This window comes from Thunnus thynnus, chromosome 18 (assembly GCF_963924715.1).
Source record: "Thunnus thynnus chromosome 18, fThuThy2.1, whole genome shotgun sequence".
In the NCBI taxonomy this organism is placed as follows: domain Eukaryota; kingdom Metazoa; phylum Chordata; class Actinopteri; order Scombriformes; family Scombridae; genus Thunnus; species Thunnus thynnus.
In genome coordinates this window covers 29,605,946-29,666,893 of record NC_089534.1, presented here as the reverse complement: position 1 = coordinate 29,666,893, position 60,948 = coordinate 29,605,946, and the positions used below count along the sequence as shown (strand labels likewise).

At 39.4% G+C, this 60,948-nt stretch overlaps 1 protein-coding gene across 2 annotated transcripts; it reads right to left on the bottom strand.

Annotated features, from left to right (window-relative positions):
* Positions 1-2,775: 2,775 nt before the first annotated feature.
* On the bottom strand, positions 2,776-32,645 carry meis2b (Meis homeobox 2b). 2 transcript variants are annotated; one of them, XM_067572904.1, is made up of 13 exons: positions 32,137-32,645; positions 31,504-31,736; positions 30,805-30,946; positions 30,545-30,595; positions 30,234-30,284; positions 29,965-30,111; positions 26,245-26,359; positions 16,012-16,151; positions 12,173-12,249; positions 10,084-10,142; positions 8,749-8,838; positions 7,688-7,784; positions 2,776-4,114 (listed from the first exon to the last, which is right to left on the bottom strand). In XM_067572904.1, the coding sequence occupies exons 1-12, from the start codon at positions 32,146-32,148 to the stop codon at positions 7,726-7,728; spliced, it is 1,176 nt and encodes a 391-aa protein (XP_067429005.1). In that variant the 5' UTR covers positions 32,149-32,645; the 3' UTR covers positions 2,776-4,114; positions 7,688-7,725. The 2 variants fall into 2 exon arrangements, with proteins under 2 accessions (XP_067429005.1, XP_067429006.1); XM_067572905.1 differs by having other exon boundaries at positions 32,414-32,645.
* Positions 32,646-60,948: the final 28,303 nt, after the last annotated feature.

Below are 60,948 nucleotides of genomic sequence, written 5' to 3'. Positions count from 1 at the left end.
CCAACAATGAATGTATCATATTAACAAGTATTGTGTGTGCATCAAAGCCTGATATATCTTATTCCTCTGTGCCGTAGAACTCCATTGTTGTCCAAAAACTATTAAACACTGCGATCTGAGTAGGATCAAAACATTGTCCTGATTAAATTTTGTGGCTTAAAGTAGGTGTGCAGACATTACTTTTTTCATTGATGCTGCTTTCTGATAGCCTTGCACGTATGTGATATGTGTATAATTACTCTCCATTAACTCAAAAACTATAAAAACACTGTTTGCACTGGGTGACATGTTCTTCATTAGGGGCAGTGGAGGCCTGAAGGTTAGAGAGGCGAGCTTGAGACAAGAGGGTTTCTGGTTCAATCCTCTGGACCGGCAGAATATAAGTGAAAATGAAGAAGCAGCACTTGCCCCAACCTCATTACCACCACTGAGGTGCCTTAACCCCAACTATTCCAGTGGAGCTGCTCAGAGACCAGCAGATCAGACTGTGGTTGTACTGGTCAGTTTCCAGGTATGAATGTGTAACTGTGTGAATGTAATCAGGCTGTGCCTGAAAAAGAGAGCATTGCTCTCAGAGAAACTCCCCTGAATAAATAAAGGTTAAAAAAAATACCATGAACACACACACTGTAATTTATCTTGACTCAATCCCACACACACCTTCTTGCTGCCAGAAATACTCACTAGAGCACCAAATGTAGATGAATCCACCGCTGAAAATAGTCCCAAATAAATGCACTACTTCCTCTTGTTTGAGTAATGTTTCTTGAAAACTACAGCAACCAGCTGTTGTTCCTGGCACTCAACAGTGAGACTATAGTGACCATATCTTATTATCTTATAGATTTTGAATGTGTGGCATGTAATTGTGAAATGAATGCATTTTGGGTTTGTTTAAATCAGTGGTATTACTGAAGTAATCCTATAATATTACATATGAAGCTAATGAAACTACATATGGTGGTTCTTTTTTACGGTATCCCATAATATTACCATAGACTCGGAGTATATGGAGCTCGATAGGGAGACTATAATGGCCAACCGCATTATTGTTCTTTTATTTGATCTTATACTATTTATTATTATGATTTCATATATATATATATATATATATATATATATATATATATATATATATATATATATATATATATATATATATGTGTGTGTGTGTGTGTGTGTGTGTGACTCTCTTTTAATTTTATTTGTTTACTTTTTATTTCCTGCGGTCAGCTACTTTGAACTGTTTAACATTCCTGTATCATATTAATACTGCTATATGATATTCCTGCTATAGCCTACCATTATTTAAATACACTCTTCAACAGCCAGGCTGCTGTTAGGGCCAGTTTGGATATTGTACAGAGAAAAGCAGAGTTTGTGCATCATGTGATGCAGCTTTCTGCGGGAGCTCTGACCCATATTTCATACGGATCCGCGTTTGTTTCCGGCAGCCTTCAAAACGCATTTATCTTCAGCACAGTCGGCAGAACTGAACGAATTAGGCCTGTTAGAGCGCGCTCATACTGTACGCGCTTAAAGAGAAGATGCCAAAAAAAAAAAAAAAAACACTCCACTCTTTATATGTCTTTTCACTGATTTCCTCCCGTAAGCTACTATATATTCTATACTTTACCTACAATATAAATATTATATTCAAAAGAAATTTTCGATATAATGGATAGAGTTACGACAAGCTGAAAACATGATTCAAGAGGAAAGTGCAGACTACTGCCGTTTTTACAATCTAATTATGAAGTGGAATGTGTTTTGAAACAGAGCAGAAAACAGAAAGCAGTGTGCAGTATGGTGAAATCCAGTGCAACACGCCTGTAATAGCTTTTTATTTTAGCTGAGACTGCTAGAGTTGGTTCATACAGTATATGTGGTGTTGTATTGGAGTGCGTTGGATTTTATTTTTCGTATTTTAGCCTTAGGGAAATAATGGCCGCATGGAGACAATTATTGTTTGTTTTTTTTTTATCATTATTTATCATAACATTTTACTATCTAAAGAGCCAAGGTGTAATAGATTTGAAACATGCAGACACGACAGAGAGGCCCGCAGCTCAGACTCATCTGGCCATTAACACGCTCGTTCTGACCTTATAGCGATGAGGCTGTTTAAAGCAGCAATTAATTGTTTTTTTTTAGAAGTGACAGTTAAAAAGGTGAATATGGCTGAAATAAATGGAGAGAGGCTGTTTTATTTGAGGACAGCGTGACAGCACCTGCCGGCAAAAAAACATCTTTATCAGACAAATTGTCATCCCTTCAGTTCCAGCGAAATATCTCATGACGAATGAAATAATAATAATAACAATAATAATAATAATAATAATAATAATAATAATAATAATAATAATAATAATAATAATAAACCAATGGCATAATAATTTATTTCGATTGTTGCCGACTAAAATGGGTATTTATCAATAATCATGAGGGCACAAGCCTTCTGCAGCTCTCCAACAGTCTCTCTGGCTGATGCTTTGCTTTCCTCGTCAATACAAACCGCAGAGGATAGTTAGAGGCTGACAGTGATAAATGAGCCCCTCTGTGCTCCAGCCATCTTATTTATTTATTTATTTATTTGTATTTTTCTTCCCGTAATGCAGGAGCAGACGAGGAGCGCTGGAACATGTTGGAAACAGAAAGTGAAAATAAAAAAAATCATTAGCATTTCATTGAAAACGAAGGAATTTATTCCGTTTTATAGGAAACAATGTAACTCAACCCCCCCCCACCCCCCCACCCCCCCATTTCTCTACATATTTCTCTTTCACTGTCACTCTCACACTCACACGCACATCATGCAAACCACTCAGCAGTACAGCCGACACAAATACAAACATTTAGTGAAAGCTGCCTGCCGCTGCAGCCTCCGAGTTCACTCTGATTTTCTTGAATTTGGGAGCCGGACCATCCATCATCCCTGTCACCATCAATCCAATAACGCAAGACAACTGCAATCCCGTCTCATATTGAACCAAAGCTGGCTACGTGACCTGCTCCAACAACTAATGTTGTTGCTTAAACCATTTTCTCCAACGCCTACACATGATGACCTGTCTCCATTTTAAAAACGAGCCAGCGGCAGGAAACATCAGGCCTCCCGATCTCCTTCACATGAAACACTCTGCTGCATCCTTGTGTTTTTTTTCCTCAATTAAGTCTTTATTTTCGTTTTAGTGCAGACTTCTTCTCTGTGTTTTGGTGCTATAAAACTATTTAAAACATTGTCAAAAATGGAACTCAATCTGCCATGATCAAGTCTTTTCAGTTCCACACAGAGTAAAACAGAAAAAAGAAATGCAATGCACGGAAAACAGAAACGAGCATCCAAAGATTTTTTTTTTTCTTAAAAAAATCTTGGTTTTACTTGGGATTCTTTTAAAACATGTCAGTGGTAAAAGCTCACTCTAACTTCTAGTGATCACAAGCGCAAACATGGACAGAAACAGCCAAATAAAGAGCACAAATCTATACAGCACAACAATTAAAACTCTCACTGAGTCCTCATATTTTTTTAAAAAGATATTCCACAGTGTTTTTGTTTTGTACAATAAAGCGTGTGTGTGTGTGTGTGTGTGTGTGTGTGTGTGTGTGTGTGTGTGTGTGTGTGTGTGTGTTTCTTTGTACATTTTTTTCCGAGAGGGGATGGAGATATTTCGGATTTGGGGGTAAAGCTTTATTTAAAAAAAAAAAAAAGAGAGAGAGAGAAGAAAGTTGTCATCCCCGTGGTCCGCCGTTGTAGAAAAATAAATAAATAATTTAAAATGAAGTGGAGGAGATGTGTCAGACCGCTTCTCTCCTTTATGAAGTCCTTGGTCTTTCTATTTTTCCGTGCAGCCTCCTCAGCTCACACCCAGTCTCTCTGTTCAGTTTCACAGCTCAGTTTAAAGTCAAAGTACTTGGGCGGCCTCCGGTGCAGAGGGTTAGGCGTTTCCATGGTGATGCTCTACACGCGCTCATCGTGCAGGCTCGGGGCAATGTGAGGTGGAAGTGGTCAGGTGGGTGTACGGTCAGGTGGGTGTGACGGCGGCTGCAGCGGCAGCTCCAGTACTGAGCTCCACAGCCGGATGAAGAAGATCCCTGAGCCAACCATGGAGGCCTGGAGACAGACAGAGGACGGAGGGTTAGGACAGACACGTCCAGGGGCCCCTAGCAGAGCTTATCTGGCTCCCACACACGCCAAAATTACAACACTGAATTTTGTTGAGTGGATCTTTAGTTCAATACAAATACAAAATTCAGTAACTCTGTATCTCCAAAATGTCAACTTTCATGAGCTAAGACAAACAACCATGTTAGATGTGACAATTAATATTCCAGACATTTTGAAGTTTTTTTTTTAAATGGTTTATTTAGCTAAAGAAGTAGCAGTTTAAGAGTGTATCCTGGTGGCCGAGGAGGTAAGACGCCCACCATGAACAGCAAAGTCCCGGGTTCCTGTTGTCGCAAGTCGTTCCCTGTGTCTCTCTCTCCCTCTCTCTCTCTCTCTCTGTCTCTCTCCCTCCCTCTCCCCTCGTCTCATCTCTCTACTGCCGTCCGAAGGCATCAAATATCCTTACCATACACTGAACATACATACATTGGAAATTTTGTCAATCCATAGATTTATCTGAAAATTTCAAAATCACCAAGTTTGGAGATACGTGGTTTTCTTTGGACAGTAATAAGAGGCAAATCAAATAAAAACGATTTAAATCGTCCATCCAGCCTTATTGTAAGTTTTTGGGACAAATTTAAATACATCCAAATTAAACAGTTGATGTACAATGTTTATCATCTACACTCAAATCAGAGTTTTTTTTTTTGAGTGATGTCATGAAAAATCGAATCTGTTACCACAAGGGACTTAATTGAGCCTGTATCTTTGCTTAGATAAGCAAGATGTAACACATAAAACAAGGCCATATTTTTGTATAATATTCTTAATTTCAGTAATGTGACACTGAAGGATGACAGTAAAGAATGATGACTTTACTTTAAATTTTGACTATAAGTGGAAGGAACCACCGTACACGGTCATGTCATATTTAAGAAGACGATTCCATCAAGAGATCAAGTATGAAGCTGAAACTTTTTTCAAAAATATGAAGTATATAAACTGGATGCATAACTTAAGTTTTTCCTCTCGACTAATGAGGGTAAAGCCTAACTGTTTTACTTATTTATTGTTTAATTTAATTATTTGCTGGTGGGTGAGTGATGTGGGAAAATCTTTGTTCCACATCTCCTTGTTTGCTGATGAATTTAACTCACTGATTGAAAATATTTACCCCTTTAGTTTGATAGAAAAATATAACTTAAGGTCTACTTACTTGCTTTTTCTGGAGCTTTTAACTGAATGTGGGATGCATAAGTTACGTCTGTCAAACTGTTTCCAAGCTAAAGAATGAGCTTTGATGCTCATTTTGACTTTAAGCTTTGAATTACAATCTCAAAATATTTGTTTCCCTCTATGATTATTTTTTTTAGAACAAAATTATTAATGAAAGTCTTTTTCCTCTCCATTGTATTTCATTTCCTTCCACATATTCTCTAACAAACATGTAAACCTCACATGTGCAGTATATAATAAAGCATATGGTGGAGCCAGCTGTATTGTGCAGCAGAGAGGAACATAAAATAGTGCAGATTCAGTCATGTATTCCATAATGGCTAAATGTTATGGGTCAGGCTTTATCGTGCATGGAAAACCCTCATATTACTCCAAACACTGCTCTCTTCCTTCCTGCAGTCCTAGGGAAATTTACTGCCGCAGTCAGCATACGCTCTCGCCACAGATCAAATTAGGGGAGGCAAAAACACCCAGCTCTATTGAGCTATTACTGTAACTAGTCAATGATCATTCAATGAGAAATAATTAGATTAAACACTCTCCAAAAATATGTAGCTGGCATTTATTCAGGTTGAGAGCCTGATGTCTCTATGTAGATCTAGACTTATGTTTTTTATTTTTTTTTTTTAGATGAAGCGTCACTATCTGGTTTTTGAACTTCATTAACAAAGCTGGGAGAATTATCAGACAAGGAAGAGGGGGCTGTGTTGGCGAAAATTGGCCATGGTGAAAAAAAATGAAGCAAATGCAGCTCCTATTTACATATAAAGAGCTCTATTAATCAAGGTAAGTGTCATTACAGCGTGGCTCATTGAGCAGTGGAGAGTGGGTGTTAAATAAAATTCTCTGTGCTCGGGTGCCTCCGGCAGGCGATATGTCTTGATTTGAGAACTGTCAGCAGTGGTGGGGAGCTGATAGAGGCTGCAGGAGGGGGAGTTTTACCCCGATTCTTAATCAGATTGCAGGGTGAGGAGAGATGGAGGAAAAGAAAAATGGAGGAAGAGGGAGATAGAGTGATGGAGGGGAATAGAGGAAGTGGTGTGCCGATAGAGTGATGGAGCAGAGTGTGTTTCCCACACACTGAATTTATTTAAGCGAGCTACAGACAGATTTAACTCACGCAGAGAGATTTTTTTGTTTGTCTATTTATTATTTTACTTCAAATAAAGTCCAAGCAGCACACAGCTGACTATAAAATTATTTTACGCTTCCAGGTAACATAATCTTAACTTTATTCCAAATTACTAAAAAACATCAAATGTATGTGTCCTCTGCCTGAACATCATTCATAGCATCATAGTGGTGCTTTTGCATATCTTATTTCAGATAGAGTCTCATCTATGAAGGTTACAGTTTATTACCAACAGGGTCTTATTTTTACAATTATTATTATTTTCCAAATGACTTAGAGTCAGGCACATCTGGCTGTAGATGTTTTGACTGAGTCATTTTGCTTCTGTTTGGTCCCTGATGTTGATGACTTGCAACCAATACCGATTAATATTTTTAATTTTTTATGATTCTGTCATTTATTCTTTATTTTCATTGTAAATTGTTATATGTTTTTTTTATGACTGCAACCCTGTTAATTGTGCTGCTGCCTGTCTTAGTGAGGATGTTCTTGTAAAAGAGATTTCTAATGTCAATATAGACCCTTCCTGGTTAAATAAAGGGTAAATAATAAATGAATAAATAAATACATGAATAATGTTGTCCCATTGTTTCTATCAGTTATAACACTGTATCAATGCCATAGCAAGAAAAACTACTGAGGTAATTAGTCCAAGTTCCCATAATGCAGCCCCTCCCCCCACTGAAAATTCAACCAAACACCAAAAAGTCCAAAAGGTTGCTAAAACTTCCCAATTCCCAGAAAAAAGTGACTCCTCTGTGGTAAATACTGTCCTGCATCATACTCATATGATCATATTGGTACAACAAAGTGTGATAGGTGAAGAAACACAAACAGTCACACAGATTGTACGCTAACCAACAGTTTATCCAGATGATCTAAACCACTTCATTTGGGGGTCAAACTGACAGTGAGTGAACCTGAAATGTCTATAAATGTCGATTTTAATGCTGAATAGCAGTGCACTCACAAGCTATGTTGTCTTGACAGTGCTAACACTGATATTGTGAAGAGGTATATGGGTCTTGCATTAAAATAACTATGAAAATCAATTTGAAGTTTTCCAGTGGAGATTAGATTGGTAAGGAAGGGAATGGGTGGAATAGCGAGATGAGTGAAAGCAGTGCAGTGCAAATGAGTGGGGGGAAAGGTGGAGTTTGTTCCAAATGAAGAGAGACAAAGACTGCAGTACAACCACTACTACTTACTTCACCCTGTTGTTCAGGCTCGCCTCAGTGGAGTGGATTTACATGTAGTGCCACTGCCCATCCATACCCATATTCATACCCATGCCACCCATCGGCCCTGGAACAATGAGTAAGACCACTGTTAAATCCCACAACATGACAGACACTCCATAGTTTCACAGAGATCATTCTGCTGTACAGCTGCTAGCCTGCAATAGTGTCTGTTGCAGCTTGAGCTTTGATGCACAAAGGAACACAAAGAATAAAAGTGTCCTATCATATGTTGTATCAAGTGTCGTATCAAATACTAGCAATACAAAGTGATTTTCATTTAGTTATTGAGGTATCTTGTGAACATTTCTTGTATGTAAGAAAATATTTAACATCTAACTCATTATTTAAAGTGACAGTTTCATCTCTTAGTGTCCACTACAGAAAGAGTTCCAGGATATGTGTGTATAGCCTTGCTTAGCACAAAGTAGGGAGGAAACTGCGAGCCTAACTCCATCACAAGTGGCAAAATACAAATGATCTGATTCAGAATCAGACTCCTCTCATCTGAGTCACCAAGAGAATTTCAGAAATGTCAGACTGTTCCTTCAATTGATGCTGTGTGGTCAGAGAGTGGCCACAAAATTCAAAAAGTTCACGTTGATTTAACAGATGTCTTTTTAATACATTTTTAATACACAACACACACAACACAGCTGCTTTGGCAGCAGAAATAATCTCACTGGTTAAGTTCAAAATTCATTCTGGAGGTATGGAGGAGGTATCGGGGGTGGAGAAGCCCCATGCCTGTGATGGAGCTGGTTATTGCTTATGTGCAATTGTGCAGTTAAAATTGATTAAATTGCCCTGTATGGAACATTATTGGTTGTCACTCTGTGTGAACACTATTAACCCTCCTGATCTTCTCTACCCAGAGGAGGTTGTTATTCCACTTTTCTTAAAGACAATTGGCCCAAAACACATCAATCAGAGCATAAGTTGTTGGCTTTAAAAGAAGAATCTGTTGATAGGAACTCAGCTGACCACAATCAGAAAGGCTTGTTTAATGTAGATGTAGAGAGATTGCTCACCTCCAGGTCGGAGACCCATGTGCTGCTGCCCATCAAGGACAAAGCCTCCCATTGGCTGGCCATCTGGACTGTAAGCTGTACCCTGACTCACTGAGAGAGGAGGGGAGAAACCAGACTGTCAGATTGACCCACGCAGAGCACATCTATCACTCTGCTTCAGACTGAAACACTGATTTTACAATGAAAAGTCAGCTCAGTCTTAGGACTGGCTCCTCTGTTTTCACACTGCCCTTTAAGGGAAAATTCACTGTTGTGAATATGATGATTTCTCAAAACTAGGTCACCTACATAGTAGAAATGTGAAATTATTTTTGAAATTGGTGCCCTATGATTAGAGAAAACTGAGAAAAAGGCAGAAGATTCCCCATATCGTTCTCAAGGGGGAATCCTACAACAACCAGAATGCATTCTGCATGGTCCGGTCCAATAAGACTGACTGACTCTACTGGCGTGTTAACAGCCAGCAGAGCAGGGCCTGAGCAGTGTTATATCTCTACTGAGGCTTATTTTCATTACAGAATGTTTTTCCTCATCAGTCTGAATATATTGTAACGGTGTACGAGGATCATAAAAGAAATAGCACGCTGGAGTCAGTTATGTCAATCATTGCAAACTTACCAAAAGCTGCACTTTTGCACACAAGCCAGAGCAGCTGATGGACAGTCAAAACACCTTAGAGTCTGATGTCTCTATTTGAGCTTGTTTTGGGATGTTGGGTTGGGTGAACGGGTGAAAAACTGCAACTAAAAACCATTTCTTTTACCGATTTATGACGAGGAGGAGCTGGACCCCGGATTATACTGATTAATAAAAGTTAATTTACAGGTAATTTAACACAGTCGCTGTTCACTGTTCTGTAATCAGAGTTAAAGTCTGATATAATATATATAATATATATAGTTTTCTGTTCTGTCTCCATTCTCTTTGACAATTGTCACCGGTCGATGCTGCAAAGCTACCCCAGCTGCAGCGCCTGTCTTTCGACTGTCACTGTAACATCCCTCTGGTGGTTGCTTCCTCCTCCACACTGTTGTGTCTGATTCCACAGCGCAATATTCAGCCTTGTATCATGAAACTAGTTTTCTTCCAAATATGCTGAAATTTGAAAATATTGGGAGAGTATGTGGGAAATGTATTTTGTAGTCTAAGGCAGATCTCCAAAGTCTGCTGGATGACGCATTTTGCATCAACCAGCGTACTTTGGCCAGTAAATTGTAATGATACAATGCTGGTTGAAAATCAGCAAAGTTTCCCTTTAACCTGTCCCCTCCACCTGTTCTATTGCATGGAATTTAGTATTTATTACACTGAACACTGAATGAACTGCAGCTTTACCTGCTCTGTTGGACTGGTCGATCATAGGCTGGACTATTCTCCTCCTCGCATTGATAAACCTGGAAAACAGAACAATATAATGAGATTTTACAATTTGATTGGAGATAAAACATCAAAGAAAAAACAAATTCTTACAAGCTTACAGATGTAAGTCAAATTGAGCATGCAGGTTCATACTTGACCATCATCTGTAAAAAAATCTAAACTCAAGGTTGACATAATTGCTTTTGACTGTATCTCACAGTCTTCTTTAACTACATTTTATCATGTGACCTTAGTATCACAGATATCACAATACTTATCACAGAGATTTTTAACATCTTTAATCTATGATCTGTCAGTATGTCAACAATCAACAAGATCACTATTAGTCAAAGTAGAAATTCTCCTTTATTCTGAAATTCCTGAGAAGAATCACCTTCCAACCTTCTGTTAAAGAAAATACATTTAGATGCTTTAGATTAGGAAATATTTGTCTTACATTTTAAGAGGTCTTTTTAAAATGTGTGTCCTTGCTCTGCCCTGTACTGTCCTGTCTTTGACTAGTCTACTTGTAATTATTAAAAAACATTCATCCCCTAAAACATTTAAAAAATATTTAATGAATTCATTTCCAAAAATTGTCAATTTCATCTGGCAGCTTTTGAAGAACTGGAGCCCCACTGTATGTCTTCAGGGTTTTGACTAATAATCTAGTTTATTCCTGTTGACATAATCTGGGGTATTTGGAGAAAGTCACATAGCTTAAAAAATCTATTGATTTAGGATTAGCCCTGTAGCCTCAGGCTGTAATAAGGCTAACTGCTTTGCCAATGTTTTGCCATTGATACATACACCAAACAGACAGTACAGTGAGTTTGCAAGCTTTGATATCTGTATCGGATAGAGCCTTGACTAAAGCCCATGGTCGTCTTTACTTGTGGATTAGAGGTGGGCAGCTGTGTAATTAGGTCTGTTGGAGACCTGATACACTTAAAAGCAGACTCTTTGGTGGATTTTAGAGAGGGATTAGAGCGGCAAAGCAATGTCATCTCAATTAATCCAAACCTGAACCCTTTGCAAGCTGCCAGTAAAATGACATGCAGAACTGTATCATCTGAAACTAAATCCAGAATGTGTGATTGTTTGATTGGACCTATCTCCAGTTAAGCTGTCTACAAAGGCAGCTCTGCCTGAACACACTTTAATCCATCATGTCATACATGTAAAATGAGGCTGTGAGGAAGAGGTGGGATATGATTCATGTTTTACAGTCTTACGGTGTCACCATAGTACATGTTTTAGGCATGCCATTCAAAAAAAATATTAATCCAACAGTCACTTACAAGGTTTCAACCACATATCACTGTCTTCCTCAGTTATGATACATATACAGTATGCAGTATAAGCACTGGAAAAAGCTAGTATGTGGACCTTAAGTTAAGATTTGACAAAGAAATGACAAACTGTTGGCATGTTAGTGGCAAGACAATAACATATATGAAAAAGACAAAAAACATTTATGCACTTTGAAATGTTTTCAACTTTCAACAAGGAATTCTTTAATTTACTGAAATCTCATGCCTATTAATAATTAAGCAAAATGGCTATGTTACTAGAATTGTCTTACTCCTGGTTCCCATGAGGGTTCCCATCATACTCTGGGTGATATGTTTCAACGGAGACAGTCATTTAGATGTGGCCTTCACTTGAGGCTTGTTTGTTTTTTTGTTTTTTTTACCTAATATTCTTTACATTATGTCAAATCTGTGCCATGAAAGCTCATGTTGCATTGGCTAATATCAGGTCCTATATCCACTGTAACCATGGATGTACAGTACAGGCAAAAATCACTGGATTACTGACGATACTGAAGAAAAAAGACTCTTGTAGACAAACTAACATCCTGAGATGAAGAAAGAATGTGTACTTATATTCAAAGTCACAGTACAAAACACATATCACAAAAACAAAGACACAGATTGTGTGTGTGTGTGTGTGTGTGTGTGTGTGTGTGTGTGTGTGTGTGCATGCCTGAGTGGATGTGATATCAGTCAGATGTTATGCGACACCGCAGATGATGCACAGAGTTGGTTTTAGAGTGACTTACCAGTTGTTCACTTGGAGGATGGTGAGGCCCGTGTCTTGTGCTAGCTGCTTTTTCTGTTCCTCTGATGGGTACGGGTGCTGTGAGTGACAAAAAGATTTTAAAAATATAAAATGAAATGAAATGAAATAAATGTCAAGTCTTCAGCCAAAAACAGCTTGCATTCATTTTGGGACCTCCATGTCTACAGCTGATCTGCCCTTAAGTGCAGGCTCTTGTACTTCAAGGAAAAACTCACAAAGTGTAATCATATTCGGTGCCAGTCTCTGCCATGTACAGTAATTCCTGGAAGTGACTGCACTCTGAAAAATTTGAGGCTGACCACGGTTTGGCCCCCTGAACACTTCAGGCTAAAAGCGCGTGGCATTGTGTGACAGTATTTGACATTATTTGACATTGCTTGACAAATGATCGGGTGGGATATAAAGAAGCACAATAGAGGCTTTTGTTTGAGGCCCCGGTAAGGCCAGGCCCCCAACCCCTCCCCACCTCACTCCATCCCCCTGTTCTCCGGACCCAGTCCCTCTGCTGGCTCTGTGTGTGTGTGTATGACAGAGGGAGGAGGGCGGCAGATGGTAGACAGAGGTGACCCGTGTACTGGGAGCAGGGTCGCGGGCCAGTCACCATTCTGCGGCTGTCAGGCAAGCAGCCGCCTCCTGTGGTCATCAGTGAAGGATGAGCTTCCAAACACTTCATTTTTAAATTCCCTTTCAGGCTAAGTACACAGACACACACACACACATATATTGTCACACTTGTATATGGAGACAAACAAAAGCATACAAAAAGCATGAATACACAGCGCGAATGTAAGCACACACACTGTACCATAAAGCAGGAAATAGTGCATTTGTTGGGGACTATTTTCAGTGGCACATGTTGGATTCTTGTTGGGTCTTTTAATGGGATTTGTTGACAATAAGAAAAAAAAACATTACAAACAGACGTATCCTTTAAGGAAAAACACACAGTATCTCTGCCATTATGTTCATTTTTGCAGACCTTAATCTTTGCATTTTTTCTTGTGAAATACTGGGTAGTTTTACCTCTTCAAAACTCTAACATTATTAAATTAACCAATCTGTGAAGGGGAAATCCCTCTTTGTTTGCACTGGTCACCACTCATACACATACATGCAACCTATTGCAAGGGGTCACATGTCGACATAGCTTCACCTTCACTACAAACTCATATGCCACAAAGGTTGGAGACCACTGCTGTGCAGTACCAACACTCATACATGCACATACACACATATACATGATGTGCACCAGAGGGAGTCGTATTTTGATTCAGTAATTGATTACTCAAACAAAACCATTTATTGACCCCTGTTTTATTGAATACAATTTTGAATCCCTGAATGCAAAGATCAATAATTTATAAAAAAAACTGCACCAAATAAAATTATTGAACTCTTGACATTACATCATCAGTCTATACTTATGAAGTTGCATTTTTTTTCACATTTTCCTATAGTTTCTGTCATGTCCTGCTCCACTTCCTAGGTCATGTTTTCATGTTTTCTTATTTCATGCATTTCCTGTTTTATTTTGTAATCACTAATTCTCCCTCTTGTTTTAGTTTCACTTCCTGCAATTTTTGCACCTGTATCTCATTGTCTCCCCTCTCCTAGTGTATTTAGTCTGTGTCTTTCCTTTCCCTTGTGCCGGTTCGTCTTCCTTCCCTGTGACAAGAGTCCCAGCCTTTCCAAGTGTACGTTTGCTGAGTGTATTACTTTAACCTAGTTTTTGACCTTGCCTCAGCCTACTCCTTTGTCTGCTTGTGTTTGACTGCCTTCTCATGTATTGACCCTTTTGCCCAAGTAAAGAGACTTTTAATTTTGAAAACTGTTTTTTTGTGTCTGAGTCGCGCATTTGAGTCCTTGCCTTGTGGTACTTAGTTCTTGTCAGTTTCTCACTAACCTCTTTGAACCTTTGCTCCATCTTCACTCCACATTCACAGGCTTATGGCATATTTACAACAGGTATTATCTAGGCATGCTATATATAGGGATTTGTGTGTGTGTGTGTTTACATATACACTAGGATACTCAGAAATGCCATCGGTTGGTGTGAGTGGCACTACATACAGGACAGTTTATTTGAATTTTTTAAAAAAGTTGTTTGGGTTTACGGCCACAGGTTTTCAATGAACATCAAGTATATTTATATGAATGAATAGAGGGGACTGTCAGTGTTCCAGGCTCTGAGTTTTGGCACTGCAGTACCCACTTTGCTTTGGTTGATGTAAACAGGAAGTTTAATGTTGCTATGGAGTCGAGGAGTTAGCTATCTCAGCCCAGTTTTGTCTCAATTAGATTCAAAGGGTGTAATAATTTCTAAACAGATTTATTGACATTCATCTGAAGTGGACCAGAGAAATTGCTATGAAAAAGCACGTTGTGTTGATTCCAGCAGTATGTGTATGACATGTGTGTAAAGATTTGACTGAATTATGATCCTGAGGAAAAGGGGTGAGACTTTGATGTATAATGTGTTAACTGGTTGCTATGGGTAAACCTGCTGTAAGGTCAAAACATTGGACCAGAAAATCAGAATGATTTGTTCTTCTAATTAGACGATGGAATATTCAGTGGAATTTTTAACATAATTAATGTGCCTCATGAGTGTCACTCAGAATATGAACAGATAATTAAATTCTTTGTCTCAACTGAAAAAATGATAAAGCCTCAGTTGTACATGTGTGACACGACACTTGTGACCTCCAGTGGATTCCAGGTTTTGCTCCCAAAACTCAAACTTTGGCATCAGTCTTTGAATGTGGATTAATGCAAGGTTGCATGGAAACCACCAGTTACGGCCACACTAATGGGACGATAATGAATAATATAATGAATCGAAACTTTTCACAGCTGCTTTCTCTATAGCTTCCTCACAAGGGGATCTTTTAAGGTTCTTCAGAATGGACGACAAAAGCAGGAGGCTACGACTAACGGTGGAGAGAATCCCCCCCAATGGTCTTCCAACCGCGGGCCTCACACCGCAACGTCTGACAAAACATAATCCCGCTCCTTTCACACCCTCAACGACTGATGAATGCTTGATCGCTTGGGTGTTGCAATAGGCCTTTCAGAGGCCAAAGTCCCCTTGCACACTTTTCATAGGCACATCCTGCCATGGCAAACACTTGTGCTTAACAAATTAGGCCTGAAAGGGGATGAGGAACAGAGAGGGGATAATTCAATTATCCTCCTTTTTTATCTAGAAAATCTAAAGGTGGGCTTTGGAAAGGAAGGGATTACTCTGAGTACAGGACCTGTGTGGGCCTTTTACAAACTAAACAACTAAGGGGTTATAACACATCTAAAAGTGGGAGAGGTAGAAAAATTGAGGAGGCAGCAGTGGTGGTATCTTTTGGACCTTGGATAAAAGGTAAAGCTCTCCTCATGGGGACTTGCTCACCCCCTCTTACAGAGCTCCAAAACAGTGCTGCTGCTTCTGAACAGGAGGCTTCTGATGTTGATTTCTGTACAAACCCTGGACTGGTGTTTCAAAAGGGACATTTAGACTTGAGTTTGTCTTTGCTCCATTCTTTTACAATTGAACAAAGATGAACTTAGTTTCAAGATGCCTTTGGGAAACCCAGCCTGGGCTCATTCCTGGGCGAAGAGGCATCATTTCAAACAAGTGTTGCCTGATGGAGGGGCTGGGGTTGGACAACATTCATTTCTAGCATTATGTGAAATCAGTGCAGGCTTGCTTTTACAGAGGAGGAGAAAAAGTATTGTGTTTGGAAGCTATAAAAAGCCACAGCCTGATGTTGCTGTACAGAAAGCAGTGAAGGTAAACTTAACAGGACTCGGGGTAGATTCTTTTACCGTAAGGTGCTGGAAGAGCCACGCTCTCATTATATTTGTGGCTACTTTGGGGAAGATGCCTCGTTTCTTCTGCCTCTTCTTGTCCTGGTCATCCTCATCTCCGGTGCCTGGTGATGCCAGGCTGTTGTCGAGGCCGTCTCCTGTGATCAGAGACAAGAGGAGTCACATTACGAGAAAGCTTTAATTTGGCCCCGTCGCCTTCATCCTCCTCTGCAAAAAACGAGCCATGAAAGGGCGTTCAGAGGGAGATTGTGTTCCTATGTGGCATGGCAGCACAAGATTCTTCCTCTCACCTCTGCTTGACTCCCTGGCCACTGGATAATGAAGAAGAGTTTGTAGTGTGGGAGCTCAATAAAACCAAAGGCTATTAATACAATCTGAGCTATGCGTTTGACATGAGGTAATGACTGCAGGAGCTGTGCGCCTGACATGAAATAATGAACGCTCAAACTACAGTCGGGCTCGGTGCTATGTGCTCTTATTTATATGTGACCTCTGTCTGAAATAAGACTAATGATTTCCTTATAAGAAAAAGGAAGAAAAACAATAACAAAAACACAAATCTAGTCTGTGAATGAAGTATGAACCCAATAACATCAAACCTTGTTCTGTCTGAAGTTGGACATGAGGCGTTCATTTGGGTACTGAGGCAGAATGAGGGGGGTGTGGGTGGGTGGGTCGGCAGGGGGTGAAGCCATCACCCTTGCGTTCCCATGTGTTTAGTGGCCGACACCCCCCCACCCCACACACACACCCTCCCCCCTTACCCCCACCATCACAGAGAACGTCTGTGTCGGATTGTCTGCAGCACAGCGTCATGCTGGGCTCTGGATCCTGCCATTAGCAGCATCCCTGTTTGATTTCAGCTGGAAACTGGCGTGGATCGAGGCAGGAGGCTTCCTTTAAGCTGAGATTTCCGCCCCTGCTAGCTAACTCACTCCATCTCGCAGCACAAGGGGTACTCTGCTCCCTCTCCCTCTCTGCCATTAATTGTGCATCAGCCGAGATGATTTACTTTTAACAGTGGTGGTTATTTTTCTTGCCCTCGGGGCAGAGAAGCCTTGAAAGCCTGCCTGGAGGGCATGTGAATAATGCATCTGAGAGACTCCTCCCCCGAGGCGGGACAGGAACCCTACTTTTCTTAAGATTTGCCCTAGCATGTCTTTTTGTTTTTAGAGATGCATCAATCAAATGCGCCTATATGCACCATATTCATGCATAAATATTTCAGCTAATGAATATTGACATTAAAAAGGATGTGTTCTAGGGTCAGGGGCTCGGGGGGTTGTGGGAGTTTTGACGGATGGTGTCCAGCTCTGAGTCATGGACAAGGTACAGGGTTCACACTGCCTCTGTCCTCTACTCTTTACTTTGTTTTGTCCTCTACCTTTCATACAGCCTCTGCCAGTTAAGTTATTTCATGGGCAAAGGTTCCCTGAGGGGACAGGAGGAGGAATTTTTCTCTTTCGAGTTTGTGAAACTTAATTTTTTAACTGGCTGGGTCAATTAACCCCTTAATGTGAAGTTTCTCCCTTTAAGTTGCAAGAATGTAAAAGTCATCTTATCCCTTACTGTTTTACAATATTATATACATTATATTCTGTGTCATCTCACTTCAGCTCTTCATTGAAGCTATGTTTCCACTGAGTGAAATATTCAAACCCAAGGCAACATGTTTTTATGGCTGCACCATTCCATGAAATGGAAATATTCTGGATGTGCATCATTTTATAAACATTTCCCTAAAATTCAGCCTGACCTATTTGGCATATTTGGAAGCTTGGACATCAAATTTTAATAATTATATTGGTTTCAACGTTGTTTGGCTGCACAGCATGAGTTTATACAGGGATAATTAACCAGCACAGAGTTTCATCAGCTGTTTTATTTAGGAACCTTAAAATAAGAAGAGCTGGTGGCCCAACTTTCGAGGACCGCCATCTTCAAATACTGAACATTGAATAGCCATGACTACAACATGCTAGATTCCATGCAATGATTTAACCTGGTTCCAGTCCTTAGAATTACTGCCTGTATCTCTAAATATGTCTACTGTTGCACTAATCGACCTATCAAATCCTTTAAAGTGGGATTATGTCATCTGTCTACATAGCTAACAAGCAAAAGTTTCATCCATGAGAAATAGTGACAGCAAAATGGATATAAAAATGGTGACAGGCATGATAACTTATAGAGATAGAAACTATATCAAGAGATAGAAACCTCCCATCAATTGCTACTCATGAGTGAAGGCAAAACAAAACAAAACAAAATAACCCATCACCAACCCTCAACAGGAAATTAGCAACATGAACACAATATCAAGCTGAATGAATGAAGTGAAATGAGTCTGATTAACAGGCTATAGTATTCTCTAAAAAGGGAAAGTCTATCCAACATAATTACATAAATAAAATAGTGGCCTCAATAATAGACAGTGGGCTAATATATTATTATAAATATTTGAGTAGTACTGTACTATTTTTTTTAAACAAAAAACTTTATACAAAGTGAAAGAAAGAAAGAAAGAAAGAGAAAGAAAGAGAAAGAAAGAGAAAGAAAGAAAAGAAAGAAGACTCACTCGGCCTAATTATATCTAAGGAAGGCACACTGTTCTCCCCTCCACAACCACCCCGCTCACCCTCAACACCCCACCCTGGTCCACCTCCTCTCCTCTCTTCAACCCTCTTTCTTCTGCTCCAGAGCGGGGAAAGCCGCAGGGCAGATCCTCTGCTACACTAATCGCTTCTGACTGTTCCCCAGCAACTCAGCCAATCTAACCAGTGTGTGACGGTGCAGTCTCAAAGTCGTACATCCATGCAAGTCTACCATGCCAGCCCCCCCTCACCCTGCCCCCTCTTTTCTCTCTTCTCGCCCCCTCCCTGCCCCACCTTCCCTGTCACTGTCTGCACGCGTGACACCAGAGGGGGGTAGGGGGGTGGAGGGGAGGGGGTAGATGGAAGGGTGGGCATTACCGCAGGGATGGCTGGAGTATTGCCCTGGGGCTAAGAAGAAAAACACACACACAAAATACAGCACCCTAAGATATAAGATATGTCTTCCTTGCCTTTCTACCGCCTTCTACCTCTGTTGCTCTTACACATCTGACTCTGCTCAGCCTGTGTTGTTATATATTTATACCTCTTTATACTATTTAGGTCATTCCAACTCAGCTGTTATAGCTTGTTTTCTTGTTCTTTTTTTATTATTTTGCAAACATTTAGAAGCACTGTGCACACTGCAGGAATCATCTTACTTTGCAACATTTGTCAAAGTTTGTTGATGACTGGGTTCAGACAGTGTTTTTGTTGGGCATCATTGTTGTATTCTTTTCTGTTACTTTCTGTGGTTATTTATTTATTACTTGCAAAAACATTACTTTTGGGTTTTTTAATGCAGACACTGCAAATGATCTATTACTGTATCTATCTATGTGGGTGTATTTGTGTGTGCATGTGTATATTAACCTGAAGATATTAGGAGGATTTGGTGGGGTAAATCGTATAGTTTTGGAGATAGGGATAAGTCTGTTGAGTGGGATAGAATAAGAGAAATTAATTTTCTATTTACAGTACAATGCATGCAGTTTGTCAACATGCATTTGTGATTTGTATGCATGTGAAATTTTTTTCATCTACCTGAATATATTCATGCAAAAATAAAAAAAAATCTCAGCAAGTAGTAGTTGTATATCATTGACTCCTAAAAAGCTCTTATTTTCTTGTGAAATGTGAAAACACCTTGCAGTGCAAGGAGATCATTTAAGGTGTGTCCAATGCAAAACAGAAGCAGTTTCAAGAATTATCGAGTCAATTATCATTTGTGAATGATCCACCACATTTGGTCTTGTCTCAAGAGACTGACTACAATAAATTGATTTGTATTGGAAAATGGTTCACATAATCTTATTTCACTGGTAGACATTTTTCATTTGTTTTAAGATGTTTTAAGATTAGCAGATTACTCACTGCAAATCACCCTACCAGTGCAAGGTTTTCGTCATACGATTGCTTATTTTAGTGTAAAAAAACAAATGGCTCACACTGTCTCCTTGATAATATCATGTCAGATATTCCTGACATTTCATGTTTCTTTTTTAAATGTAGTTTTATTTTCTCTGTCTGTACAGAGCTCTCTCTGTAGCTCAGAGACTGTTATGCTGGGCACAGCAGTCGGTGGATGACGTGTCCACAAGACAAAGTGTGGAGCGGCTAGCAGAACTGATTGCCACACCCCCAGCAGCATCAGTGATGCAAAGCCAACGCGGCCTGTCTAATGAGCTCAGCGGGACCCTGATCCATCATCGGTGACACCTCGCGGCTCCTCCCCTTATTAGACATGATACACAGCTCTAAATGGAGCAGTCTGGAAGCTTTCCAAGACCCAGGGAATCCTCAGTGTTAGGAGGTGAACATAATGATTAGAAGCTGTTGATGGGGAGATGCAACTGTTTAAAGCCAGGCAATTTTGCATGCTTGAAGCTCCAGTGGCAGTGAGTTAATGCTTGAAAAACTCTTACTGCGGTACAGAAATCCACTGATAAGTTGCACTACACGGTCTCTGGTATGAAGAAGACAATGCTTTCTCTGGATGGAGGGCCAGTTTGCATTTCACTATTAGGTCATCCATCACACTGTGGGTGATGCGTGACTCTAAGTGTGAGCAAGCAGCATGGTAACTAAAGAATATAAATATCGGTAAATAAAATCTCAGCTCTCATTGAGAGAGGATGTGACTATTTTCTGTGATGTAGCCCCAATTTGTGTACTGTTTATTATAAATTATGTATTTTTAGGTCATACATCTTTTTTGCCTCTGCTCTAAAGGATCAGTTCACACAAATTATAATGAAAAAACATATGGTAACACTGCATTCATAAGCAGTATAGACATTTAATAACTGGTTTATAACATACTACCACGGTCTGGGTTAATACTCTTTTCTGATTGGCCGACAGGTGTTCATTAAAACGTGTATTGCACACGTAGTTCTACTCACGTTTAATCACCGTTCTAAATTCATCTGCCACCCAACCTGTGACCATTGCAACATTAAAGAGTACAGCTGTCAAAGCTTACTCATTACGAAGTTTTGAAGAATGGGACGCAGCAGAGGAAAAAGAGATGGAGAAGAAAAGAAGGAAACCAAGTGAAAAACGGCAGGAGGAACCTGAAGAGCCTAAAATGCTAGAGGAAGAGAAGGATGAGATTAATACAAAAAACAGAGACTTTATCAAAAACAAAAGAACACTGATTTGGAGACATACTCTGCAGTTATGCTTAATGACACCTCATGTGAATTTTCATGCCTCGGTTCAGGCTGGCAGCAAGTACAGTGTGGCAAGTTGTCATGACAACAGTAAGCTCTTGCTTCATAACTTTTCGATTTTGAGTGTAAAACTTTCATCAAAAATTTGCGAATGCTTTTATTTTATATTGTTGTCAAATGACCATGGTATAAGCAGGAAAATCACTTTGTAGGTGTGCGTTAAATGATTTATCCCTTACATAATGTAGTTGTAAGCTTATATAAGGACATCTTTATGTGTTTTTTAATTCATAGTATTTGTCAATAATTATACTATTTTATGTTATTACGACTGTGTTTTGCCATTTTGTCATTCATTATCTGTTAATAAGAGCTGAGTTATAGTTGTTGACATATGCATTAATAAAGACTTACATCTGCTTATAACTACATCATAATGTGTTACAAATGACTGATTAGATGTTTACAGTGTATGCTTCTTATAAATGCTAAATAGTGGGACTTAAAGTGTTACCAAACATATTTTCAATATTGGAACGCCATCTTCTCTGAGTGTGCACTGTCTGCAAACATTGAGTTACCTATAGTGTCTATATTTTGAAATGTAGACTAAACATATAACAGCAACATGGTGTGGAATTGATTCTTTTACCATGGTGTAGCCAGCATACATCTTGATGTTTGACATACTTTCCAAATTATTACCCATTGAGAAGCAGATAAAGCAATGTCAATACTGTGCTCCCTGGACAAAAGAATACTGTTGTGTGTGATCACCAGCTGATTACAACTATTTGTTACACAAACCAGGAGCCAATCAGCAACAAGGAACTACAGAAAACTGCCAAATGGACCGTGATGTTTCACATTTTGAGAGGAAAATGCCGGGTCAGCATGCCTGCTGCGATTACGTAATTGACATGATGAAAAGACCGGTGCAAGAAATATGAGTACTTCTTTAGTTGCAAGTACAGTACTTCCAAGGAAAATTGTTTACAGTGAGGTTAAACGTCATTTTTCAATGCTATGAGCACCAAACATAAATTCAATTCACTTTTAGAGTACTGGGGTGGAGGTAGAAATCTCAGCAACAGATAACTAAAAAATGATCTCCATGGATAGATACAACTAAAGTGACTGAAGTAAATGTAAATATTTTCTTTAAATTTGCCTGAACTGACCCTTTAGAAATAAAATGTGTCCAATTATTGGTGTGTATAATATAAAATTTGGATATTCCTTTTCATATAAAAAATATACAAATTTGTTGTGAGAGCAGGCACAATGATGTGTTCTTTCCTCTCCCTCTACATCCACCATTATCTCTCTCTGCCCTCCCCCATCCACCCTCACTGTCTTTTTTCCTCTCGTTGTAAAACATTTCTGAGATGCACAGCATGACAGATGCAACAGGGACATTAGCCTGCAGTGTCAGTGAAGCTGTGATGTCATTGGCATGTCAGCACCTCCACCTCGCTGCATTCCTTCCTCCTGACTCCAGGCTCTGGATGTGACAAAAAGATGCAACACATCCTGTTCCTCACATTCCATTTCTCAACACGAGTGCGCAGGATCTTTTCGAGTCACTCCCACTGCCTTTTGTTTTATTTCGGTCTTTGTGATGGACATTTCAAGCCTCCCCCATGTCCTCCCCCAGACCCCTTCCAAACATTCCTGGGATAGCTCAGCCCCTTTAGCTGTGGTCAACAGCAGTCACCCTGGGGGTTGAGGTATCAAAGAGAGACCTCTCTGCATATCACACAGCTTACAAGGCAACAAGCAAAGCCTGGGAGCTTACAGAGAAGCAGGCAGCCATGAGACAAACCGCCAGCCACACAATGGATGGGATCATCTACCTGTGGTTAGCCAGGGCTGGAAGCCACATCGCCACCACTTAAGTGTTCCCAAATGACAGTGGATTTTAAAAGGTTTCATCGGACCATGCAGGCATGACTAATGACATCTCTCTACAGTGAGGATGCTTGCCTTTTGTGGGACTGACAGTAAATTTCAAACTCTGATAATCATTCTGATATCACAGGAATATTCCAGAACCTCATGGTTCTCTTTGTCATTTGTTATTTAAAAAAACCTTAGTTTGATTTAGGAACTCAAATGACAATCTCCATAGACTAACCTGGAGGTTACTCCCAGAAGATTTCAAATGGAATTCTTCCATTGGGTTTGGGATACATTCATATAAATAAATGAATATAATAAATATATGAGATTTGTAGCAAGTAAAGGCTTAAGATATTGACTAATTTTGTTCAACAAGGTAAATCTTTGTAACTGTGGCCATCATTTCTATCAGTTATAATGTACTGTGAACATGGCAATATCAAGTGTGATGGGTCAAGAAACACAAACAGTCAGACAATTAGACAGGGTGTAAATAAACCAACCAACTATTTGGGGGGGGGGGTCTGGTCTGAGACACAATATCTGGTCTTCAGCATGAAAGTTGGATGTGCTACACACCCATACTTTAATTTCTACTTTAAGACACACTACTTCATGCACTGTCACTGAACTTTGTACTGGATGATGTGCTGCAGTTTCTTCCAATATGTAATTCCTGGAGAAAAAGTCATCACTGACTTGATGCATGAGATGGAAAACATTTACCTTTTCAATATTCAACCTAAACTACAATCTTTCCCTAAGTTCAAGTGTTGAAGTTGCCTAAACTTCACAGCATGTGAGACACGGGTGGTCAACCCTGGTCTTCAATGTCAAAGTCTAGAGCTTTGTAGGCCCAACCATCCATGCCGACCACTTTCCTATGACTGTGCAGCATACAAACATCATCAGCATTTCCTGTATTGGAAAAAAATGTTGCCAGAGAGACATAATCCAGGTAGCAGTTGTTTCATCCTAGATGTTTTTTTCTAAGGAAATTAGCAGAATACAGACATACTATATGTTGTGGGAGGAACTAAATCTCCCAACATTTGGTTCCTGCTAGATTTTCTTCTCAGTTTGAAACTGACCATATAAAACGTCAACAATGAAGAGGGAGGAAATTTGGAGATAGTCTGTAACCATTAATGCAGACCAGTTAGATATGAACATAATCTACTGGATATTGTCTTTTTGCTCAAATCAGTGTACCTCATGAAAAATGTAACAGCCCTTTTCAAGTTCTGCACTCATTATAGATGTGATGATAGCTGTTATTATGCAGGCCATCTACCTGCTCCAAATGAGATTAGCATGAAACGCCTCTAACTGTTCTTCCTATCCTTTCAGGTTGTGTGTTTGACTCTACCCCGGCATAAGAATAGGCTAGAAACAAGGCAGAAAGAGCCAGGGAGAAGCAGCAGGTAGCATGCAGCCAATCCTGCTGCAGCAACCACAGCTCTGATCATTCTGGCCTCTTCTTTTCCTTTGTTCCTCATACATAAAGTGCTCTGTCCTTACATCCCCACGGGGGGTTTTCTGCACCCCCATCCTCTATGCATTCTCTGCCAGGTCAAAAGGCCATGGACCTTGGGTTTTCCCCCACTGTTTTTTAAAAAAAGCCTAAAGGAAAGAAGCTATTCACACCATGGCCTTTCTCAGCTCACCTCAACAAACAACTTATAGATACTCAATGGCTAAATTATGAGTTACCATAACATACATGTCACACTCTCAAGTTGCGGCAGGTAACTAAGATAATTTTCAAAAGCACTGGGTGTAAAATCAAAGGAAGAGTCTTGATCTGTTACTGATTGTCTCTTAATCCTCTGAGTTTCTCTTGTCTTGCAAAGCATCCTCCTATTGTTCTCATCAATGCTCTGCTCATTGATGCCTGATGGGCAGAGGGTGGAAAGTTGCTTTAAAGTCCATTCTATTTTTACTGTGGCCAAATGGGAGAAAAACAAAAACAAGCCATAAAACCCTTATAGCCTTCAATTAGCACATCAGAAATCACATAAAGTGCAGGAACACCAGGGCGACAGAAGAAGGGCCATGACGGCATCAGAGAGAAACAGAGTAGAGCAGAGTAAACTCACAAGATCTCTTCATCACTGCTAACTGAGCTGTAATTGAGATCCCACACTGTCTGTAAAAGTGAGGGCTATTCATTCATTTGGAGCCAAAAATAGATGGAAAAATCAACATTATTTGCTCTATAGGTGTTTTACTTTATAATGCGTTAATTTAAATGAATTTGTGTTTTTCTTATTGTCAACAAATACCATAAAAAGCCAAATCCAATAATGCATTAAGTCGTCTCTCCTTCAAGCCCATAAACATGCATAACTCTAAGCTCCCTCAGTGCGCCCCTCTTTGACCAGACACCAAAAAACATTTTCTCTAAAAATGTGTTAATTTCTAGATTTTTCATATTTTATATTCTTTATCTATTCATTTATTTTATTAGCTTTAAAAGTAGTCAAATTTAAAGATATTGAATCTATAAAAAAGGAATGAACAAGTTCAATACGCACCGTGTGTAATTTTTTTAGAATATAGAACACTCCCTGGTTGCTAAAACTCCCAGAAAAAAACAGATGTCACTGCCTCAATGGTAACTTTAGCCTTGTTCTCAGTTACTTTCTGACTTCTTTGCTCTACCTGTGGCACTCAGCTCCAAGCCCATTGGTTCATACTGAAGACGTACATCTCAAAAAATGGATAACAAATATATAGCTTTTCATTTTTTTAAAGGCTTAAATATTTCTGACCACTGTCACTTTTAGCAAATGTTATTCAAACAGGAAGGCATTTGTTTTCAGTGGCTCAGTGGATAGACACGCAGTGTGAGGGGTACATACTTGCAAAAGCAGTCCTCACTAAACTTAGATTATATGTTTTTAATCACTGCAATTAAGATAAAGTGATTAGATGAACCGAGTGCATGAACTTTCAAGAAATAATCCCCCTGAGTCACCGGGCAGCAGCTCCCATGCCTCAGAGAGAGGTCACAGGAAAGTCACAGCTTTGATATGGAGGATGCCTGCGGGCTCTCTTACCGAGTTCACTGGTGTTGTCTCCACTCTGGGAGACGTGTCCCCCACTGGACGGTCCCGGGGTGCCCACAGAAGGCGTGGAGTGGGCGTCATCCAAGTCTCTCCAGGACGCTGGGTTCTGAGAGGTCAGGGAGAGGTCCACACACCAGGGGACAGGAGATAAGGAAACAGAGAAGAAGAGAGGAGAAGGGAAAAAATAGCTTAGGAAGGTCCAGTAGGTCCTGTATGAGGTCCATTATGCAATTTCCCAAAGACACAAAGACAGCTGCGGAGTGTGATTAGCATAGCAAGGCAGTAAACAAGTTGTCAAAAATGTGACAAAAGATCAACATTACCATTCTGTCCGAGGAGGATTTGAAAATGTGTTGTGGAGAGAATAAGAGTAAGAGTTTAGAAGACAGTTTGATAACCCTGCAGCATGTGAACCCTCTGGTGTCCTGGCTCTTTCTGTGACCAGTGTCAGGAGAAACCCTGTATTTATGGGCCTGCTGGTCAGGCCACTCAGACAGCCATAAGCCCAAGCCAAACAGCAGATCTCCCTCTTCAGCCTCTCTGCGTCAGCTGTTTGCCGGATGGTGATCAGATGAAGAGCTCGGCAGATGACAACAAGAAGCACGGGGACAATGGCGCAGTGTGAATGAGGCCTCTCACCGACGGCCCCTCTTTTCTTATCCAGCCACACAATAATTACAACTCCTCAGTACACACAGCTACTCAAAGAGGAGCCATGTGTTTCCACGTTTATCAAGCTAATGAAGGTCTTATTTCCTAACACCCCATATGTTAAAACCCAATTAAAAGGAGCAGAGGGCACTGTACAGGCAGGATGTCATGTGTATTTGATTCATACACACATGAAGAGAACTCAACCAAACATTCATGTTTACCTCATACAGTAGTTCTTTTCCTCATACTGTCACCCAAATGATTAAATTCCTACACCTAATGACCTGTGGCACCAAACACAAGGTAAAGACAGCTACCAAAATGTAACCAAGCTTTATGTTTCTCTCCATTATGGCAAACATTGTGAATGAAGGGATGTTTGCTCAGCACAGTCAGGTCAAACTGGGCATTGTTACACCATTATTAACCTGTCAACTTCCTACGGACACATGACTCACCACAAGATTTGAATTAGTGAACATACATAGGGACCAAATGTTTCTGTTATCGGGAAAGACACATACCAGGCTAGTGTGAACACTCTGGAAATATATTTACATCTACTGCATTTTAACAGGAGATGTGATCCAGAGAGACGAGTGCAATCTCAGGGCTGCTCCAGGGACTATGCAAAACATACTGTATATTTTACATATGCATATTTTAATATACTTAATAGCATAACAATTGCTGGACAAAATACTGTTGAATTATTAAAAATCCTGGCAAAAAAGAAATAAAAATACAGTACAGTAGGTGTGTGATGACACTCACAGTTGTGTACTGTTGTTAGCAATAATGCTGTGGTTGTTTTGTTACAGTTTTGATGGTTTTTGTTGGCTTTTGTTTGGCGTGTAAATCACAATGGATGGATGTAACATTTGAGAGATGCTCTCCAACTAAAAAAGATAAAGATGAAATGTTCCCGTTCAGGGGTTTTAGTGTGGACATAGATCTTTAGAAAACGTTTTCACATTTAGACGGTTTAGTGTGGTTATGAATCGCAGTGGACAGTGTTGCCTGATTCTGATATTGAGAGTGTGACTTTAATGAAGCAGTGTATGGAGTGTGCATGAAACCTCCCTCACTCTGTGTTATGGAGGTACAAGTGAAAAATGACACTAGTGTGGGCTGTAATAAAAATATTTCATCTCACATGATGCTGCTTTAGATGCTTTTTTGTTATTTGCATCACGGGAATCATCAAAATGACATTTACCAACAAGTAATTTAGTCTTTGACTTAATTGTAGAAAGTATTCTAAAATAATTCAAAATATTCAAAAATTATAAATAAGTATTGAATCAGTGCAGTTTTTTCTTGATCTAGTGCAGAACTGAATGTCACTCTCGGAGAAAACATCATTTTAGGACTCAATAGACTAAATATTCAAATTGTGATTTTTGTGTGGGGAACAAAAGATCAGCAGCTTCAGTCCAAACTATCAGCCTGCAAAGTCTTGGTGGAGGCCCAGTGGCGAACACACAGCAGCGTCCAACAGATGAAACACACAAACATACCAGTACACATGCAGACATGCTTTTAGCCCTGGTGAATGATAAACAGATCATGGTACACTCAGTGGTTAACATTCATGTTTGTTACACAGCTGTGCATGTCTTTGTACCCAGAGGAGAGCAAGCACATCCATTATGCAGCAGCCGTTAGGAGGAAGGCATTACAGCAGGAGAGTGTCCTGTCACATCAACTGGTGGCCTCACACACACAAACACACACACACACACACACGCAAACTGTCTTTTGTTGCGTGATGCAGAGAGAAGCATATTTACAATTGTGCTCTCAAGAACAAAGAGAAGGTACGTTCATGGGATACGTGCTGGGATTTTGCACTGAAGCTGCAGTTAATATTTTGTGCTAATATTGAAATTTGACAATTTTCCTGCCTTTGCAAAACAGCACTGAAAGACAGTTTGAGTCAAGGTTTATCCCTGATGTCAAGCTGAACAAATATAAGTATATATTTCATTAAATGTAAAATCTAACACTGCTGCTGCTACATGTAACTTTTCACATCTGAATTTGCTTCTTTGTAAATGAGCACAGGTGCCAAAACTAGGAAGAGGCGTGTGTAAAGCACACAGCAGGGGGTAGCACTGACAAAGACCCCCCTCCACTCCAGCTATAATAATCCTATTGGCTGAGAAACACCAGGCTGAGTGGAGTGAAGCCCAACAGTAAACACAACACTAGCAGCTCAGCTGCACTTTATGCCATGGAGGAGGATCATCATCATCATCACCTCTGTCTACTTTCCTGTTCAACTCAATACAGATAATTATAAACAGATATTTCAGTCGTTCTTCTTAAAATTCTCAACTGTTCATATTCTTAACAAAGCAGTTTCTCTTTCACCCTCCTGTTGTCCTCGGGTCAGTTTTGACCTGGGAGGACAACAGGAGGGTGAAGTCTTACTGAAATCTTTCTCTGAGACTCTGCATAGTGCCCCCAGCAGCCATCACACAGCAAACAACAGCAGTCCTCAGCATCATCAGCGCTGCCAAAACAACTTTTCATCATGTTTCATGAGATTTCTGAGATTTTTAAATCAGTGAAAAGGCCTTATTTTAAAGGGCTAAATGTATTCAACTGTAATATCCTGACAGATTCACTAATACAAAGTCAGTGCAGAAAATATTTTGAAATGACAGGCAAAAGGAAGGAGTCACACTTTGAACATGTTAGTAAAGTGTGAGAAATTCCACCATCTTTTTCCTTCTCAGATTGAATTGTTTTTAGAGGAAAAACTCTCCAGAATTTTGTTTTTAAAAAATTCAAAGATTAGAGAGTCAGAAAAACAGAATATTGTTTTGTGTTTTTCCTTCTCCCCGACCCCAGATTGAGAACTACTGGTCAGCAGCATAGCCACTTGTGTGGACAAAGAAGAGCTGCATGTCAGCCTTTTTATAACGGGAATAATAAGAGTTAATCTTAAGAGAGACATCTGGTGATCAAAGAAAATTGTTATTTCTTATATTGCAGCCACCGCTGTCGTTGCAAGGTTCGTGAGAAGAGAAGCTCTCTGTTTCTACTCACATGATCTGCGAGGTTGGTGGAGGATCCTGACAGGTCGTCGAAGTCCGACTTGCAGACGTCTCGCTCCTCTATGACCAGGTCGATGGGCATTTTCCCTTTCAGGCAGCTGATGTACCGGTGGCAGAAGTTATCACAGAGCTCATGAACCTGCAAAAAAATCCTGTTTTTAATTTCGATTTTTCGAGTTTTATTTTTAAAAAAAAAGAATTATTCTGGCATTAAAGGGGGCAAAAAGGAATCAGCCATCAGTGACGGAACAGAATCTTTACCTTCTCTAATTCCAGCAGATGGAATCGTAAGACTTGAATCGCTTGAATCATCTAAAAAACAAATATATATTAAATCACTACAACAATACAGAATAAATGAACAGGATGTAGACGCCCACGGCACAACAATAATGAGCTGTGTGTTTTTGCTAATTACCAACATAAAACAAATATATATACTTTTCCTTCGTTACAAAAATGAATGTGTCCTGAAGGTGTGATGTTGCTGCAGGCAGTCTATGACGTCCCGCTGCACACAGAGAGCAACACTCCCCACAGAGAACAGCAGACAAACACAACAAAATGCTCACCAAGTTATCCAGCTCCGGGTTAGAAGAAAATAAAGGTTTCTCTGCGCGGATCTGAAGTGAGAAGAAAAAGAAAAGCGGCAGTTGGTTTCATGGCGCGTTGTTTTAAAAATGATATTGCTTTTCGACTCCAATAAGGAGAGTTGATCGTCATACTTTACACCTCATTATAATCATTATAATATATAATAATTAGTCAACTGTAGATTTTATTTTTATTATATCTTTTATTATATCTTAGCTGTATATAATCTGCCTCCTACCTGTTTTGCAAAAACTGCTATGTCTTCATTGAAGGAGTCGGAGGAGCAGACGTCTCCTCCCGCCACTCCGGGCTCTCTGGGCGTGCAGGTCGCCAGCTCGCACTTCTCGAACACCAGAGCCAGCAGAGGGAATAACGGGTGGCTGCAACACAGGCGATGACAGGCCCATTTTATTCTCCAGCCATTCTTAGGCCTGTACATGAACTATTGCCTATATCAATGCAGCGGCAGATAATATTTAACATGAGGCCAATGCTAATGTCGCTTTGTAAGCTGCTACACATATTTATTTATTCCTCCTTAATGCAAGTGAATAAATGTGCCGCTGGAGAGCGATTATTTCATCTGTTTCCAAAGCAAAACAACCTGTTCAGAGATTTGAATCATTTCTTGATGGCAGTGGAAAAGTCTTGTTTCTATTAACAAAAAATCTGATAAAAGTGGAACTGCTTTGGAATTTACTAGAATTATTCCCACTCATTAGCGGGTTATATTATTAATTCTAAAATGAAAAAAAAAAAAAAAAGATTTTCATTCCAAATTTATATTCCATGTCAATCTGACTTTCTACTTAACAGCTGAAATCAAAGCTGTTGGTGCTTAATAAATGACAATAACAAGATATTTAATGTATTTATAATTGTTTATATTACCTCATAACTTTAAAAATGTAACATTATTATTATTACTATTCCACACCCATAAATCTGGTCCTTGTCTCTCTTCAGTGCGTCGTTGACCGCGCTGCCCATGCTGCTGGGCATGATGTTGTGCGGCGCATGGGCTCCATAGTGCTGCGTTGGATGCGGGGGCGGCCCGTGGTTCAGGTGGTGGACTTGGGGCAGAGGCCGGGGGGCGTGCGGGTCTCCGTACATGGAGGTGGGGACTCCGACTCCGTCCATTGCGCCTCCATAATGAGCCAGCTCGTCGTACTGGGGTGAAAGTTGAAGATGACATTAAGAGTTGAGCATATTACATGAGGCACAGAAGAAGAAAATTAATTATTTTTAATCAGAAAGAATTAATCAGAGGAAAACATCAGTTAATATTGGCTTAGATGCTACAGTAAGGGTATACATAGGCCTTAGACGCGGTGTGCGAATTAAATCTCGCGAACAGACTTTGGAATTGATATATTATTTTAGTTTACAATCAGTTGCTAAATCAGTTTATTTTTTGCGTAAAAGTTCACATCCTGCTTTTCATGCATATGTAATTGAATTACTTAAATCTTGTTTAAGGATGTAAAATGCTCAGTGGTGAAAATGGATAACCATGAGCAAATCATTTAAATAATAAAAATTCAAAAATAATATGTCAAATCAGACGTACCCTTTGCGCCATCTCCGTGCGCAATTTCCAAAAAAGGCGTAAGGAGATGTTTGGTGTTGCAGAGCGGTGTAGATGATGACTTTAAAATCCAGGAGGGAATTATAATCCTGTCCTGTTTTTTGGCAGTGAGCAAGATAGTAATGGGTGAAAGCAATGCAAAGTGATCAAAAACAAGAAGGAAACATCATCTGTCCTCACGTTACCGAGTGTGCCAAAAAAGCGCACTGGCAACTCCTGTGTTTCTTCAACGAGGGGATTAGTGATAATCTGATCGGACCTGTGTGTTTGATGTTAGTTCCGAGCATCAGTTGCCACTTTCACAGGAATGCGCTGACGGTCCGCGGCTCAGTCCTCGTGTCCATGTGTCTGCGCGCCTACACGCTCACTGTCCGCAGGTTGGCTGTGGAGCCGCTTTTAGGACCGCTCTGTGGTCTGCAGGACACGCTGATGACGGAACGTGGAGGAGCAGGGTGGGTGCAACAACCAGCCCCACTTTACTGTCAAGATACTGTGAGTGGAGACGACGTTTCCCGGTTATTACTTTCAAAATAAAACCCGTACGACCAGGAAGCAATGAAAACTTTATTGATCTGACAGGGAATGCAAGTCCGTCACCGTATCAGATGGATGTGCCAAATATAGAATATAAAATGGAAATTATATAAGAAAGAATAATTGTGCAAAATAGGAAATGGGACAAAAACATGAGACAATGAAAATGTCGCAATTAGCAGGTTATCTCAGGGCACAATTAACCTGGGTAAATATGTTCATGTTTTAACAGTGTATTTTGTGCAAATAGAAGAACTAATACAAGTAAATATATTAACCTTTCAAACCTTTTCTATATCTTTAGTGTGCATTTCCCTCTGAAATAGAGACTCTTATCATACTCAGTATACTCATGCATTTACTGAGCATGAAACTTTATCTTCTGTCTGAAATTGTTTACTGTCTGAAATGTTATGTTGTTTATGTATGATGTCTGTTTATGTTGATCTTGCTGACAAAAAATGACATATATAAAAACTTGAATTTGGACAAGCGGTCAACTGAGAACAAAGAACTTTACCTGAAATTTGCTTGTTTGAGGCCTTTAGTCATTTCAAAACCAACCTCAGTGTGAAATGTGTGTAGCCTATGATTGGAAAATAAAATAAATAAAAAGAGCTTTGGTCATTTGAACAAGACTTTTGTCAATGGATGTCATGTTGGACATCATGCTCATAGACCAAAAAACGACTCATTCGCACACACACACACACACACACACACACACACACACACACACACACACACACACACACACACACAGACACACACACACGCACACACACACACGCACACACACACAAAATGCAAAAAAACATGCATTGAAAAGAAATCACTCATGCTTTATATTACTGCTGTCAATGTCCCAAAGCATATTTAGATTTTTCGTTGGGTTTTTATCTCCTAAGCATCAGTTTGCATTTATTAATCACCATCACAGTTATTTTGATTGTGAATAATTCAGTGTGAACAGTTCTGATAAGTTCACACTCACAGTTGAATTAATGTGATGCATTAACTAAGTGAATTAAGTTGAATTAAGGAACTGAAACCAGTAGCTGGCTGGAAGGAAAACCACATCCAGAAGTCTAAAACACTGGTATGTTTTGAGAAATGATGATTTTTTTTAAAGCCACAACAGGTGAACCAAGTTAACATATTTTAATGAGGAGTTATTTTAATTAAATCATTATTGAACAATTAAAAGAGTGAAAACGTACACAAAGAATATTTCATTGCAGGTGGTTACAGATGGTCTTTACCTTATCAGAAACCTCACACTGTCACAACTATCACACTGTGTTCATACATTTCATTCCATAGACCTGAGCAGGCCTGAAGCTCCTGCTGTAAAAAGAACAAAATGTTGATGCGTTTATTTTGACAAACAAAACTTCCCTCTTCCGGTCTTAGTGTGTTTCATTTGTGTGCAGCTTGACGCTACTCCAGCCTGCATGGTTCCACCATGTGAATAGGTGGACCGGAGACTGTGACGCGCCACCGGCTGTTAGCCTGGTTCGTATTGGAGGAAGCAGTTGGTGACGCAGATGGACTGTCAGAATCTCAGAATGAATCCATAAACAGGCTTTTACTACTACTTCCATTACCACTATCACTACTTCTGCTACCTTTATTGTTAATTTAATGTTCTACTTTCTTTGCTGCTCCACAGGAGGTTAGAGGTCAAAGGTCATGCTCTGGAGCTGGTGGGGTCAGTGTCCTGCTCAGCACCATTTCAGCAGGTGACTACCCCAACTGTTCCTGAAGAGCAATTTCATTTTTGACCAGAAATTTTGATGCTACCTTGTAAAGCTACCTGCAAATGTCCCTTGAATGTCCAGGAGATCCCCTGTTTACTGGGATTAGTGTTTCTGTTCTTTTCTTTTCTTTCACAAAATTCAAAGGAATTTGAATCTCCAGATTTAGTTTGATATGTCTCCGTGGAAACCTTGTGTGGCAGGTTTCAAATTCACACTGCTTTATAATTCTGAATTCTTTATTATAGTTATAAAATCATTAGGCTTGAATGTTCTTGCTCACATATTGTCTATTTAGGAATAAGAAATTCAAGATCTTTTATTCCCTTCTGTTTCTATGTTGATCAGAATGAGAGTCACATTTAAATGATTATTTTTATTTTCTTACAATGCCAAGCTTTTAAAAATTCTTGCTTTTTCTGCACATGGCAACTATGATATGAGAAAGGTTAGGGAAAGATCGTTCCACACAGTTAATATAGAAACAAATGTTAATTGCAGTGACAGGAGGTGGTAAGCTTCACTCTCTTTCATGAAAGCCAGACAGGTTACATACTCATCAACCACCCTACCCTACATATGGCACACTGCTTCCTGCATCATCACAGAATGCTGGCATTGGACATAAATCCTGAGGTGGATTGAGCCTAAATCTAAACAATTTTAAAGCGTAAGATCATAAAGATTCACTTTTCAACAGGGAGAAATGATTTTGTCACACTGATAAAGGCATCAGATCAGAAAATGTTTATATGTGTCATTCTAAAGGGCACAAATGATGTATTTTGTCATTTAATTTTGAAGCCTTGTTAACATACACTGTCCAACTGCCAGAAACACTCACTAGAGCCCCAATCTGTGTTAATCCACAACTGAAAATAGTCTCCTCAAAAATGCAGAATTTCCTTTGGTTTGAGTAATGTTAAAAACTACAATAACCAGCTGTTTTAAGAAATTTCTGAGCCTTTTATATATTTGTGAGCTGTTTTCAAATATTTACATTTTCAGCAGGAACCAAAGACTTTGGGCTGTGAAGAGAAGTCAGAAAATATTGAGAGACAGGTTAAAACATAGTTGGTTTTGGTCTTGTCATGAAATTTGTTGACAAAAAATAGAATAACACCAGACTTATGACAACAATGTGCGGTAAAGTGATAAAAAGCCAGAATTACAAGAATACATTGACATTAAAAGAATATTACATGAAAATCATTGATTATTATTGCATAGTGACTGGTATTTCAAAATGAATGTTGCCAAGTTATATTCAAAATTTTGGAAGTTTTTTCATCCAAATTAATTAGAAGAATTAGAAAGGAAAATACAAATATGTAATAAAATGACATTTAAGTGGATTTTGTATTTTCTCTTCAGTCTTGTTGCGGCATCCTATGTCTCCATCAGCTGGCTTTGTTTCTTTCTAATTCACACTGTTGAAGCATTTGCTTAAAAAGTCAAATATTTCCAGCACGTTATTTTTTTGATCAGAAAAAACTTACACACTTTCCTTTGATATGCCCCATGTGTAAATTATTAAAGGCATATATTTGAATTATAAATACACTAACTATAAGGAAACAGGCAAAACATGCACCATGCCCGGGGCTACATCTCTCCTCATCGCATATTATTTCCATGTAGTCTCTCTCCGTTTCCTTCTCTCCCTGCTTTCTCCTCCTTTATGTTTACCCCCCCCCCTCTACACACCCCCTCCCACCACCCTGGCCAGCCAATGTGATCTGAATGGAGGCTGATTCAGGGTGTCAGGCCCTGTCTTAAATGTAATAAATTACCATCTAGCCGGGGAACGATGCATCCCTCCCGACGCATCACCAGAGAAGGGGCCTGTGCACCACCATCCTTGACCTCCTCTTCTACCCCCCACCCCACACACAAACGCACACACACATGCATGCACACACACACACACACACACACACACACACACACACACACACACACACACACACACACACACATACTCCTTGCCCTCCAATTCCCCATCTACACCCCTTCCCCTCCATCGTCAGCCAGCCCTGATCTGGCTGGCTCTGTCACCCGTCATCCTGTGCCCCAGTGAGAATCATTAGCATTGTCAGAACTGGCTGAGAAAGGAGGCCAGCAGAGACCTGGGTGGAGGTGGGGCATTTGGGGTGTGTGTGTGTGTATGTGAGAGAAAGAGTGTGTGGTAGCATGCAAGTATGCATAGATGTGTATTTGCATGCAGGTGCTACTCTAGGTTTTATACGCATGAATGTTTGTTTTCTTGCATGGGTGTATTTGCGTCAGTGAGGATAGGTGTGTGTGTGTGCGTGTTTGACATGGTGCAATAGCAGCGAGCTGGTGATGTATGCAGGTAGAGGTGGGCTTGGTGAGGGCAGCTAATCAATGATAAACAGTATGCATGTGGCAGGTTTTGGTGTTCATCTGAGTGGAGCTGTTGTATGAGCTGAGCTGTGTTGATAAAATGTGCAGAAATGGTAGACGGGTAAAATCTCCAAACCACTTGTACAGCTACTAGTGAAGGTTTGGGTTAAGGTTAGACTGATCAGTATCACTGCTGACAAATCAAGCCGATTCTGGTCTTTTAAAAGATAATTCTGGGGTTACATCTTGGGTCTTATTTTTGTAGTTTTTGTAATTTCTATCAGTTATGATAAAATTGTACTCATCAAAGTAATTACTGAGATCTGGAAAGTACAACAAAGTAGAGGTGTTTACTGGTCTACTCCTGACCTGGGGTCCATGCAAGTTGTGACTTTCAACATGAGATAATTTCTTCTTGCGTTATTTTTGACACATTTAACAAAACCAAAGGAACACCATACTTGCGACCAGCGGTGGAGGACGTACACAGATCCTTTACTTAAGTAAAAGTATCAATACAGCAATGTAAAAATACTCCATTACAAGTCCTGTATGTAAAATCCTACCTCAGTGAAAGTACATACAAAGTATTATGAGCTTGATGTAGTTAAAGTATTGCAGTAAAAGTAGTGGTTTGGTCCCTCTGACTGATATATTATTACATATGACATCATTAGATTATTAATAGTGAAGCATCAGTGTCAGAGCAGCATGTTACTGTTGTAGCTGCTGGAGGTGGAGCTAGTTTACACTACTTTATATACAGTTAGCTAGTTTAGTCCAGTGGTTCCCAACCTAGGGGTCGGGTCCCTCCAAAGGGTCACCAGATAAATCTGTGGGGTCGTGAGATGATTAATGGGAGAGGAAAGAAGAAAAAACAAAGTTCTGATACACAAATCTGTTTTCAGTTTTTGGACTTTTTCTCTAATCTTAGATTTTTGAAATATTGGATCATTTGAACATTTATTGAAATGAAAAGATGTGAGAAGTTTAGAGGCAAAAATCACTATTTGGTGGAGCTATTAACAACTCATAGACATCTGAAATGTGACCCCGACTACACACTTCTTTTTGTAAGCCAAAAGCCAAAAAGGTTGGAAACCACTGGTTTCATCAGTTCATGTAGTGGAGTAGAAAGTACAATTTTTCCCTCTGAAATGTAGTGGAGTGGAAGTATAAAGTAGCATCACATGGAAATACTCAAGTAAATGTACTTATTTACTTTCCACCACTGCATGCAGAGCATGTGTGAGCACACGAAAAGACTATAGGACTTGAAAACTGACCTGCAATTTGCAAGACACAATCATTTGTGAAATGGGACCCTGGCACTATTTGGAGTGCTCACAAATCCCTTTTATGAAATGGATCCCTGAGAGACTTAGGATGGACCAGTTCCAAGTTACATTCAATCTAAACAGGTCAGTAAGGTCCTATTGTTCTACTGTGGGTCTTGGGTCTGTCTGTCCAGCCCAGTGTCCTGAGCAATTATGTTCATATTAGATGATTTTGCAGTTTATTTACATCCAGTGCCAATGTTCAAGTAAAGATAGAAGTAATGTCTATCTAGTAGAGAAGAAAAGCTCAAAGTAACATCACATTTTAAACTGTTGCACCAAGCTCTTTCAATCCCTAACTGTACTGCAATTGATGTATGCAGATATTGTGGGAGGAAATCACTTTTAAAATGTTGTCATTGAAAGTAATTTGGGGTTTTGTATAATCATCGCATATCAACCTTCTCTCTGGCAATAATAAGGTTGGTGTGTCAGTATGTGTAATACAGGATACACTGATATGAGTGGGATCTTTCAGCTCTGATCACATGGTGCATCATCATTGTCACAGGAGAAAAATGGGATTTTTGAGCCAGATGGAGGGTCTATTCAGATCAGGTCAAGAAACACGAGCAGTCAGACATTCAGACAGGCTGTAAACAAATCACTGATCTAAACTACTTTATTTGCTGGTCAAACTGAAAGTGAGCATACCTGCAATGTTGCTAATAATCCTTCAATACACAATACAACTGCACACAATAAGTACAGTAGGTCAAAGTTGAAAGTAAGTGAGTCTGAAAATAGTTATTGTCAGGTTGGGGAAGCAGGAGTGGACCCCAATGCAGAGGCCGGAATGCAGAGGTGACGAAAATCTCCTTTAATCTTGAAACGGTCAAGAACAGAACAAGGCAAACAGAGCCGAACAGAACTAGCAGACAAAACAAATGATCCAACAAGGACTGAACAGAAAACCAGGTCTTAAAAAGAAACTGAACTAACAAGGAGATGAGGTGTAGGTGGGGAGTTGGGTGGAGAACAAGGAAACAGGGAGCAGGGCAAGTCTGACAAGGCTAACACAGGGCAGGTGTGGGGAAAACAGAGCAGGGCAGGGCCAACGAATCCAAATGCAGGGCAGGTGTGGAGGAGTACATGAACACACAAGGGAAACGGAGCAACAGAAAACCAAAACCCAGAAAACAAACGCAACGCCACCTACACTAACCCATCAAAGACTCACCACGAACACAAACCCATGTACCCAACCCAACAAACTAACTAATAACGCAGTCCTCTAAACCCACCACCCAAATCATAAACAAAACCATATGACCAGAAGGACTGACAACAGAAAAGAAACACAGGAAACTCCAAAGAACACAAAAAATCCAGGCAAGATGTGACAGTTATAGATGTTTACAACAGAGGTAATAAATTATTTTACTATTCACCTTAGTTTTTGTCTTCCAGTATATTTTCTTTGGGGTTTGTTTCCAACCTGTCTGATTGTCTGAACACTTGTGTTGCAAAGACGGTCTCTGGTGTCAGATGTAAATGTCTGTTGTTTTTCCGCTCATCCTCTGACTCCTGCTCAATGACCTTTGACCTCTTCTCAGTGGATGCTGTGAATGGTTTTGGTCTCTTGTTCACAGAGAGCTGATCTGTCTCTTGTGTTCATTCAGTGTCTTGTCCAGGGTGCTCACAGTTTCACTGATCGAGTGTTCTCCATTGTCATCATGGGATATTGTGATGATGACATACACCGCTTCAGGCTTCCTCTCAGGGGGTTCCTGTCTGTTAGGGTGAACCAGCGGAGACTCTACAGAATACAGAAGATTGACCTGGCTAGATGTTAGTTAGTTAGTTAGTTAGTTAGTTACTTTACCCTTTGTCTGTCTTGGTCTTAAGTTGGGATAATGTCTAAGACCATGCTAGACAGGAGTTTGGATAACTAAACCTGCAAACCTGCAGAAGATGTGGCACTATTCCTCTCATCATGATTCATCAAACTCAGCACCACATCAGCTCAATTTCCTGAGGCGTCCCCTGCAGCTTCTCTCTCCCTGACATTCCTCCACTGTTCCCTCTGCTGACACAGTCTGATGGTCATCACTCTGTTAAGATGTGCCTCCACCTACACTAGATGTGCATGCCTCTCACAGAGTTTAAGGCAATAATTGTTGAGTTTTGAAGAAAGGTAGCCTTCATCATTTCCATAAATCATAAATCAAAGCTTCTTATTATAAATCTCACAGCAGCCTGTACTCAACATTAATCATGCTGATAATCAATCCTTTGCATGCTATTAGTCATTAGACTACATACGCTACACCCCTGAGAGTACAGTGGTTATTCTGAGAAAAACATGAGCAGCACATGTGTGTGTTATAGTTAAATCTATGTTTTGGTTTGCTGTGATATGACTGCCTTTGATTAAATATTGGATATAAATAGAGATTCCGGTATCAGTATAGCTATGCAAAACCTGCTAGGTGATATCATTTTCTTTGCATTTTTGTATATCCTGATTTAACTGTCAGATAATGTTTTCCATAAATGAATGTTTGGCACTGAATGAGAGCAATAAAGTGTTGACATTTGTGGACATAACCATGATCTGATTTGAAATTTGCACCAAATATTAACTATTAGAAAGTTAAATGAGCACAGGTGCTGCCCTCAATTTGAATATTACCTCATTTTGTGTCTTTGGTAACCTTCACAAATGTGCTGAATAAAGTCAGTCTAGATATTATAACCTTAACATTTCATGATGATAGAAATCATTATTTTATAATCACAATGTCGTCTGACAAAATCACATGAAAAAACCACCATGAAAACATGAAAGTTAGTGGCAACAGAAAGTCCTTTCTAACTTCACTGCAACACAGCCCCATCCCTCAACGAGGAGGCTTACATCATTGTTTTGCAAAGGCATTTTAAGATTTATACACTGGAGAGTTTTTGAAAAGCTCCATTTGTTTTAGTCTAGATGGAAGGCTGTAACTGAGAAAAAAAGCTACATCTACAAATTTAAAAGGCTGCAGCCATGCTAGCAGCTCCATGAGGCTGGACTTCAGCACAGCAGTGCTTTGAGCTAAATGTTCACATCAGCATGCTCACATGCTCAAAGTGAAAATATTGACATGCTGATGTTTAGGAGTTTAAGTGTTTACCATGTTCACCACCTTAATTTAGAGTGTTGAAATTCAAATTTTAACCTGATGATTTTTTAATAGTTTTTTAATGATTTTGGGCTATTCATATAAAACTGACTTCAGCTTGTCCTTTTTCCATCAACTGTTTTTACAGACTGAATAGAACTCCTCATGATGAGTAAACTCATCTTTATCTGTAAAATCAGTGGAATACTTTAAATCCATAAAATGTATGAAAAAAATAATAATGATATTGAGGGGATGTCTCAACTTTTTTATTTGGAATCAAAATCAGTGTCTGGTTCCCACTTTAAGTTTCCATTTTTATATAGATTATGCAATAATCTTATGTTCCCAACTTATGGTTCTTCAAAACTGTAGAACTATTATTATTCATTATCCAATGCCTAGATTAAAACCAGACAGGGAGCAGAAAAAAATAAACTCCTATTTGTACACTGTGAGCAATAAATCCATCAGTAAGAATCCATGGGAAAGCCTGTGAAGGGAGTCAGAGGAGGTGTGGAGTCAAACGATGTGCAGAGGTTATTATTTACTGCTCGATTCGGAGCCTGTGATTGCTTTGTCTTGCACCAATGGGTCACTGCTCACTATGTGGGAGCTGAGACATGAGAGAAGACACACAATGAGCCTGTGTGTGTTCTCCTCTAATGATTAGCCTGTCATTGTTGAGTGGTGCGCCAAGGTGGCAGACCAGACCAGAACCCCCTCAAGTCCTCATTCTGTGTGCATCTGTGTGTGTGTGTATTCATGCGGGTGTGTGGCTGCATGAGAATGAGATGCCCCAGACTTGTGTGTGTGTGTGTGTGTGTGTGTGTGTGTGTGCAGGCGTGTGTGTGTGTACTCTTCCCCCAGTCTGGGTGTCAGTATTAATGAGCCCAGATTTCATTTCCGATGAGCGATTATTTGACTGTTCATTTGGCTAAGATTTATGACGAGGCCCTATATCTGTAGCCTGCAGCGCTGCTCTAGTCTTTAATAATGGGAAATGAACACATTAATCACCCTGTAGCAGTCAGCCACAGAAAGCGCGGGAGCACCATCCAATCTGCAACACTGGACGAGGGAGAATATCACCTCATATTCATTCAAAACCCTTATCTAGTACATGGTGGTAGGAAAAATTACCTGTCTAATTGAATATGATTTAACATCTTAAAAATTGGACAAGAGTCACACACACATACACATAAGCTCACATCCTCAGAGGCCACATCACAGTCGTTTAGTCCTGCTGTGATCAAACACTTGGACAAACCTTGGCCTGGTTGCTTGGTCAGTTTATCAGCCAGCAAACAACAAACACAGTCACCGCAACAAACCTACATGGTTTACCCAGGGTGGAGCAGGGCCGTTGACCACAAAACCCCATGAGTCACTGGGCTACCTATCACTAAAACACCTCACACTGTGCCAATGGTCTGAGAGTTGGGAGCCACTGAAACAAAAGATCAATGGCAGCACTGCCTTTTCACTCCTCTTACCTATCTGAAGCTACAGAAACACTCACAGAGCTGAGGAACAATAGGGACTTCACAAGAACACAGATTACATTAAGTGGTGCATAATGGACTGATCTGATTCCATACAAACATATATAGCTGAGCCTTCCTGTAAGCATTAATGCATTTTGATAATTCCAAATGGCACTGCCAAATTGATTGTCAGGTTTTTAAAAAGGGGACTGATATTTTGAATATTACAAATTAATGTTTTTTGTTTCTTTTGAAGTTAATTCTTTATATTTTAGTCCTGGTTGATTTGGCAGTTCCTGTGGTTAATGGTGGCGTTGGCAAGAGGCTTTGGGGGCATTTTAAAACCTGTAATTGGTTTACTCAGGTTCCAATCAGTCAATGAGTTGGTAAACTTGTGGTGTTTCCTCTTGGTTTGGTTTCTTTCACACAGAAAAAGCTTCAATTGAACCAAAATACATCACTAAAAGCCAAATGACAACATTCTCTCTTGTCATTGGTCAGGTGTGTCTGGGGCGAGAACAAGAACATAAACATAGGAAAAAAGTCCTGAAAAAGCTCCTACTGTTTTCAGTTTCACTCATCAACATCCCAACATGCACCTGGCTATGGGAGCTGTTTAGCTCAAGCTTGCAAAGTACTGTATGCCTTGTAGTCAGCCAGATCAAGGTCGGATCATCTTCCCACGACAAACGCACCGCTCCAGAATTTGTTTCTGTCCAGATCGAGACCACTTCTTCTAGAGGGTCTTGGTGCAGTTGCTGTGTTCAGATGCCGAAACAGATAGTACCAAGGACCGAGAGTCCAATTCAACTGGAATAAACAACACAGGTTTGAAAACAGCTTTAATAATACAGGTCTCAGAGTTCTGTTGGAAATGCAACCATCTCACCAAACGAGATGTTGGTATTGGATGATTCTGCAAAATGGAATACATTCACTGACAACATTTTTAAAATAACTTCTTTCTGAAATATCTGGTCATGGAAACTACTGCATAGTTCAGGTTAGGGTACATCACAGTTTAAAAAGTGATCATTTATTGCAGGTCTGTGACAGCAAACTCCAGTCTACCAATTGAGAGTCAGATGTGCTACATACCCATCCATCACCCTGCCCTCCTCACCCACTACTTCCTGCATTGGCAATGAACATTGGCTTTGGATGTAAATTTTGGGTTGCAGTACTGTCCAATATGTATGTCATTCCAAGGATACTGCGCTATGAAAATGACACATGTACCATCCAGCAAACATGCCTTGATTCCCTACCCAAACCCTATGGGTCGTTGTGTTTAGTTTCAGGCTGGCTCAGGTTTGAATTTTTCTTGCTTTCAAATGTAATCTTAAAAGTAATTTCTCTCTCTGACTGTGCCAATTTTCTCAATCCATGCATGCCATGTGTTGCAGGTAGAATATATATTTCCATGTGGGAAGAGAGGAAGCAGACAGTGTTGTAACTGTTAGTAACACATGAAAAAACATTGGGTCATCTTAACCCTTACATAGTATTCATATTCTGACCCTTCACAATATCCCCTCATAATTAACCTTCCCACAACGTTTCTGAACCACAAATTTATTTTTCAATCATAAATACCTGATCAGTCATTAATTAATTAATTTATTCACTCATTCATCTTTCAGAGAGCATGGAGAGTGTTTTTATTAGGTTTTACACAGTTTGTTTATGGAAAAAAAAAACATTCACAATCACACTTTAGCATGTTTTCATGTTACATAAAACAGGAGAACATAACAGCCATATTGATTTCGATGAATTTTTATTTAATGTGAAGAATGAATGGTGATTTGTGAATTTTTGAATAAATACGGGTTCAAAATTAACCCGGATCACTCTTGACTGTATGTACAAAAATGTGTATCAGCTGCACAAAAATGTGTAAAAAGTTGAAATATTTCCATTTTCAGTATATTCTGGATCAATTTTGGGCTAAAGGAAAGGTGTTTAGGTTGTTTTTACTCCCCTCAAATGTAAAAGTAGGTCAAATCTGACCTGAACAGTATGTAAGTGTTAAAGACATACAGGTCGGGTTCAGATATCTGTTTTAGTCCCTTGCAGAGCGCTGAATGAGCAGCTAGTCTGTCAGAGATGCAACAGAAGAGGAGCAATTGTTGTATTTGTTGACAGAGCAGCCAAACAAACTGTGAGCTGAGAGGATTCATTATGTCATGTTGTCTCAATAAAGACGACAAAAAGAGAAATGGTGACACTAAAGATACAATTAATTGTTGTCTTCTGCATCATGTCTAATATGTGCATGCATCATTGTCTATGAATTTCTTATGTGTTGACACACCTGAAGTCCTGGTGGTATGTAAAAAGGCAAACTGCAAATACTGAATTGCTATTGCCGAAAAAATGCCAACTATAAAAACTACTATAAAAAATCTTGGTTTCATATAACAAAAATCTTAAGGATTATACCTTTACAGCATTATTTTCATCAGTAATACTGGCAAACAGAGGATACATCACTTGTTTTATCTGATGCTTTGTTATTATTTTATTCTGGTCCTGAAGAAGTGTTCATTTTAACTGTATTTCTTGGCGTTCAAATGACAAACTTTACATTTCAATCATCATCAGCTGACAAACTGAAAATGTATATTTTTAGATGTTGTTCATTTGTTCCTCATTAATGATCCAGCCTTTCTGTCCTTAGTAGTGTTTGGCATTAAAATCAAAATCATAATTATCAAAAAATGATTTCACTCTTTTTTTTTTTTTTTGACAGTTGCTTGTGTAATTTGACCTCTTTAGAGAATTTGACCTCTACTGTTAGTGTTTTGTGCTGTTTGGAATCTGACAAGAGCTGCTAAATAGAGGCCACTTTAAAGTAAGCCACTTTTTAGATGTTTTTGTAATTACAATTAAGTTACAAGGATGATTCACTATTGTGTTCAGTGATATATTTACATTTTAAAAATGCAAGGGTTTGTATTGCATCTATCCTCCAGAAAATAGCCAGTGGATGAGGAGGCTGCAGTCTTCACTTCATGCTGTTCTGCCTCTGAAATTTCATAATGTGAAGACTTTATGTATAATTCACGCTAATTTGTTCACTGTATGTTTTTGCTTTTTGTTCAAGGCATGAAAGCAGCCCAATGAAGAAAAATGGGCTTTATTGCTGCATGCCTGGGAGAACTACAGTCCACATAGAGAAGGATTCATCATCTCTGTGTCCTTATATCATTCCTTGATATTACTCATATTTTGCCTCCAGTCCAGTTCTCATAATATAAATTACAAACAAATAAAAAACAAAAAACACTAAGTCCTTGTGTTTCATTACTTTTGGGCCCTGCTCTGTACTGTCACTAAAGATCTGGTTGGTCATTAACCATTCAAAGCACTGGAGTGTGTGCGTGTGTGTGTGTGTGTGTGTGTGCTTTTTTTTCATTCCCTTGGGCATTGTGGACAGAAGCCAGCTAGCTCATTATGTCTCCTTTGGAGGATTTTAATTGTTAATTCTGAACAAAGACTTTGGCTCAGTGACCACTTCTGTGCCACATCCCATGGTGTGCCTATATACAGTATACATTCACTCTGTCTTATTGTCTTGCTCTATCTGTTGGCTTCAGATGTCCTTTTTTATCCTTGTTAGAAAAAATGTTTTGAAGTGTAGCTGTTACATTATTAACGCGTTGTTAATATCGACCGGGTCAGTTAAAAAGTGACGCTGTAATTACACTATATCAAAGCTGCTCTATATAACTTTATTAGACACACTTACATCATGTTAATCAAATTGTTCTTTTACTGACACAGCAGTTCACTTGAAACAATTCATTGACTTAGGATGACACCACAATGAACTGTATAAACATTAAATATGTAGAAGTCCTCAAAAGGACTGGTCAATCATACTGTTGAAGACAGGAGCAGTAAATGTCACTGGCTTAAAAAAAAACATACTTAAAAGCTCAAATCGTTTTGTAGCCCCTGGGACAGAGCTGGGCATAAATTTTATGCCATCACAACCTGACCTCTGCCATGCATCTTAATGGTGTGGGTGTATTGCTGACTGAAACTCCAGTGTAGAGAGGAGACGCCTCCTGCTGGCTGAGCTGGTAACCAACATTTCCAGGCTATACGGCTAAACAGCACCATCTACTGGATATATGATATAAAAGACTTCAGATGGGACAAGTACCCAACCTGTATTGCAACTTCTGACCACATGGAATATCAGGCTCCTTTCAATGTTCTGTTGGGCATCTCACATCCTGGACCAAGATGGACCAAGAAATTTGTTGCAATGTTTCATTGTCTCCACCACTTCCTACCAGCTACTGCCATCAGGCTGTCACTACAGGGTTCCACTTGCAAAGAGGAATCCCTTCAAAATGTCCTTCATCCCCTCAGCCAGTTCCTCCCTAAATAAATCACACTAAGAACATACAGATATATTCACACCTGAATTGTCTTTCAACAGTATTGTTAGCATTTGGGACACATTTTATTGCAATATTTTACTGTGTTTTTACTGTTTTACAGTCTCTACTTTGCTATTGTTCAATTTGTCTACCTGTGTCTTTGATTGAGGTGTGTCAAAGTTACTATGTGACAGATAATAAAGTTTTTTCAATCTTGAATGTTTACTGGATATGCCATATCTCACACTGTCTTCAAAAAGGATCAATGCCACTTTATCAAGTACTTTACAATGATGGACAGATTCAGTCAAAAATTTGAAACACCATTTATTCCAATGACTGGAACACTTGCACTTTGTATAGTATATTATAGTATATTATTCGGAGAGTCTCAAAGTCCCTGAGCCAGATGGTGTATAGAGATGGGTTAAAGGGAGGAGATGGTGGTTAAAGGGACTATGGAAATAAGAAAATTCTGAGAGAAATTTAGATTTCATTACTACTACTACATTCCTTTACTATTATGACCAATGTTCATCTTTTAAAATTTTTTAAGTTCAGTTTGATCAATTAGAAGCATGGGTAACATCAAAATAATACCACTGACAAAAGTACATATGAGGAGTTCACAAAAAAAAAAAAAATCATGATTTGGGATAAAGTTAAAAGTTATTATTTTTTTGTGTGCACTCCAGGGGGTATCAAACAAACAGGTGCTTGTTTATTCATTTTAAGAATGACTCTAACTGTTTTTGCAAATAAACTCTTCTAAGAGTCATCATAAGGAGGTTGAAAAACTTGTAAAATTAATGAACAATACAGCAATCTTGGTTTTAAAAATCATACTGTAACTCTTACAGATATGTTGTATTAAAATTACTTTTTGTTTAGTAGAGCTAGCCACTGGGAACAATCACAATAATATCAAATGAAGATTTTTTTAAAGGTGTATTGCATGTGTTGTGGCAGTCAGCTACATTTTGTATTTAAAAGAGTATGTACAAGAGTGAATGAAAGCTCTTAATATCAAAGACACTGATGAGAGGATTTTGAAGTCCAGTGGGCACTGGGATCACATGAAAAGCTCTAGGTGTGGGCTTCCTATTGAATTTTATTTCACATGTTGGATTAAAGTGGCTCCTGACAAGATACATTTGAATGAATTAAGTTGTGATGTCGATAAAAAAATGTCCTTGTTGGGTTGAGAGAGAAAGTGGGAGGGGAAGAGGAGAGAAGGAGACACAGAGAAGCACAACAACAATAATAACAATAACAACAATAATAATAATAGAAATATGACTAATAATAATAGTAGTAGTGGTTAGCGTCAAGCTGGACCAAGGGGGCAGCAAGCAGTCCGCAGCCACAGGCAGCAGGCGGTCCACAACCAAAGGTCACCTGTGAGACAAGAAAGCACAAAACTCCTGGGAAGATGTTAGAAGCTAGTAACATGCATTAATGGGGCATGAATGTGTACAGATGGAAAGGGAAAGGAGGAGAGAGGATCATGGGAAGTCCCATGGCAGTCTAGGCCTATAGCAGCATAACTAGGGGCTGGTCCAAGGTGAGCCTGGTCGGCCCTAACTATAAGCTTTATCAAAAAGGAAAATTTTAAGAGTTCTCTTAAACATAGAGAGGGTGTCTGCCTGGACCGGACCGAATCTGGAAAATGGTTCCACAGGAGAGGAGCCTAACAGCTGAAGGCTCTGCCTTTTGGTGACTGTAGGAACCACAAGTAAGCCTGCATTCTTGGAGCGCAGTGTTCTAGTGGGGTAATAGGGTATTATGAGCTCTTTAAGATATGATGGTGCCTGACCATTAAGGGCTTTGTAGGTGAGGAGAAGGATTTTAAATTATATTCTGAATTTTACAGGACGCCAATGCAGTGAAGCTAAAATGGGAGATAAATATTATCTATTTTTCTTTTCTTTTTTTTGTCAATACACATCCAGCTATATTCTGGAGCAACTCTAGAGTCTTTAGAGCCTGATAATAAGGAATTGAATTATCCTATATAAAAATAAATAGGATTTAAACCAGCAGCCTGGTCGCCAGAATAAAATGTTGGCATTGTATGTTTCTGCAAACCACAGAAACGCTGAATATCTACATTTCAACACGTTTAATATGTAGCATATTAACATTTCAACAAAATATATAATATATCATCATTTCTACAAAACGTAGCATATTAACATTTCAACAATAGGTATCATATCAAAATTTCAATAAAACATATCATCTCAACATTTCTACAGAACATAGCATATTAACATTTAAACAAAACATATCATATCAACATTTCCAAAATACGTATCATATCAACATTTCTAAAGTGAAGTAGTTCACATGTGATCTATATGAGCTGACTTTCCTATTAGGAGTAGGAGGGGTCGGTGGACAGTTAGGAAGTTTTTTGGCAGTAAGTTGGAAATCAGCCGGAAATCAGCAGAGAGCACGGTTCGAGACCACCTCGAAACCAATGCCTGCTTCCCGTTTCAACGGACAAAAGCGGGTGGGTGTTTTTAGCGAAATGTCAGGACATTTGCAGCCGTTTTCATTTTATTTTTTATTTTATTTTAACCCAAACCATGATCTTTCCCTAACCCTAACCTAAGTGGTATTTGTGGCTTAACCTAACCAGACCTTAACCACAGCGTTTTCACACCAACATGCAACAGATTTGAAATGTTAATATGCTACGGTTGTAGAAATGTTGATATGATACGTATTACATGTGTTGAAACATATATATTCAACGTTTCTGTGGTTTGCAGAAACATTCAATGCCAACTTTTGTTCTAGCGAAAGAGTTGAAACCAGTTTAGTGCAGTTCTTTTAATGCCAATGAAATGGTCCAGTCTCTGTAATAGGATGTGATGGTCAGTGGTGTCAAATGCAGCACTAAGATCTAACAAGACAAGTACAGAGAGAAGTCTTTTGTCTGATGCAATTTGGAGGTCATTTGTAACTGTCTCTGTGCTATGATGCACTCTAAATCCTGACTGAAAATCTTTAAACTATTGTTATGTAGAAAGTCACACAATAATTGTTGACTGCTTTCTCAAGGATCTTGGAGAGAAAGGGAAGGGTTAGATATAGGTCTATAGATGGCTAGAATGTCTGAATCAAGATCAGGCTTCCTAAGAAGAGCTTTACAGAGTTTTACAGCTACTTTAAAGGACTGTGGTACATAGACTGTCACTAAAGACAGATTGATCATATCTAGTAAAGAAGTGCTAACTAAGGGTAAGACTTCCTTAAGCAGCCTGGTTGGGATGGGGTCTAAGAGACAGGTTGATGGTTTAGTTAAAGAAATCATTGGTTAGTTCAGGGAGGCCGATTGGAGAAAAACAGTCTAAATATTTATCAGATTTTACAGCTGTTTCTAAGGTTCCTGTGTTTGGGGATAATTCGGTGCCTGTTGAAGGCAGGAGGTGATGAATTTTGTCTCTAATAGTTAGAATTTTATCATTAAAGAAGCTCATGAAGTCATCAGTACTGAGAGCTATGGGAATACATAGATCAATAGAGTTATGACTCTTTGTCAGCTTGGCCAAAGTGCTGAAAAGGAACCTATGGCTGTTTTTATTCTCTATTAATGATGAGTAATAGGCGGCTCTGGCATTACAGAGGGCCTTCTTGTATGTTTTGAGACTGTCTTGCCAGACTAAGCGAGATTCTTCTAGTTTGGTGGAATGCGAAATCCTTTTAAATTTTCGCAATGTTTGCTTTAATTTGCGGGTTTGGGAGTTATACCATGGGGATAACCTCTTATGTTTTATTATCTTCTTCTTTAAAGGGCAATGGAGTCAACTATCATTTGCAATGAGCCTGCGACACTATCAACAAGATGATCAATTTGGGAGGAACTAAAGTGCTGATGGAATTAAATTTAGCTACAGCACTATCAAATAGACATCTAATGAAGATATTTTTGTCTAATGGTGCGTAGTCCAGTAATAGAAATTCAAAAGTTATTAAGTCCGATAAAATAGGATTTTGTGTAAATACTATTAAATGTTTCATTTTGGTGCCATATATCAGAACAAGGTCGAGGGTGTGGTTAAGACAGTGAGTAGGTTTATTTACACTCTGAGAGAAGCCTATAGAGTCTAATAAATAATAATAAAGATAAACATAGTGCTAAGACTATCAATATCAACATCAACATCAATATTAAAGTCACCTACTATAATTACTTTATCTGTACTAAGGAGTAAATTTGATAAAAACTCACATAAAAATTCACATAAAAATTCAGATTATGGGCCAGGAGGACAGTACACTATAACAAATAGACTGTAAATAGGCTGTAAAGTTTTCCAGGTTGGGTGTGAAAGACTAACAACAAGGTTTTCAAATGAGTTATAATTAAGTTTAGGTCTAGGGTTGATTATTAGGCTAGAGTTGAAAATGGCTGCAACTCCACTTCCTTGGCCAGTATCTTGAGGAATGTGAGTATTAATATGACTGGGGGGGAGTGGATTCATTTAGGCTGACATATTCTTCTTGACACAGCCAGGTTTCGTCTGAAGACAGAGCACCTTAGTTTTTTCCAGGGTTGTCTGCACGACTGAATATTTACTGAATACTGAATACTGAATATTTAGCAAGACTTCCTGGATTTTGTGTTTTTTTGTATTGTATTGTATACTAAAGAGCACCTGTCACACGACCCATCTGAACCATGCAGCGCTTCCTTCTCCTGTTAATTGTAGTGTTTAGATTCATAGGGGTGAGTCTTGTTGGAAGCAGCTCCATTCTACTGTGAATGTTTTTTGGACAAATTATATTACAGTATGGTTATTTATGGTCATTTTTCTTCACTGACGAGCAAGGCGAGAACATTATTATTCAAGACACTTTACTGGGAAATACATAACACAGGTAACAGTGGGCATGCTCAGCCTCCTTCAACCTGCCCAGTAGCAGTGAGGATGACGGGACTCTGATAAATGTATCAGGTATCCCTCTCCCACAAGAATGTCTCTCTTTGCTGTCTCTGGGTCTTAGTTTTGCACCCATAAACTATTGCATAACTATTGCAAACTATTTTCAAACCAATGTTGACTTATTTGAATTTTATAGGAGTAGTAGTATAGGACACCTTAAAGCCTGGTACCACCAAAATCCCCAAAATACTGTTTTAAGAACTTCACAAAACCCTGATATCAATGCTCTGCAAAGGAATTTAGACCCAAATCCACATTTTGTCCTATAAGTAATGATGTTTGTTTGACAGCTTTTACTAAGAAAGTTTCTTGTGAAGTTGAATCCCTTTTTCAAACTATTAGACATCCCTCTAGGTTTAATTTGACAAAACAAGAGAATGCAGCCTTGCCGTGGCTCTCTAATAGTGATGACCTACTGGTAAAAAGAGCGGATAAATGTGGTGCTGTGGTAATCTAGGGCAAAGATCAACGTGTACAGGAAGCCCAACGTCAGCTATACAACTGTTATGCTTCTCTTTCATCCAGTCTTTTGGAATATATGAAACGTGAATTGGAGGAAATTCTGAATAATGCCATTAACAAAAAGTGGATAAGAGAAAATGAGTAGGACTCCCTTGTAAAAAAACAGCCCTAAGATACCTACATTTTACCCAAGCTACAAAAAAATGTATCCAACCCTCCAGGTCGACCCATTATCAGTGGTATAGACTCCATCTCTGAAACTGCCTCTCAATACATCGACCACTTCATGAAACCATTTGTTTCATTTCCTACATACAAGACACCACACATGTTCCTACCATGATTGACGGAATTAAAAACATTGGTAATGCAAAGCATTGGTGATGGTGAAAGGAAATTAACTATCTAGACCTCAAAATCACAAAAACGTCCTTGGGGGAGCTGCATACTGCAATTTTTCGCAAGGACACAGACCACAATACCATTCTGCACACTGAAAGTTCCGTTGCCCATTCATGTTTATTTCGTTCTTTATTGTTAAAGTTAATAGTATTATCAGTGATCTGTAAAGTAGTCTTGATCTGCTAGCCTGAGATTGATTCCTTTTGTCTCCACTCACATAACCAGGGTAAATAGCAGTATTTTCCTCATTCGAGTAAATGCTCTCACTAAGGAAATATCATCCAATCACTCTTGTGATTATTAATTCACATTTTTTTAGGTATATTGTCGGTATTTCACAATGTTAAATTGGTCATAAAAACTAACTACTAACTAAATCCCCCACAATACAATCCAGGCGAGCTGGAGTGACGAAGGTGTTGCTGTTCAAGGAGATCTGGAAGCTGGTGTGAAGTATCTGTCATCTGAGGCCAGTCAGAGATTGTCAGGGACATTAAAGGCAGGACCAGTTGCTCCTGGACCCTCCCGTGGCCAGCCCCAGACCACCAGTTTAAGATCGTGGTCATTAATTTGTTGCGAATGTGTTTCGTTTGGTTTTTGAAAAGGTTTATTTTTTAATTACAGCTTTGGTTTCTTTAAAATCGTTTTTCTCAGTCATGGAGCAACAGGTCAAATCAGCAGGGTTTTAATTGCTGAAAGTATGGAAACCTGATCACTGTGCTCTCAAAAATGTTAAAGAATATTTGATAGATATTGTTCAAAAATTAAATTATTAATTTTAATCATGTAAAGAATCATCAACACAGTTATCAGGACTTGATCAGCTCTCCAAGGTTCTGATCCTGCTGCTGGCAGCAGCTAGAAGCTGTGCAGATTTATTTCCTTCTTTAGTTTAATCGTTGTTTTCACCTCAGTTATTTCCTCATGTGTTCCTCATGTCTTCATGTATTGATGCAGCAGGAAAGTCGATCTGTGTCTGATCTGTTGTTGTCTGTCTGTTTAAATACCTACGTGTTTTGCCACGATTTGGTCAAATAATTAGACAATTTTATCCGTCATTACTGCGATTAGTTAATTCTGATAAATATTATGACTACGCATAATGGCATGTATTTTTTAAACTATGTTGATGTACATAATAATAATCTTTCACATTGTAATCCTTTTATTGCGCACATGCAAAGCAGAGTTACGCGCGTTGTGCACCCGCCTATGTGGGTGCATATTACAGTCTTGATAATGCATTCTTAAAATAACAGTGATACATTGCACCATTGACTTCAGACCAGGTTTTGTTGGTCAATAGTGTAATCGCTCTCTGCTGCCTCAAGATAAAAATGCACCAACAATGTGCCTGACCGCACCTCATTTTAAGAGCAACATGCCCATGGGCGCTCTGATGGGTGCAAGTGCATTTGTTATTTAAACAACATGGGCACTGGATGGGAAAATGACAACTGTGTTGTTCTTAAACTAACAAAGATACTTGTGTTGAGCTTGGTGCCGCTTTGCACCAGGCGTAAGATAGGGCCCACTGAATTGTTCCAAAACATGTCAAAAACAAAACTGGGCTGAATATAAGCGAAGATGCACTCACCTGTCAAGTGCCAGTGAAAAGTTTTCCTGTAAAGGGAAAATGCAAACACAAGACTGAAAAGACTATAGCACAATGAGGAAAGCTTTCTAGACAAAGAAACAAGGTGAGAGCTTTTATTACACACTGTTGGCGCAGAGCAAGTAGATGAGTATGCAGTAAAAACAAAGAAAGAGGAGGTTGTAGTGTCAAAACACAGTAGCATTCAAATTAACTGCTGCACAGCCTTTTAAAGAGGGCATGACTATGCTATTTCAGCCACACCTGAACCTGCAGTGGCCAGATGGTTTTGAGTTTTATGAGACACTAGTTAGAGTCAGGAAAGGTGTATTCCCAGTCATCATAATTGATGTTTCTAACCCACCTGACCATGAAATTGCTTTGCCAGGGTGCACTTTAATTGGCACAGTACAAACCAATATGACAGTCTTGCCCACCCAGATTTTTGAGAAAGTTGCAACACCAGCCATGTGAGTAACACCACCATGAAACCCACAATTTAAGTCACCTTAGTGATGATCAGAGACAGGTAGGTAGTAAAACAGATGCTTAGAGAAGAATGTCATTCCTTCTGAAGGTCAAACAATGATATTGGCAGTATTGAAAAGCTGCATATGACCATTTCCCTCAAAGACACTGAACCAGTGAAATGCATATACATACATATTAGTGCCTAACCACCTGTACCAGGAAATGAAGAGTAACCTCCACTACCAACCTCCAAGGGTCAGGAACTCCTTGTATTCCTCACCTGTTGCATGTGTTAGAAAAAAAAGATGGCACCCTTTGCGTAGACTCTCAGTGCCAAGACATCATGGACAGTCTAGATGGTAAATCCTGGTCTTCTCTCCTAGATCAGGGGAAAGCTTACCACTAGGGATTCTTGTCAGAAGAAAGCAGACCACTAACAGCTTTTGTTACCCCATTGGGGTTTTATGAGTGGATTTGCATGCCCTTCAGCCTCATGAACACCCCTGCAGCCTTCCAACATTATATGGAGAAATGTTTGGAAGGGCTTCAGGACAACATCTGGTCTTCAGTAAAAACTTTGACAACCATGTGAATGAAGTACAAAAAATGTCTCAGAGAATACAGCATCAAACTCAAGCCAAGTGTGATCTACTCAAAACTGAGGTCCACTATCTAGGCAGAATAGTCTCTGCAGAGGGCAGCGGAGTTGATCAAGCTGACGTCAAAGTTGTTAGAGCACTAAAAGACATCAGACCTCAGACTGTGGGCCAACTCAGAAAAATGCTAGGTTTACTCACCTACTACAGGCAGTACATCAAAGAGTTTTCAGAATAGCCAGCTGTTTATATGAGATCATAAAAGCAGACTCAGATGAAGCTCCTGACAACAACAGCAAAATAAAAACAAGGTTAAAGAAAGTGAGTCATGTTGTGCCCTCAAATAAGCCAATCTTGTGGACAGACCAGCACCAACAGGTACTTGAATGGCTGATTGACTGTCTGCTCCATCCACCAGTGTTAGATTTCCCTGATTTCACACAACCATTCATTGTACACACTGATCATCACACATCACTCCACACCAAGGCTTGGGAGCAGTATTGTATCAAGGACAAAATGGCAAGCTTAGAGTCATTGCTAATGGCTCTCGCACATTAACGGCAGCTGAAAAGCACAATCACCTCCATGCAGGCAAGCTATAATTCTTGGCTTTAAAATGGGGAATCATTTACAGGTTCTGAAATTATCTGTACTACACTCCAACTTTCACTGCATATAGTGATAATAACTTCTTCACCTACATCCTGTCGAATGAAAAACTCAACACGGCCACTTCCATTTTTTCATGTATACAGGTACCCGGGTTTCTAATCGGCTTTTCACATGCATGCATGTGCATAACAAAAGCACAAAAACACTAATCATACTCAATCTGATCCTGACCCTTTAGATTATAATTGTAAGTACTGACATTATGAGGTCAACAAACCTATAATAGCAACAGACATTAATACCTTAGATTTCTGACACACAGTCATCGTAATACAGGAGTATAAAAGCACATTCAGGTATCAGAATGGATGAAGAAATAAAGAACTCCGGTATGTCTTTGTTCTCAAATCTGATATATATTTCAGTGTCTGAAGGAGCTGCCCAGTGAGTCTGAGTCCCTGCTGATACCAGTGGGACCATTTCAGATGTAACTGAGGTGCCAGTGTGTGAGCAGCAGGCCCACAGGCTGAAGCTGCTGCCTCACTGCTCACTGTAGTGACACATGGCCTAATTAGGTAAATAGGAAGCACAGTGTCACTGTCCTGCCATGTTCAACTGCCTGAACAAGCGTGAGTGATCTACATGTTAACATTCAGAGTGTTCCCTGGGGTCAGGGAACCTGCCCTCAGCTATGGTTTTAATGTGTCTGTGGTATGTGTGTGTTTGTGTCATTGGGACCTTTTCCTGAATAAACACCGACCTTGTTGGGACCAGCAGTCTTCATGGGAACCAAAGCCCGGTCCTAATGAGGTAAAACATAATTTCTGAGGTCCTGGTTAAGGTTGGGGTTAGGGTATGGGTTAGGCTGTGCACAATGAATGGAAGTCAATGCAAGGTCCTAAAAAGGATAGCTGCGCAAAGCTGTGTGTGTGTGTGTGGGAGCCACTATTTTTTCTGGAGGCGTCTCATCCTTGTCTCACAGGAATTGTCTCTACTCTTTGATTGTGTTAATTAATTAGTAAATTAAGAATATATATATGATTAAAACACTCCTACCACTCATACATTTCTACAATATCCAGACACTGAGAGTACTTTTGGTGGGAAAATGAGGCTGCACAACAAATTGTTATTTTAAAGCATTAGATTAGGCTGTAAGCAGGGGTGTGAGCCCAGATTCCTCACCATCAAAAAACCTTTAAAAATGTACTTCTAAACAGACTGTTTCCCTGCATTTTTTTTTTCTTGCATGTAAGAGCTAAACATTGCTTAAATACGTGAAAAGTGGAGAAGGAAAGAAGGGTTTGGATTTGATTTACCATATAATCTGCACATAAATATTTCAGCCACTTGAATATCTCAAATCAAAGTGAGTCTCATAGGTTTTTCGTGTTCAATAACCTTTAACAAAATTCAGTACAAATCAATTTACCAAAGCTGACACTTGCAGGTTATATTAAAATGGCTTTATTTGACCTTGTCAAAACAAGTGAGTAATTCATAACAAACTGCCCAACAATTTAACACAAAAACAAGAATAGCATATAGTTCATACACCTGTGAAGCAGCACACTTTGCCTATAGCATTTAGCAGGAACATTCATATTGGCAAACAGATGACCCAGGTACAGGTGAGTTGGTGAACAGGGTTTTGATATGAATTAATATAACAACACATTAAGAGGTGTGGTGAGGGCTGCCATTATAAATTATTTTGAATATAAATTATCTGATTATTTTTATTAGAATTAGAAGAATTAGATTATTTTTGGCCTATTTGAAAAAAGGACAGAAATGAAAATGTCCATCACAAGTTGCTAAATGCCAAAGGGAAATCTATTAAGAGGGGTTAAAGCAGGCTGGAACAGTCCAGAATGGTGTTTTGGCACCAGGGGCCCGAGTAAGCGAGGGAGCACCGGGGGCCCCAGAAAGTACCGGGGTAGCGAAAGGAAAAGCAGATGGAGTACCACTATAGTGCCCACTCAAAATGTGCCTGAGACATCCTGCACTATGTCTTGAACATATATACAAAGTTCTTGTGTATGAGGAATGGGAATAGAGCATAACTCTCTAAACTTTTTCAATTCATTTTCTATGGTAATTCTTATCACTACGGGTGTAATCCCACCTCTGACCACAATGTAGTGGCGCTGTCTGTATTTCCTCTTGTTGAATCCATATACAGAAGAAGAAGGAGAAGCAAAGTTGTTTATGAGGTATTTTTATGTATTTCTGAACATGCCTGAGACATGCAGCACTATATCTTGAACGTACATGCCAAGTTTTGTTCACAGCACACAGTTCAATAGTAGAGCTTAAGTCTCTTAAACTTTTTTCAATTCATTATCACTACAGATGTAATCCCACCTCTGATCACAGTGTGGGCACATGCAGTACTCAAGTCTAACAGCAAGAAGCAGCAGCATCTGGCCTGCTGAAAAGCAAAAGAAGAATCCAACCAGTCATAGCGCCAGATTCATTCCCCCTACCTTCACCCAAATATGAAGTGAGGATGATCATGATTGACAAACGCCTAATGTCATTTCAAGAGACTGAAAATTGATAGCAACACAACATCGATTTTATCCCTCTTGTTCCCCCTCCTCACTCTTGCTGGCTGGTTCCTCAAATGAGGACAGTTCTTTTAACTCCTTTGCAAAAGGGTAGATGTGAAAAGCTGAAATTGTGAATTGACTTAAGTTAACACAGACCTGCCAAACTTGGGAAAATATTTAACATTAAAAATGTTAGCCTAACATTACGTAAGCTAGCTTGCTTGTTCACCAGGCATTTAAGCTGGCAAAGTTATGTTAAGTTATATTGTCCATGTGTTGCAGATTGTTGAACATGAAGTTTCATAGAACTGTATTCATAATTATTATCACAGTCAAACCTGTAGCCATAATGAGAGGAGCAGATCATGGCACGATGAAAAAAAGCGGGTGCATGTGCCACAGAAATAACGTCATCTAGAAAGTTACCGAGAGGTATGTGTGTGTCAAAAGCAGAATGGGCCTGTGGCCTTGCGTGTGTGCAACTTTGCCTACTCTAGGAAAATTTCAAGGAAAGGAAACACCCCCACCCCCCTTTGCAAACTAAGTACAATATGTAAGGAGGGATGTTATTACTTCTACAGTTTCAACGGCCATATTCATATTCCCACTGTATTGTTATTAGGTCATCATACCATTAAGTAGTAGCCTACCAGCTCTACCAGCTCTAAAATATTTATTTCACCATAGCCACAGACTAGTCTGTTTAGGCTGATTAGAGATTTACAGCTACATTGTCATCATCTTTTCAAATTAGCTGAAAATCATAGTTTCAAAAATCATATTGGCTTAAAGTTTGATTATTGCGGAGGTGTAAACAATAGAAACTACATAAATGCAGCAGTAGTGGTAGGTTAGTGTAGCCTAAGTGAAATTGTGTTCCTTGGTAAACTTTGTTTAGGCAAGTGAAAGAAAAACATAGGCATATATGACCAACTAACAGCACTGGCATCTGCGGATATTAGTATCAAGAATTTTTATATCAGTGTTTCCCTCACTTTTTTGTCTGTTGCATCTATGCAAATGATGTACTACTGTAATGCATATGTATGCAAATTATGTACAATAATTCATTGTGCGAACAGCAGTGATACTAAGTGGTATTCAGGGTCAGCAGGTCTGCGACTGGCACCACCTCCCCATCTGTTTGCTAGATGTCCTCAAGCTCCTCCAGATCAGATTGGGCTGTGTGCTGGGTTGTGCATGGCCCTGCCAATCCCCAGACCATCTCTGTGGTTTTGTTTAGTTGTTCCATTGAAATAAAGAGGGAATGTTCCCGACCTTCAATGTTCTTCTTCCTTGTGATGTAATACAAGTTTCATCGCTGCTAAACTCTCTGCTGCATACCTTTGTGTGACTTGTTACCGTAAAACAATCCCACCTTATTTTGTTTAACCACCTATGTAATGCCTTTTAAGTGTTACGATAGTACTACTTTATGGCTGCTTTATGATGGTGAGTTTCTATACAAACACGCTGGTAGGAGGAACTGCGGGCTCAAATGGTTGTAGCTGTGGCAGAATAAGCCTGTGAGAGCCAGTTACTCTGTCTCTGCACTCACTTTAAGGTGGACTTTGGATGAAGAGTGACTGCTTGTTCCCATGTGGCTACTGGAAAGGAACTGATGACTGCTGCTACACAACATCCTGGACAACTTTCGGTATTTCATTCCCCAATTAAAGACAATTAATGGACCCCTTTGGATTCCTACTAAAAGATGCACTTTTTTGTTTGTTTGTTTGTTTGTTTTTTTCAATTGAAGACCATTTCAGTTCTTCTAGTCCATGGACTCAGAAAGGACTCCTTAAGTTTAAAGGGCAACATAATACATTTCCAGGTCGAACTTGTAATTGTTAATGTTATAAAGCCAATTATTTGAAGGTACTGATTTTTTACCACCCAAGGTTCAATTTTGCATTTATACCTATCATATGGCTATGCTCCAGTCCAGCAATTCATAAAATAACTGCGTATATGTAGTAAACTAAATAAATTATCCTGAGTTGTTAAAGTTATATGATCTCAGTAACTGTCTTATAAGAAGCTGAGGCTGAGGTTACAATGAAAGGAGTAGAACCTTCTTTGACAGTTCTCCTGTTTCAGTATCCTTATTCAATAAAATGTCATGTTTTAGTTAGTAACACTGGAACACATGGTA

Excerpts from the sequence above, each read along its gene's own strand:
- meis2b (XM_067572904.1), bottom strand. Across the intron at positions 30,112-30,233 it reads ATCTGCTGGAATTAGAGAAG|GTTCATGAGCTCTGTGATAA; the intron begins GTAAAGATTCTG and ends ATTTTTTTGCAG. Across the intron at positions 16,152-26,244 it reads AGACAACACCAGTGAACTCG|GAGACGGCCTCGACAACAGC; the intron begins GTAAGAGAGCCC and ends CTCTGATCACAG.